The 51,144-nt window shown below is 32.8% G+C and overlaps 1 protein-coding gene across 1 annotated transcript; it reads right to left on the reverse strand.

The window, feature by feature from the left end:
* Positions 1-1,189: 1,189 nt before the first annotated feature.
* Positions 1,190-42,519, reverse strand: LOC128174406 (uncharacterized). The gene is made up of 27 exons (XM_052839969.1): positions 42,495-42,519; positions 41,736-41,797; positions 41,229-41,288; positions 41,025-41,099; positions 39,700-39,795; positions 39,225-39,306; positions 38,821-38,947; positions 38,388-38,472; positions 37,469-37,660; positions 36,671-36,803; positions 31,089-31,205; positions 29,819-29,946; positions 29,348-29,472; positions 28,222-28,364; positions 12,458-12,574; positions 11,991-12,085; positions 11,624-11,753; positions 10,567-10,742; positions 10,079-10,160; positions 9,670-9,798; positions 9,342-9,452; positions 7,582-7,815; positions 7,067-7,168; positions 6,806-6,928; positions 6,548-6,664; positions 6,114-6,353; positions 1,190-1,521 (listed from the first exon to the last, which is right to left on the reverse strand). Exons 1-27 carry the CDS (start codon positions 42,517-42,519, stop codon positions 1,274-1,276), a joined length of 3,354 nt encoding a protein of 1,117 aa, XP_052695929.1. The 3' UTR covers positions 1,190-1,273.
* Between the last annotated feature and the right edge of the window lie 8,625 nt (positions 42,520-51,144).

Consider the following 51,144-nt stretch of genomic DNA (forward strand, 5'->3'; position numbering starts at 1 on the left):
TTGTTTTTTCGATATCGATATTAATAAAATTGAAAACAATGCATTATATAGAAAATTGTTGGATGATTCTAAAATTAAAAACAACCCTCATAAAATTAGAGAGAAAATAAGCGCAGTCATTTAAGTACAACTTAATCTATATTGAAAAGCTGAAAATGTATTTCAATGCGCTAGTATGTAACCTTTTAAAATGATGTAAAAGTCTACATGGTCTTTCCCTATTATAATTATAATATAAATTGTTGTTGTTTACCGAGTGTGAATTAGATGCACCTCTCACATTGTATCTCGTCGTTAGCGCGTACAACGTGACATGCATTTTGGTATGCTTGTTCTACCTGATGATATCTGCCAATTACTCTACATTAAAAGCTTAGTTGGATCTAATCATCAATGTTGCTCTACGCAATTTTTCCAAGTATCGGGGTTTTTTTATCCGCTGTGCGCTACATAAATCCTTGACCGAACAGGCAAAACACATTCAGGTCAGCAGTTGCGCCATCTAATGATTGTACTTTAATTTTTTTTTTTTTTTATTCAAACCAATCAGAAACTGCGTATTGAGCAGAAACAAAACTACTTCTTTAACCCCGCCAATCTCTGTCTATTCAATCAAGAGTTAATTAGAGCGGAGCAGATCAAATACTCCGTGGACTTTGGAAGAATGCATCAAACGAGGCAATAAAAAATAAAACATTTCACACGAATCAATGTGATTCTTTTTTAGTCAAAGTTCTTAAAGTTTTTAGACAATATATAGATGTTTATATCTGACAACACTGCTACATGTAATTCTCAGATGAAAAAAAAACTGTAATTACAAAAAAAAAAATCACCATCTTATCTTCATTGAAACAAAAGGGCTACTTAAATATAATAAGAATATCATCATTTCATTATGATCAACAACCAACTTTTTAAGTCTAAGCATTTCGATTGGCAAACACCACACCGAAGTCACTGACTCTGCATTATTTCATCTGTGCAAAATCGCAAAAAAAAATAAGACATACAATTTCTTTAGATCACAATTAATAGTCGAGATATGATACTTTTTCTTAATAATAAATATTGTCATGTTTTCTTGTTTCTTTTTTGTTGAATAAAATCCTATATCTTTACACATAATAGTTTACATATAACATTAAAAACAAAAGCAAAAGAGAATATTTGCTGCAAATATTTATTTAGGATTACCAGAGTAAACATAGATTATGCATTGTTTTTTTACATCTAGATTAGACAAATACCGTTTCCAAAAGTGGACGATTCCCTAGCAGTCTTTGATGATACAGAACAACCATGCCCGATTGGGATTCGTTGTGTAGCACCAGGGCATTGCTTTGTTGTCAGGGTTTCTGCAGTAATTTTCCTGGTCACTCAGTGCACTCTGTGAGTGTTCGTGTGGGGTCTGACTGTCCCAGCGCTGACACGGGTACCCAAACTGCGTCACATTGTAAGTTCCAAAGTAGAGCTTTCCTTGTGGGTCAGAGTCAGGGATACATTCCAATGGTGGTGTAGCTAAATGGGTATGATTCGTTTTTATGAGTAATATTAACACCACACATGTAATCTTATACATATGTGACTTTGCAGATCTGTAGTCAACTATTTACATATTTTTTTTTTCTTCTGTTTATAATTGTAAAGACCTAAATACTGAAAATTTTAACATTCATAAAAGAATTTGCAGCAAAAATATCTTGAGTTTAGCTGATTTATACGAAAGCCGAGAAGGATCATTCGAGATTCGAGATTCGAAATACGAGATTCGAAATACGAGATTCGAGATTCGAAATTCGAGATTCAATATCTAAATTAACCAATCAAATCAAGGATCTGAAAATATGTATCCTAGGACATCAAACTGTTCTAAATAAAAATCATACGTACATGCTCTTATATACAAATAAATGCTATGTTCACTTCTTCCTACCTTACTAAATAATTATTTGTATTTACTTTTACACAGAATATCTAAGTAGACTAGTAATAATGCAGTGTGCTTCGCGGATCTAAGTGATTTTGTTTGCCTTGGTGCATTTCCACCTGATACGTTTGAACCCTAAGGTATTTCACCACCAGTAATAGTTTAAAACCCGGGTTTATTCACCCCTTTTGTGTAAAAATGCGGTTATGGTAGAGAACTTCATAAGCGTAGCTAATTTTTTCTGTAGGGGGTCCTAGGCCAATTTTAAAAAAAATTTACTATGTAAATTTAATAAGCTCCAATTTTCCAAAGGAGGGGGTCCAGATCCCCTGACCCCCTCCTTTCTAGATCCCCGCATGAAGATTAGTACATGTATCTAAATAATCTAAATATAAATAATCTGTCCTGTTTCACTAATAAATATAAGCATTACTTATCGTTTTTATGTATGCATACAGTGATACACTAGTACTATGATTATAAACAAATCATTGAGATATTATCACATCATACGGAATTATTGATAAATACAATTTTTTTTCCTTTTCCTCAGTAAACAACTTATTATGAGTCTTACTTTTGGAATTGTTTTCAATATAGAAGGATACCTATATACTCTCTACAATTAAAGGTAGGGATGATAGGGTGCCAATTTGTTCACATTGCCGATTTCTTGTGCAGAGAACAGTTAAACCTTTTATTTGATTGTGCATGAATATTTCAAAATTAATTGTTGTACATATATTTTGTTATAAGTCATTCATTGATATATCAACAAGAAAGAATAAAAGCATATGTTTCACAGCCAAGTTAAGTTTCTCTGTAGTTTCCTACCCCACTACCCCCCATCGCACCAAAATTGACAATAATTACATATAAATCATACACATGTTTACTTTTTTTGTAAGTAAATCTCTAAAGATGTAAATAAGCACTGCAAACAAAAATGTGTGTATTTAATATACTACTACATTACACTTAGCCAAATAAAATGTAATCAGGATGAAGCTACAAGGGGTGAGTGGTGCAAATTTACCAATTTGTCGCCATACACACAGAACACCAAATAAAGAAACTGTGAGTGGTGTGTGGAATGCATAAAAGATGGCGGCAAATTATCTCAAATAATCAGTGCAAAAACCCACAAATAGGCTGTTATCTGTTACATATCCTGCAAAAACATTGATAAAAAATGTTATCGTCCCATAACATAACCGATTAAGTTAATGTGTACATATGGTCAACGTACATGTAATTCTAATTTACAAGAAGGCGGACGTATCAGGCGGGGATCCAGAAAATTAAATTTCAAAAATGATCGGTTGAATTACATTAAATGCTTTGAAAATTGTTTTTAAACTATCGCACGGGTCAAAATGCGTGATAGAAGCTACATGTATGTACAGTGTAATTGGAAACTTTCATTTTATATCAATATGTAGTATTACCTATTATAACAAATGAGAGTATAGCACAACTGCCATAAGCAATGCATGTCCTTTACCGGCACCACCTCCCTCCCCTTAAAAAAATGAAACAATTGCCGTTTTATTTGCTAAAATAAAGATTTTTCTAAAGGACATACCCGATTAGAATTGAAAAAGAGTCGTACGTTTAAAACTAATTTTGTCAAAATATTTAGATTCATTTAGTTATATTTTTGTCCATTTGGGTAAATATATGCACCAGCGCAGCTCTAATTTAAATATAATCAGGCCATAAATTCAAAATATTTTCAAAAATTAATAGCTTTAAATCCAGTGGATGAAAGAAAAGGAAAGCAAGTCGAACTCGATGAGTGCTAATACCTGTGTTGAATGAATGGTACAGTAGGATATGCGCAAAAAAGTCCCGTCTTCTCTTTCCTACCCTATAATTATTGGAATATTAAATCCAATTATAAGAGTCAAATTAAAAATCAAGTACGGATATGTACCTGTTTATCAAAAGTAAAACTACTCATAATTTATTTACAGTGTATCGTTATGGAGCTACACAGAAAGTTTTATATTAATTTGCCGAGCCAAATTAAAAAAAACCCTGAAAAACGAAGAGAAAACAAAGTGGGGACAGAATAACTGACAATTTAATTAGGACTATATAGCCCCCCCCCCCCCCTTCTTGAAATGTATATACTGAAAACAGATTATTCGCGTACAACATCCGCACACAATTTAAAGAACCATTCATGTTTTTTTTTTTTATCATTTTCGCTAGATAATGTAAGACATCACAAATACCCCAAACCCCCTCACGGAAAAGGAAATGCTAGGTGATGAGAGAGAGAGAGAGAGAGAGAGAGAGAGAGAGAGAGAGAGAGAGAGAGAGAGAGAGAGAGAGAGAGAGAGAGAGAGAGAGAGAGAGAGAGAGAGAGAGAGAGAAAGAGAGAGAAAGAGAGAGAGAGAGAGTCGATGTAAATCACAGGTGTGCTAACACCGTTAAAATTAAAGCTTGCTAGTTGGTCTGCCCTACCCTAGCTACCTCCTCTCTTTTCTCGTTTTAGAGGCTTAATTATTGTCTATATATGCTTGTAACAAATCAAATCAATTTCAAATTCTTAATCAAACTGAATTTGACACTACAAAACTCTCTGTCTGTCTGTCTGTCTGTCTGTCTGTCTGTCTGTCTCTCTCTCTCTCTCTCTCTCTCTCTCTCTCTCTCTCTCTCTCTCTCTCTCTCTCTCTCTCATATCGACAATGGCATTGCCATACCCTACAATACACTATTCTTATCTGGGATTTTGTCTTTGAGGTTGTAAATCATTATATCTTCTATGGTTTAAAACTTTATCATAACCTATATTTTGACATGTCGATTATTTCATTGAGTTTCGTTTCATAGCTAAAACATTTAGATTAAACAGATCTTTCTTCGCGAGCCGATTTTTACACAGTTGGGGCGAATACACTTCGGGTTAAAATTGTTCGGGGGGGGGGGATACATGTACAGGGCAAACAAAACCACTTAGATTCGCAAAAGCCAACAGTGTTATTTCTAATTTAATTGTTTATACTGTGTGGGGTTAATTCATCAATGTTAATTTAACCATTTTATAACCACTATATAAGAGCTATTAAGACATTTGTTTGTAGGAAAGAGCATGTACAAATGATCTTTATTTAGAACAGTTTGATGTTGCTAGGATACAGGTTTCAGATCCATGATTTGATTGGTTAATTTAGATATTGAATCTCGAATTTCGAATCTCGAATCTCGTATTTCGAATCTCGTATTTCGAATCTCGAATCTCGAATGATCCTTCTCGGCTTTCGTAGATTTAACATTTGGATCAATTAAAAACAACCATTCTTTAATCATTTAAAATATTTAGAAGAAAAAAAATCTTACTTTAAATAAATACAAAGAAGTATATTGTTTATTTACTAAAGTAGATTACACACACCCACACACCCACACACACACCCACACCCACACCCACACCCACACATATATATATATATATATATATATATATATATATATATATATATATATATATATATATATATATATATATATATAGTAAAACTCGTTAAGTTCGAACACAGATATAGCGAATTCTCGGATTAACGTAGATATTTTTTAAGTCCCCGGTAAAATTCTTATCAAATCTTTGCAAATGTTTACGGTCATAGCAAATTCGGATATAACGAATTAACGGATATATCGAACTGATTTTGAGTCCGGTATAGGTGAATAATAACGAAATTTAACACTTTTATAACGATTTTTTTTTAAATGAAAAACGTATACACTTACATTTAACATAATATTGTGAATTTATTTTTATATAAGTTTTTCTATTCAGAATCCAATTATTAAGTATCAAAGTAATGTATTTTTATTTAAAGCCTCAATTAGCAAAAATTATAGTCTGGTGAAAGAAAACATGTGTATAGTGAATTCTTTATAGTTATTATTACGAATTCGTTATACAAATATAACGACTTACGGATATAACGAAGTAAATCCATTGGTCCTGGGGGACTTCGCTTTAGCAGAGTTTTACTCTCTCTCTCTCTCTCTCTCTCTCTCTCTCTCTCTTTCTTTCTCTCTCTCTCTCTCTCTCTCCTCTCTCTCTCTCTCTCTCTCTTTCTCTCTCTCTCTCTCTCTTTCTCTCTCTCTCTCTATATATATATACTAATCACAACAGACAATTGATTTCCCAATATTTTAAACATACCACAATTTGGAATATTGCATTCCTCCCACTCCTTGTATGGATCCGTTGTATAGCACCAGAGATACCCGGATTCACTTGGATCCCTGCAGTAGTTCCCCGGTAGGTTTGTCCCGTACGTGTGTCCGTGCGGGGTCTGTGAGCCCCAGGCCTGACAGGTTCTTCCGGACTTCGTGATTCCAATCTGTCCACTGTATTCCCAACCCGTGGTAGTTCTTTTGCAGTCTGCTTCTTCAATTGATTCTATACAATAGCGGCAATTTAGTTTTATAATATTTACTAGTATATAGTTGATAAATCAGAAAACCGAGTGTGGTACACCATTAATTTGATTTAGGTTATCAAAATCTTTCAGAATGTTTTGTTTTTAATCATTTTTGACAGTCTTTCAAACAATATATAAAGTATGCTTAATACATTACCGATTTATAACGTACCAAGTATTTCACAATTATCGCCCTTAAATCCATTTAGACAGGTGCAGGTAAAAGAAGTGTCGTTTACTGTACATTTGCCATGGTTCTTGCAAGGGTTTTGAAAACAAGGAGATTCGGCTGAACAAAAAAATCAAAAAATTAAAATTATTTTGTTCCTAAACATACATTTCTTCAAATTTTCGTTCCTAATTTTCCAATGGAATTCCAGTGACACTTTTAATTTGTCCGTGAAAATCTTTATGACAAAAAATAATTTACCACAAGACGGAATGTTGCATTTTTCTTTTACATGTTTCGTGTTTCCTTTTACATAGCACCACGGACTTTCGGATGAATCGGGATTTCTGCAGTAGTTCCCTTCATGCGCCATCTTTTCTGAAACTAAAAAAACCCAAATCTTTAAATACATGTAAAAGTTAGGATAATTTCAAACCTTATTTTTCATATAAACAATATTTATTCAATAATTACCGTGTAGGCTAAAGAACATTTAATTGATTTTTATTTTCGGTAACTAACTATTTTTCCAAGGCAAACAATTTTTTCCCGAAGCTGTGACGTTGGTTTTTCCAGCATAATCTATCCCTGTTGCTGTCAGGATACACTCTTGTTCGACTCTCTCTGTAAAATGAAACATAAGTCTTCCATAATCTCTGCATAACATTCCTTTTCTTCGTTTTTTTTTTCTTCTAAATAATAATGACTTAATTACAACCATCGTCGCCTCAAGTACGTGAGCAAATCATCGTTTTTTCTTCGGCTTAAAGCACAATCTTACAATACCGGTAAACGATGACGCGCAACTTCAGCACATTCCTTTATGAAAGTCATTAAATCACTTTTGCAGCTTTAAAACAAGTTACATATAATGGCAATTTTGAAAAAAAAAGAAAACCAAAATACAAAAAAATAAAGTTATAACTTTGCACCTATAGATGCTAGGGAATAAAAAGATATACAAAGTCATATTCGAACTATACTCGGCCGCGTTAGATAATATTTGCACTTCTTTTCAAAAAATATATTTTTGGTACCACATCTGGGTACGTCGCAGTATCCCAAGCGTACGGCGGGGTCCATGGTCATACACCAGGGGGCCACGCTGGAGTCGGGATTCCGGCAGTAGTTCTGGTCATGGGTCAGCATGTTGTATTTGTGTTTATGCGGGCTGTTCGAATCCCACATCTGACAGGGCAGGCCGTTCACTGTGTGACTCACTGTCCCGACATAATCACTGCCGTCAGAGGCGTAGGAACATTCCGAGGCGTCTGCACAACACAATGACATACTGTGGTTTCATCAATATTCGTTGAATACCAATTTTCGTGGATTTCGTTATTAAGTTGATCCACGAAATTAAATGTTCATTGAAGTGCAATTTCTATTAACATTTTCTATTGATAGGGTCATTGGCCACGAATTAACGTACTCTTGAAATTGTGATTTCACTTTATCCACGAAAATTGATACCCTTGAATATTAATGAAACCACGGTAGTTTTTTTGTTTTTGTTATTATTTTATAAACACGAAACTTATATATGCAAAATACGCATTTAAGGAAACAATTTTACAGTTATGTAAATACACATGCATTTATGACCATAATGTAAAAAAAAAAATATAAAGAAAAATAAATAACATCTTATCTGTTAACCAATTCTCACAACTATAATAACTCCGCTCTGATGTGAATATTCAAAATAAGCAAAGTCGACATTTAACAGGAAGTTGGTATGTGATTACTACAGAAATATATCCCATGATATGGAGGGCCTAAACAAATAGTATGTTTAAATTTCAAGCATCTGCAATATACATGCATATAGTTGCTGAGAAATCTTTGACGAAAATTTGTTTAAAAATTTAAGCTAAAAATAAACAAAATTGTTATTTAACAGAAAGTTGACATCTAATTGGTATTGAAATATACCCGACGATATGGCATGCCTGAACAAATAGTGAATTAATATTTAAAGCATCTGCAATGAATAACTGCTGAGAAAAATTCGACAGGCAGACAGAAACACAAGGGTAGAACGGTATAACCCTTTCTCTTTCTGAGCAGGGGTAGAGAGAGAGAGAGAGAGAGAGAGAGAGAGAGAGAGAGAGAGAGAGAGAGAGAGAGAGAGAGAGAGATATGGTTACATGTATTATGGAGAGAGAGAAACAAAGACGAAATAATGATGCATAGAAATGTTTATGTCTTATGAAAATTCAAAATGTTTTAGACTTTGTCCAATTTACAGTGGCATAAATCATGTTGATCTCCAATATGATTGTTTACAAATATCAACACACAACCCCCCCCCCCCCCCCCCACAAAAAAAAAATAAAAATCTAATAAGTATCGACCTTGAAGAATGAAAGATTTTATGAGAACAATTAATACATAGCTGTAAATTAGACCGAACACATCACCATGCATTTTTAAAGCGCTAAGCATAGCTCAGCGCTTTATTGTCGTTAGACTATTACTTCCGGTGCATAGAATAACCGCCCCCTATGAGCAGAAGTATACATCATTTAACTGGTTAGGGAACCAGTTTCAGGGGTTTATGCACATAACTGCACGGACCAGTGTGAATCTAATGTATGGGGTATTGTGAATTTAATGTAGGGGGCTTACATACATCATTGTACGGGTTGCCACGCAGTAATGAGGAAATATACAGAAGCTGAATTGTTATACATGTATACATATATCTGTTATATACATACAGAAGCTTGGTTAGCGCTTTTCAGTACTACCAGTACTTTGATTTGATAAAGCGATAGTCAAGAATTGTACTTACAGCAGTAAGGAACGCCGCACCAGTCCCATGTTTTGTTGGCATCAGTGGTGTAACACCAGGGATCCGCTGCATCCCCCATTCTACAGTAGTTGGACTCAAAGTGGGCGTACTCTGTAAAATAATGCTTTCTTTTTTTGGCTATTCTATAGAAGTTAGACTAAAAAGATAAGCATAAGGTATAACATTGTATTCAAATAACGTGGTATGGCACAACTGCACCAAGCATTTGAATAATCATGATGGTCTATTGATGAAAAAAATTAAATTCATCCGGGAAAAACTGAAAGCATCCCATGTAAAATAAGAAAAAAAAAAAGATCACGCTTACTTGAGGTCACTAGATGAGGTTCACTAGCGTTCCACGCCTGGCATTTGATCCCTTTCTTGGTGTAGCTTCGTGTTCCGTTATATTCTTTTTCTTTTCCAAACACAAAACAGTCCGCGGGGGTTAAAGCATCTTTTTAGTAAAAACCATGAGGAATTAAAACCAAATTCAGGCATAAACATTTCGCACTCTTATATCTATCTTCATTTGATCTTGCCCTCAGTCAACACAATTCCATTTCTTGTAAATCTCTTCTGAACATTTACAAATGCAATAATGATATATAAATTTTGCAAGAAACCTTTAGTGAACACCTATGAAAAAATCTTGCAAACTTGGCTTGGTGTTCAAGTTGTAAAAATGAAATCAATTGTTTCTTTTCCGTAGATTGGTAGATTAAATTGAAATATACCGCAATTTCCAACTTTCCAACATATGTCATCCAAAGCTATGTCGCTATCCCACGAGTCGCCCCTGATTGCTTCAAATGACAGCTTCAAATAGAAGTGAAATTAAAAACCACTTTTTATACAATACCAATGATTTAAAAAATGAGTTTGCTTCCTTTTATCTTTTCCTTATCGTTTACATTTGTTTACAATTTGTTCGTCTTTCAAATACATATCTTACATTAGAGTGCAAAAGAAAAAAAAAACCGGAAACATATTTATACTTTGATGGAAACGGAAACAAAAAAACATTGTATTATTAAAATGAACCGTTTATAGAGAGAACTATCAAGGAAAAAGGTCAAATAAAATAACCTGTTCAACTGTGTTTCTTACAGAAATGGCAAAAAATTACAAATGAAATTTTATTCTACTATTGGTCAATGTTATCTAGGTTCAAGTAAGAAAAAAAAATCAATGGATAAAGAGTAGCAACGGGCATCATACTTACATTTAGCCCATTTGTAGCAGGGACACTGATATCTGCTCTCAACCAATCAGAACCTTGGTTTCCTGTTTTTGACCACAGTTCAGTTTTATTTGAGGCGGAATCCTCCAAAAACAGAGATAACTTGTTGACGTTACGACCAAACATATTGTATGCAAAAGACAGGCAGCCGGCCTTCTCTGGAATAAATAGTTACATGGGTTATTTTTGTAAAACAGGGAAAGACGTTTCCAATAATGATTAAATACCAACCACATATTCAATAACAGATATATCTAACCTTTGAAAAGTACACATTCATATTATATATACTGGTACTGTTCCAGTTTTCGGCTGAGACCAGTTATCTGCTATACTGAGAGTTCAGGTTTATAGAAAATGATTTTTTTTTAATTTAGTCGCATGTTTCGGTTAAAAAAAGTTTGGGTTTATAGCAATCGACTTTTTTTAATACGGTTATCTGTCTCTAAATAAGAAAAGTAAGTTTGCTTGAAAACTTTCTTGAAAATGTCTGAAACATGAGCTTAAACGATCATTGTTTACCTCTGATTTCAGTTAAGTAGGAATTATATATATCCGACTCTGCTACACAAAAGTATGGAAAATCTTTAAATTTTAAAACTACAGTATTTCTTTTTTTTACTAAAGAACAAACAAATATATTCTAAATGTAATGTTTTTTAGCACCAAGCCTCGAGCTTACAAACCGTACTTTAAAATTTGGGTACTAATATTTGGAAAACATAGATATTCATTATTACAGTGTAAGTATTGAAGTAAATTTCATTTTCACATACTGAACATTTATATAACATATTTTCATCAAACTAAACAGCACTTCAGATAAAAACAAAATGAAACAATGCATGCCGTGTAAAAAGCGATTTAATACATTACAAAATTCATTGACCAGGTCTACTTCTATTAATTTTTTTTTTTCAAATCAGATTTAGAATACATATTTTCCCTTATTTTCCAAAATGAAAAAAAGTAATTTACATATTCCGGTATCAAAATAATCAAGAGATGTAAAAACAGTTTGGCAAAACTAAACACCAACCTGGTAAAGGGACAATTGTTCGCAAAATGGCCTTGTCTCCTGGAAATCTGGGGAAGGACATTTCAGTGAACAGGAACTGTGAACCCCTGTGTGCCCCTTCCGGTCCCGTTCCCAACGACACGGAATGTTTCTGATCATAAACGATAAAGTGTAAAAAAAAAAAAAAAAAAAAAAAAAAAAAAAAAAAAAAAAAATTTAAAAATTGCACTTATATACGAACCTAAGCAAACGGTTTTTGGTTGTTGAAAAGGCCATAAATTATTAGCAAAATGCATTGACAAAATCAGAAATAAAAGAAAAACCATGATATTTTTTTTATCCTTTTAATAACTTCATTATGAATTAATCATAAGCTACATGTACTTACAAATCCTGGTCCCCATTCAAAATCATCTCCTTCCTGAATGTTATCGAAGAAGCATTTCTCAAACCGTTCAAAATTGCAGTTTAGTTTTGCATCATCTATAAAACGAAATTTCACTTAATAATATGCTAACGTTAAGCCATTCAATGTCATAAAAATTTTGTTTGAAACTTGAATATTGTTGCAATGAAACGAATTTATTCATTACTATATTTTGATTAGGATATCATTCCATGCGTGACGCTGCATGGCAATTTTGAGGTGACTTAATAGAATCACTTTGAAAATAGAATTAACAAGTTAGTTACAATGCATTGTATATTCGCGCGCCTTTACACTTTTGCAAATAACTTTATTTACTGCAAAGAAAAAATCAGCTAAATGCACTTCAATGAGAGAGAGAGAGAAAGAGAGAGAGAGAGAGAGAGAGAGAGAGAGAGAGAGAGAGATGATTTGTTTTATATTCTGACCTACGACTTTATCACACATTTCTCCCTGGTATCCGGGTTGACAAACACATTTGTAATTACACTCCTTCAGCTCGTCAGCTACACACACTCCAAACATGCACTGATTGTCTCTGCACACTGAGAACAGGAAAGCATGTTACACAAGATACACATTGGAAATGTTGCTGAACAAACACCAAAACAATGTTTTCTTTGTTTCATTTAGATTTGCCAAATATGTTGACAAAAAACATACACAAAATGAGTGTCAAATATTATATATGAGGTTTTTCCCCTTATTCTACCTTCTGTTGAATGTTGTAATAAAGGTGTTTCGTTTCCAACGTTTCTTTTTCTCCTTTTTTTCAATATTACTAATAAGGTCTTCCGATGGAAACGGAAGACCTTATTGTGTTTGTACTGTTTCTTATTAAGGTCTTCCGTTGGAAACGGAAGTCCTTATTGTTTTCGTACTGTTTCTTATTAAGGTCTTCCGTTGGAAACGGAATACCTTATTGTTTTCGTACTGTTTCTTCTTCTTATTATTATTAAGGTCTTTTGTTTCCGACAAAAGACCTTATTGTTATTGCTTTGTTTCTTCTCCCCTATTATTATTATTTTTCTTTCTTTGACGTTTTCTCTAAAACACTTTAGTCGATTTTGCTGAAACTTTCAGATCTTACTGAGCACAAAATTAGTAAGAAATGTATCGATCAATTTTTTGGTCGCCACTTCGGGTCCCGAGATATATAAGATTTTATGTTTTTGCTTGTTCACGGTTTTTCTCAAAAAACCTTAGATAAAACTTTCAAATTTTCAATGGTGGTAGAGAGTCCTTAGCCGCAGTATCTCTCGCATATCAGAACGTGTCCCGTTACTTCCGGTTGCAACTGGAAGGATATGGAAAACCTTAATTTTTCATTTATTTTTTTTGAAATTATTTTATGTTACTATTCGATATAGACGCTCAAATAACTTCAGAATATGAAATTTGTCTTCAAATCGATCCACGCATTCTTGAGATTTTGGGCTCCAAAGTCCTGATGCGAGAGTCTGAGTAGTGCAGTAGTTAGAGTGTTGGACTTGTGCCCAGGCGACCCAGGTTTAGTCCCCGAGTGCCCAATATTTTTTTCTTCCTTAATTGTGTTTAGTTTAACCATCTTATCTTTAAAATGATGTATTTTGATGTTTTCGGTTTTATTCTTATTATAAATGAAGATAGTAGCCGCTTTCTTTAAGTACAAATAGATAGCTTGTTTCTGTCCGCAGTTCCCTAAATTCAAACGCTTATTGCATCGCCGGCATCAAAGATGTGCCGCTGAAGTTCACCTACAGTACGAACGCAGTAGAGTTGGCTGGGTTTCTTTGCTGGCATCAAGGAAATGCCGCAATCTCAATGACTGTATGCACACACATTTACCAATGCAAATGCACCCACTTTTTAAGTATTCTACATGGCTTTAAAAGGAGGACTGATTTGTATTTATTCACATATATAGATACGTGCTTGAATGTATAAATGCGTTTATTGACATATGCTGCTTATATACAGATTTCTTGTACACTATGAAACACTATGAAATATCTCTCTCTCTCTCTCTCTCTCTCTCTCTCTCTCTCTCTCTCTCTCTCAGAAAGGTAAAAGCACGATAAATACCCGTACAGAATCACAACCGCCAGTTCCAACACAGTTTTGTTTGTAAACTTTCCTACGATATTTACGTGCCTCAGAAATCTTCAACATGTTGATATAAGTGATATTTTTTTGGTAAGTGTATAGCTTAAGTGTATAGCTAGATAAACAATGAACGCGCTTATCCGTATAAAAAGACATAACAAAAATTTTCATCGGGGTATAATATTAATTTATTAAATTGGAATTTCAATTAATCATTCTCCCCATTGAATAAAGCCCTTTTCAACATTGCCCCCCACTTGATTTCAGACTCGGATAGGGATCTTTCTAAATTATTGATTAAATAAAATGTTTTTCTATTAAGTTACATTGCAAGTTAGAAATGCTGAGGTGGATTGAATATATGTTTCTTATAGAACGAAAAAAAAATATAGTGACGCAAGCGTCAAGTTGGCTGCAAAAATATAATTTATGTATGAATCATCATTAGTTGTTTACATAAAAACGCACCACAAAGAAGAAAATAATGAGTTGATTGTACTATTAATCTTTATTGTAAATTTTGATATATTTTTCAGCAACAGGTTTTAAAGTGTAATATTTCACTATTTTTTTTAGGAATCGAGTTCGTTACTGTAAGTATTTCTAACGGTTATTGGATGACCATTGCCATAGTATGAAGTAATGGAGAACACATTGATTTGTACATTATTCTATGACAAAGTTCAACTCATCATTATTCTCTTGGGGATTATGTATTTAAAACCATTTTTATTTTTTGTTGCATTGCATTGAATCGTGTGAGATTATATGCTCATCCGGTAGAGATTATATGCTCATCCGGTAGAAACTGCAAAATTTTAAAGGTAGAAAAATAAGCCGGATCCTTTTTTTCCGAAATTGAATATTAATTCTTATTTTCACTTCAGTTAATGAAGATAATCATGCTTATTTATTTTCATGAGGTTCTCAAAAGGATTAAAAATTAATCATGTCAATTTAATTTTTTAGGTCTTTCATCTTGCGTAAATTATTGATATGGACGTCATTTTATGATATTTTTCTACCACATTTCATATAGAAATATTAGAAACACACATATAGTCATTTCATTTGAAGAAGAACAAAGAAATTTAAATATATCATTTATATAAAATTTCATGTAATTCAGGTCTTCAGTATTTCAGGACTTTAGAATTTATTGTAAACCGATCCCGAAACAATGAAAAACTTTTCCGAAAAGATTATAGTCTCGTAAAAATGCACCTAACACGACAGTCTATGACCCACTTTACATTTACGAGTAAAACAAAAAATATGTAATATTTCTTAAAGGCATACAACATATTTCTACATGGAAATTTACTTTTATTTTATACAAATAAGCATAATATTAATTCTATATATAAAAAAAAAAACTATCCCGCAGAAACGCAGTTACCCTATCTAAATGTAAATCAAATATCGGACCACTTTTTGGTGGCCAATGTTTTCTCAGACCTCCGCGTCAATTTGTTCCCGCTCATTTCAAATGTTTTTACAGTAACAGGTGAACTTGACGTAAGCCATTTATTTCCGATCTTGTCAGTTAAGGTAGGTCCCTACTCTGGGTTGCCCCCTTTTCTTGCAGAAATCACATTTCAAAAATTAATTGAAGTTACAGGTTTACTACGTACTACGTAATCTCCCGCACAGATTAGGATTATTTTTTGCTCGTCATGATCTTTAAATGATGTTGCCCCCCCCCCCCCCCACACACTTTTTAAAAAATGGTGCTACATGCATGTTAAAGAATATATCATTATCTTGTGATCGTAACATTCAATAAGAATAAAAACTAGAGCAAAGCTCGTTGCAAAGCAACGAGTGGGTCTTCCGTTAATGTCGAAAGTAAAGGTGGAAGTTCCTGTAAGAAGCAGAGCTCTTAAACCAACAACAAGAGTAACTAAAATAAAAAGATGAAAAAAATCGAATTATTCCTGGTACGACTTAACAAAATCCGAATTATTTCAAGTACGACTTAACAAAAATCTTTCCAATTTCAAGAACGACTTAAAAAAAATCCGAATGTGTTACACTACGACTTAACAATTGTTTTTCGTACGAATTAATTTTACTTTGATTATTACGCTATTTTTTAAACCAAGGACGCGGAATCAAAATTTCCGGAAAAATCAATTTTTAAACCCCGATATCTCTGTAATGCATCGTCTGATTTTAAAACGGCTTTCAGTGTTAGACTCAGCTTAATAAGCTCTACAAAACACATATTCATTTTTGATTTGATCAGAAAATTCATTTTTTCGAAAAATTTGTTTTACTTCCGGTTTCGACCGGAAGTGACAGATTTTTATATCGAGCCTTATTACAGAGGATAATCGACCAAATCATAGCCATTTAAAATTTCAAGCCTCTATCTTAAAGCATTTTTGAGAAACGCCGCGGACAAAATGACTTTTTGAAAATTTTAAAAATGACGTTACGTCAAAACGGAAGTGACGTTGTAAAGAAAACTTTAACATCTTTGAGGGATAATAATTACACATTATCTCTGAAAATTTCATTAAAATCGGTTGGAAACTTTTTGAGTTATAAAGCCGAGAAGGAGTCAGAAAAAAAAAAAAAAAGTATAATAACTAGAGCAAAGCTCGTTGCAAAGCAACGAGTGGGTCTTCCGTCAATGTCGGAAGTAAAGCTGGAAGTTCCTGTAAGAAGCAGAGCTCTTCAACCAATAACAAGAGTACCTTAAATAAAAAGATGAAAAAATCGAATTATTCCTGGTACGACTTAACAAAAACCGAATAATTTTACGTACGACTTAACAAAAACCTTTCCGATTTTAAGAACGACTTAACAAAAAAATCCGAATGTGTTACAGTACGACTTAACAATTAATTTTTAGGTACAAGTTAATTTAACCAAGAACTTGATACTAATTTCTTAACCAAAAACGCGGAATCAAAATTTCCGGAAAAATCATTTTTTGAACTCGTATATCTCTGTAATGCATCGTCCGATTTTAAAACGGCTTTCAGTGTTAGATTCAGTTTAATAAGCTCTATAAAACACATATTCATTTTTGATTTGATCAGAAAATTCATTTTTTCGAAAAATTTGATTCCCTTCCGGTTTCGACCGGAAGTGACAGATTTTCATTTCCAGCCTTATTACAGAGGTAAATCGATTAAATCATAACCATTGAAAATTTCAAGCCTCTATCTTAAAGCGTTTTTGAGAAACGCCGCGGACAAAATGACTTTTTGAAAATTTTAAAAATGACGTAACGTAAAAACGGAAGTGACGTTTTCAAAGAAACTTCACAAACTAAGAGGTTTTATAGTTGCACACAACCTCTGAAAATTTCATCAAAATTGGTTGTAAACCTTTTGAGTTATAAAGCCAAAAAGGAGTCAGAAAAAAAAATAAAAAGAATAATAATAACTAGAGCAAAGCTCGTTGCAAAGCAACGAGTGGGTCTTCCGTTAATGTCGGAAGTAAAGCTGGAAGTTCCTGTAAGAAGCAGAGCTCTTAAACCATTAACAAGAGTAACTAAAATAAAAAGATGAAAAAATCGAATATTCCTGGTACGACTTAACAAAATACGAATGATTTTAGGTACGACTTAACAAAAACCTTTTCGATTTTAAGAACGACATAACAAAAAAATCCGAATGTGTTCAAGTACGACTTACCAATTATTTTTGGTACGAGTTAACTTTACTTTGAACATTACGCTATTTCTTAAACCAAGGACGCGGAATCAAAGTTTCCGGAAAAATCAATTTTTAAACTCCGATATCTCTGTAATGCATCGTCCGATTTTCAAACGGATTTCAGTTTCGTATTCAGCATGACCAACTCTACAAACTTCGTAAACATTTGAAATTGAAACGAAAAATTCGAAAAATCGAAAATTTTAAAACACTTCCGGTTTGGACCGGAAGTGACGGAAACTAAAATCCACCCTTATGTCCAAATAAAAACGATCAATGCTTCAACACAGAAAATTCCAAGTCTGTATCTTAAAGCGTTTTTGAAAAACGCCCTGGACAAAATCACTTTTTTAAAATTTACAAATTGACGTAACGTAAAAAGGAACGTGACGTTGTAGTTGTTAATTTAACATCTTTGGGGCACAATAATGCTACATCATCCCTGAAAGTTTCATGTAAATACGTTGAAAACTTTTTGAGATATTAAGCTTTGAAAAAGTCAGAAAAATAAAGAAAAAGAAAAAAAATAATAATAAAAAGAAACAATAGAATAACAAGAGGGTCTTCCGTTGGAAACGGAAGACCCTAATAATAGAAAGAAACAATAGAATAACAAGAGGGTCTTCCGTTGGAAACGGAAGACCCTAATAATAAACCGAAGAATAACAAGAGGGTCTTCCGTTGAAAACGGAAGACCCTAATAAGTATATGATATAACATATTGAATGAATTCATTCTCCTCTTTGTACAAAATGTTAAAGCTATATTTATCATGATAAAAATGAATATCGATGAAAAAATCATACGGAAGATTTTGAGAAAGATTTCATTTTTCAAAATAATGGTAGAGGGGCGTACAATAGGGTACAGTGCTGTTCAGTTCCCTGTACATTGCCGTACAGTGAGGTACAGTGCTTCAATAGGATTGTACAGTGCGATACAATGGTAGTCAGTAAAAGGTACAATCAAGTATAGTTAATGTACAATAAATGTCAGACAATGTCAGTCAATTTTTGGGAATATTATTGGATTTTTAATTCAGTAATCTTACTTCGCTAAGCCTAGCTTCTCTCTCTCTGTTTCTTAAAATTTTAGTGATGATTGTTATTTTTTCAGCTGCAGTGCACTTCGCACATCCAATCGTCCACCGTCACTTCCGGTCGTCACCAGAAGAAGCAAACCCATTTATTTTTCAACTTTCCTTGGTTTTAAATAGTGTTTTGCCACGTTACGATACAAACGCTTTAATGAATGCAGAATATGTATTTTTGTTCTAAAATTGATCCACGTTGGAGTGGAAGACTTTTGTCCAAGCGACCCGAATGCCGACTCTTTTTTCTTTCTTCATTGTGTTTCGATTCAAAATGTTGTCTCTAAAATGATGAATTTTAATAAGTATTGTTTGAATTTTATCAAAAATCATAGTAACAATGCCCTTTCCTAATCAAAAGATATGTCTGTTGAAATCCTTAGAGAGGCTTACTTGAATTGGAGAAGGTGTTGATAAATGAAAGAAACTGTCGCGATACCCTATTGAATGTGTATTCAAACGGAAGACCTCTTGTTGCTTGCAACAAGCGTCTAGTTATTATTATTTTCCAAATTTTGTGCACGCGATGTCTCGAAAACTATTCAACCGATTTCAACAATTTTTGTACAGATGATTGAACGTGACTTGAATTTAATATGTTTTTGAAATTTTTGACGTCGTCACTTCCTGTTATGGCCGATTTTGCATTTTGTACGACCTATTTTGTGCAGAGGTGATCTCAAAAACGCTTTGAGATATGGCTTTCAGTTTTTCAGTCAGACTTTAAATTTTTAGGATATATAAAGTATAGATTAAAATTATGCCCTATTAAGTTTTTTGCCAGTTGCTCCATTTCTTTGAGCTCAACGAGGCAAGTAATTTTGGTACACATTTTTTTTTCTCCGCCCCCCCTCCCTTTTTGTTGGCATAATATCTCCGAGATGACAGCATAGAATTACCTGAAATTTTCAGGGAAATAAGATTCTGGTTATATCTCCCAGCCTTTTTTTGTCATTTTAAAACAAAAATCGTTTCCGGTCGTCCGTTTTCTGTCCCGCAACAAAAAAAATTTGTTTCCTCGTGAACTCAGAAACGATTAAGACTTGAACAACCAAACTTTGTAGGATGATAGATCAATGTCTGTAAATGTAACTAAACAATTTTGTTTCGTTTGTCGTAGCTTCCGGTCGTCACTGGAAGTAATTAAAAATATGGTGTTTTTTTTCGTTTTTAATTTATTTACATATTAGAATGAATGTATTAGTATTAATCTTTACGTATGTCATTTTTGCGATGCTGAATTAACCAAAAAAAAGTTCTGCTTCCAGTGAGATCTCAATTATATCAGGTAGATTTTTTTGAAACAAATGATCGAGATCTCCGAATGTGCACGTGATCAAGTAACAAAACTAACATGGATGAGAAACATTTGATAAGATATTCCTTTGACTGGTCTCCTTTTCTCAACCTTCACTTCCGGTCCTCACCGGAAGGGTTCAAACAAAAAAAGTTGATTGAAAGTTTAACTGTTGTACAACTGTCTAATATTCAAGAAATACTAACGTTAATTTTCATTAAGCATTTCGGTTTGTCTGTTTCTTATCGATTGTCAAAAAAATTGACTCTATGACGACTTGAACAACCAGACTTTCCTCAGCTATGTTAAGGGCGTCCCAATACAAAAATAGCGATATTTATCACATAAAATGTTAGCCTTTGAACAATCTTGGTATTCTACTCCATACATTTGTTAAACAGTGATATTTTATCGATTATACAAATTCAATAATTTGTTATCGGATGAGCAATTTTTGAGTCTCTTTGGAATACCCTGTCACGTGATACTGCTAAAAATAGATGAACCAGGAATAATACGAAAAAATGCAAAGTGCAAGGGCATAACATAAACAAATATAGTTATTTCTGTTTCTAACTTGTGAAATGAACCTTCAAAATTTCAAAAAGTGCTGGGAGCTTAAAATATTCAAGTAAGAACAATTATTAAATTCAATGTAAACAGTGTATGAACAGCAATTTACTGGGATTTCCCGCAATTAACGCTTATTTATATGAAATGCGTAGCGACTTCATACAGCTCCCAGCACTTTTTGATATAATAGGGATACAATGGTAAGACATGGAAATTTTCAATATATTTGATCAAGTGTATGCCCTTGCACTACTGCATTTTATCTGACCCACTTCACTTTTAGCGTCATTTGCATGAAATTCAAAAGCAACACTGACTAAGATCATGATTTAAATTTTCATTCTTAAAATCATTTAACGCTGTGAATTTCACTAAAATAATGTTAAAATGTTGTTTCTGTTTACACCAATCATCATTATAAAATTGTTGAAATTGGAAAAACATAACTTCATCAGTTGCCTTTATTGGGGGGGGGGGGGTGTAAGTGTTGAGTGTAAGTGTTGAGTTTTTAATTTACACATTTATGTTTCATAATAATTTATGCTACTATGCTGGTGAATAAGTTCTTTTAATGTATAATCAGGTTTACTTGTAATCATAATTGATATTTTAGTACTATAGCTAATTAAAGAAAGCAAGAGGAAACAATATATTACAATATTATCAATTTATTTTGATAATCAACTTTACAAATACTATAGAGATTGCTTTTCTGTGACAAACTGTTCAACAAGACTAGTGTTTTCTGATTTTTAGTATTTTTCAGTCATAATGTGTAATTTAGGGTAATTGACAATTCTTCTTGCACACTACATGTTCTTCTCTTCTGTCTTTTTGATATAAGGAGGTAGTACAGTTGATAAGAAAACCAATACCTGAAATGATGTATATATATAACTTTCAAATTTCATTTCAATAGATATCAATGCAAATTATTATAATAGGTTACATTAGTGTCATTATCAATATGATATTAAAAAACAACAAACTATGCATGAAGTTGAAGTTAGTGAGTAAAAGAAATATTTATATACATTTGTAGTACCTACTTTTTATCAACATCCCAAGAAGTGTTTTCATTTCAGTGGACCATCTACTGCCTAAGTAACTCTGAAAATGAATAATGTGTCATAATTAGCATTAAGCTATTGTGTTAAAAATAACATGAAAATGAAACATCACTCTATTATTGGGCATATTAATGGCGGTTTCAATTTCAGTGATATTACAACAGGCATAATCAAATGTTTATTTTTCAAATGTGTGGAAATTCAGTTTGAACACACTTTAATTTTGTCTTAAATAAAATTAATTAGATCTTCATAAAAGAAGGCTGAATAAAATAACACATTTCGATTTACTTAAACAAATTACAATCTTGTCTATAATCATTCCAGATCCTCACGGTAATCTTTGTAGTGCTATGTAGTGCTAGCACATACAGTGTTTGGCCATGGACTTTTTTTTGTGTACTTTGAACATGGAGGAAATGCGATCTAATATTATCGCGATATGATAATGAGACCAGAACAAAGCTACAATGAGCCTCAACGCTCTCTATGATCAAAACTAGCGAAACGCAGAACAATTACTTTGCCTGACTGAGTCACCAAACTGATGTTTGAACACAATATTACATGAAAAACAAATGTAAACAAGTATACAAAATCGAAGCCGAGGAATTTCACTTCGTTTCCGTTCCATCCAACAATATTATAGTCTGTCCCAAGATATTTATGCTGCATATTTGAACGATTTTTAATAAAAATACACATACCTGGGACTGAAGTGCAGTTAAAATCGATGAAAGGGAAAATTCCCAAGATAACTTCATTCACACATTATCATTTTTCCCTCGTAAAAATTCACAGGAACGAAAACAGTTTTCCTACGAAGATTTATAATGGGGAATGTTGACATCTATTCTCCATTCGGAAATACTCGGGACCCCTCGCGCAATTTTTCAACGCTATCATCCGGGCGTCTTCATCTCCTTGGCAATGGAAAAACCTCGCAGAGTTTTTATTTTTAGCCGGGTACTGATACCCGACAAGCTAGAGGGGGCGTTTCAAAGGGGAACTCTTGGGATTTTTTCATACTATTGAATGAACATCGTCTGAACCAAGAGGTATTTATAAAAATTGAATAATTTAAGAAAATATGAGGCAAAAATATCTTGGGACAGACTATAGGTAATATACATGTAAAACAATATCTAGGGGAAGTACAGATAAATCCTACCTTGTTCAGCTGAATCCTATGCCGATTTATGTCCACGCTGGTTGTAAACGAGTTAAATTCTGAGATATATCACTGAAGTCCACATGTTTATTCTGATCACAGCTGCAAGCGCCGGTGTGACGTAGTCAACCTCGACACGTCATCAGACGACTTAGGAATGTCATGATTTCGCGAGATATAAAGAATAGTTTATGATTTTATTTCAGTACACCTTTCTTGAACCATTCAAACCCAATAATTAATCATATTCCTTTTGGTAGATGTTTGATAATTACCGAAATACCCATATCTCGTAAAATCTCATGAATAAGGGGCGGGGCTTATGCAAATTTTTCTAAATCACACGTGGTAGAATTCTTAGACCTTCCTTAACATAGCTGAGTCTGAAATCCTAGCCCTATGAATGTATCCGTGTTTACATTATTTTGTTTGATTTGTCGCCACTTCCAGTCGTCACAGGAAGCATTTAAAAAACTATAATTTTTTTTTTTTTTTTTTTTAAATGAAATGAATATATCAGTATAAAATCTTGTATATGTTAAAGCTATACACGCTATAATTTGCATCAATTTTGAATAAAGGGGAAAATGTATGTGTTTGATTACTAATAAAAGTTACTTTTATTCTGTTAATTATAATGCTCAATTTGATCACGTAACAAATATATCAAATATTAAACAATAAAAAATATTTATTTTCCTGCCAGGAAAGTAATGCCTCCTCGTGAATATCAATCTATCACGTGATATCGACAGCTAAATTTAGCCTATCATACCAAAACTGGTGAAGGGTCAACATCTTCAAAATTGTGATAGTTTCACAAAGGAAAGGATATTTTCAGTAAAGCATAAATTTGTCCGATATACGAGTACAAAGAAAAAAATACAAGCCTGTGAGTAGATATGAATACTTCCTTTAAAAAAATGACGTAGACCTGTGTTTTTCCCATATGTGTTATTTATAGATCCTATAAGTGTTAATGCAGAAGTAAGGGTATCGTGAATGGCAAGCGTATTTTACTCATTATACATGTATGTATTTCAAATTAACAACTGTTAGGCATATTAAAAATCAAGTTGGATATTTAATTAGGCAAACAATAACGACCACCTAGTTCTCCGCGGGCATGCGCAATGAGGTCGGTTTGCTCTTCCTTCATCAATATTCATGAAAAGGTATATTTTCCTGGCAGGAAAATAAACAATTAAAAATCGATATCTTTGTAACGAGATGGAATTCACCCTTGTAATTTACAGATTAAGGATAACTTTTATAAATAGACAAACGCATGCGTTTTCACTGTCATTCAAAATTGACGCAAATTATAGCGTGTATAGCTTTACCTACACAATGTTAAATAAGCAAACTTATTCTACTTCCGGTAAGATATCTCAAATATCTTATGTGGCTTTCCTTTTAAGAAATTTGATACCCGCGAGATTTTAGTCACTGTAAGTGGTTGAGACACAGAACTTTTCTGAATGATAGACAATTGATTGAAGATATGTTTAATGGGTTAACTGTCACTTCCGGTATTTACCGGAAGGGTTACAAAAAAATCATGTTTTTAAGAAATTAAACACACTTTATTGGGTGTTTCATCTATCCTGATAAACAGTGATGTACACTAAGCAAACGTCCAACAAATATCAGCTTTTATTTTCAAAAATTCACTTACGTCCGTCCGTTTCCGGTACCGAGACAAAAAAAAATAGTAAAAATAACTAGATCTCGTTACGAGTAACGATTAGGTCTTCCGCCCGATTTTATTTTCATATGATACGATGAAATATCGATATTCTCTGCCAAATCTGCGATCTTGGTGAATCTAGGTTTTTTGTCTCGAGACCGAAAACGGACGAACAAAAGAGGTTTATGAAAATAAAAGCTAGGTTTTTTTTATACATTTGTTTAGTGTACACCACTGTTAATCATGGAAGATGAAACACCAAAGATAATCAGTTAAACTTGTGAAAAAAATAAATTGTTTGAACTCTTCTGGTGAGTACCGGAAGTGACGGTTGACAAAAGAAAACCCGTTAAATATGTCTTCAATCGATTGTCTATCATTTATAAAAGTGTGTGTCTCAATCACTTACAGTGACTAAAATCTCGCTGGTATCAATTTTGTAAAAAGGCTAGGTACCAAAGATATTTGAAATCTTGATTGTTTTCAAGTTATCTGTAATACAGTTTAAGGGGCCAGTCCCTTTTTCTTGAGTTCAATCGAAAGGTCTCACGAATACTAACATTTTTTGTTCTTACACCCATCTAAAATTGTTGTTCATTTTTGAGATACAAATGATTGAATATTTTAGGGGCCAGCCCTCTAGATCCTTAATGGGGGCAGACTTTAGAGTTTTGATTAGTGGAATCGATTAGAATCATCTATGCAAACATTTTCTTTTCTACATTGCCTAACAAAATATGTCTCCTTCTCAAGATATATTGCATCAAAGTTTAAATTCTTTGGCCCCTTAAAATCCCTAATTACGTCATAAATGGGTGTGAAAATGATTTTACCTGATAAATATTGCTACAATCAACAACTTTGCTTCTATCTTGCATTACAAAATTTTGATCGTTTTTAAGTTATTTGTAATAGAGTTTACGAGTGTCTTGGCCCCTAATTTAAGGGTCCATCCCCTTTTTAATGATTTTGTTGGAAAGAACGTTTAATTATCTACTACTTTTGTTATATATGTCTTAACAAAATACCAACTGATAAAAAGATACAGATGAAAACGTATGAAAATTTTGAATGAAAATTCGTACTCAATTTTCGAGCCCAGGCGAGCTCCAAGAAATGGCGCCACTGGCGTAAAACAACATAATAGTGCACAACTTCAAACTATAGACTACCTATCCTGAAAATTTCATAGTCATATCTCTGATAGTTTCTGAGATCAGCTCTGCACAAAATAGGTCGTGAAAATGTGCAAAGTGGCCGATAAATCGGTACCGGAAGTGACGACAGAAAAAATCTCAAAAATGTATGAAGTTTACATCAAGTCCCATCTTCTGTGAAAAAATGATTGAAATCGGTTGAATAGTTTTCGAGAAATCGCGTGCACAAAATTTGTGGAAAAAAATAATAATAAGAAGAAATCGTACGAAAACTATAAGGTCTTCCGTTGGAAACGGAAGACCTTAACAAGATCTCAGATCTCGCCGAAAGTATCAATATTTCATCGTATCATCCATGTATAAAACAAATGAGACGGAAGACCTAATCGTTACTCGTAACGAGAATCTAGTTATTATTATTAATTTGTTCTACGAATTGTGTTTACGCAATTTCTCGAAACCCATTCGGCCGATTTAGACAATTTTTTTTTTCACAGATGATTGCCAGTGGCCATTATTCTAGAAGCTTTTTGAAATTTTGAAATCGTCACTTCCGGTTCCGATTTACGGCCGATTTTGTAAGTATTAACGACCAATTTTGTGCTGACATAAACTAAAAAACTATCAGAGATATAATTATGAAATTATCAGGATAGGTAGACCATAGTTTGAAGTTGTGCATAATGCAGTTTTTACGCCATTGGCGAAATGTTTTGGAGCTTGCCTAGGCTTGAAAATTGGATACAAATTTTGAATCAAAATATCCATACTTTTTATCAGTTCATATTGTGTTAAAACATATATAACAAAACTGGTAAACCATTAAAAGTTTTTTTTCAACAAAATCAAGAAAAAGGGGCAAGGCCCCTTTTTAGGGACCAATACACTCGTAAACTCTATCACAAATAACTTAAAAACGATCAAGATTTTCAAATGCTTTATAGAAGCAGAGTTTTTGGTCATAACAATATCTATCAGGAAAAAAATCATTGCCTGGCCCATTTATTACGTAATTAGGGGTTTTAGGGACCAAAGTACTTAAACTTTGACGCAATATATCTAGAGAAGTAGACATATTTTGTTAAGCATTGTAGAAAAGAAATGTTTGCATCGATGATTCTAATCGATTCTATTAATCAAAACACCAGTATCTGTTCCATTAAGAATCTAGCGGGCTGACCCCTAAAATATTCAATCATTTGTTTTTAAAATTTTTTAGATAGGTGTAAAAACAAAAATGTTAGTATTTGTAAGACCTTTTCAATGAACTCAAGAAAAAAGGGGGTGGCCCCTTAAATTAGGGACCAAGAAACTCGTGGAGTCTCTTACACATACCTTAAAACGATAAAGATTTTGTAATGCATCATAGATGCAAAGTTGTTGATCGTAACAATATCAGTTTGTAAAATTCCATTGATTTTTTAATCTATCGTTTAAAAAATGAATGAGAGACCTACGCGTTACTCGTAACGAGATCGTATCTAGTAATTATTCTTTTTTTTTTGAACACTTTTCTTAAAACTCAAATAACTCAAATATGCTTAAACGGATTTTAATGAAATTTTTAGAAATGATACAAAATATTAAGGTCTTTTATCACATACATTTTTGTTGATGACATCACTTCTGTCGACCGTTATAGTCGTTTTTCTTTTTGTAAAAAGTGATTTTGTCCTCTTTTTTTTCTAAATAACGATTAAAGATAAAAAATTGAAAATTTCAGGAATTAATTTTTAAATTCCTAGGGCCAATCTGGTAAATCGACGATGGTCCGTAACTTTCGCTTTGCTCAAACAGCATATTTGGAAAATTTTGTTTTAAAAATTTTTACAAATAAAACATTTTTTTCCCATCAGAATATGTTTTAAACTTATCACCATTTAATATGAGCAGGTCGTCCGTCACCTTCAGTCGTCACTGGAAATTATTCCAAAATTTCGATAATTTTAAAGCATATAAGGTTTGTATACATGTTTATAATGAATACAAAACTAAATACCGTTTTAAAATCGGACAATGCATTGCAGAGATATTAAAGTTTAAAAATGAACTTTTCCAGAAATCTTAATTTTGCAGTGTATGTCAAAAAATTAGTTTAAAATAAGTTAATATAGTAAATGTCAGCATTTTAATTCAACTCTATCATTAATTCATAATCGAACGGAAGATCCACTCGTTGCTCGCAACGAGATCATGTCTAGTTTAATTTCTCATTCAAGATATGAATAAACTTTTAGATTATAAAATGTTTATTGACCAAATATGTATTTCTTGAAATATAATATAAACACTACAAATTTACTTAACTTACATTTTTTAAAAATATCCACATCATGCATTAGCTTTATGAATTGACGTTAAGTATAACAGTATTTTGCAGTGTATTACCTTCGCGTTCTAACTTAAAATGAAGCCTTAGTCCTTTGTTCGCGGCCATTTTCCCTGCTCTCTTAGTATCCATGGTAACAATCATAAATGTCGGGGAATCAACTGAGGTTAAGAAACTTTTACCAACAATATCACCACACCGACTGTTAAAAAAGGAAAGCATATATCAAATCTAAAACGTATTTTGCATTTAATTTTCCTCTTTTCCAAACATTCGGTACTTAATTAAAATCACACTGTCATCATGGATAAACATACGATCACCATTTGTTGTCAACAAATCAAAAGAAATATAGAGTCAGTAATCTCTTAACAAGAGGCCCATGGGCAACAACGCTCACCTGATGAGCAATAGGTGTGATAAAAACAGCTTAATGGAGTCAAAATGCAAATTATCTGGACGATGTACAATAATACATGTTGATCATGTATAAATGAAATCCATCTTACCCCCTGGATATTCTTATGAGGATGTTTGCAGACAAGTTTCAGCTTTTCTGGCTCATGAGTTTCTGAGAAGAAGATTTTTAAAGAATTACTCTATGTAAAACATTGACCCCCCCCCCCCCCATTGTGGCCCCACCCTAACCAGGGGGTCATGATTTTCACAACTTTGAATCCACACTACCAAAGAATGCTTCCACACAAGTTTCAGTTTTCCTGGCCTAATGGTTCTTGAGAAAAGGATCTTTGGAAATTTCTCAAATTTTTTCATTAGTTTCTAATTATAGTCCCTTGAAAATAGGCGTAGCCCCTTATGTTCACAACTTTGAATACCATTTGCCTAAGGATTATTTGTGCCAAGTTTGGTTGAAATTGGTCTAGTTGTTCTTGAGAAAATGTTGAAAATGTGAAAAGTTTACTTACAGACGGGCAGACGGAAGGACGACAGACAAAATGTGATCGGAAAAGCTCACTTGAGCTTTCAGTTCAGGTGAGCTAAAAATTGCACAATAACGTGTAGGATTTTTTACGTTTTCGTGTTTGTGAATTTTAATAAATCACGCTTATCATTATAACATACAACCGGTCATAGAGTTCGTTTTATTTCAGTTAGGGTCATACCGCTTATCATTATAACATACAACCGGTCATAGAGTTCGTTTTATTTCAGTTAGGGTCATACCGAATGCCAGGTTGTCCGGGCAGATTGTATTGGATCTCCAGCCAATGGTAGCAGAGCACTCTGTCATAATTGTAGGCCATGTGAAGGTCATCTATCGTCATCTTTATGATGTAACCAGACGGTGCCTTCGAATTAGAATATATATTAGATCTAACTGGTTTGAACTTTCTCAATTCAATAACTCTCCATTTATCTTTATTTTCTTCAAGAATACCCTTTGACAGATATGATTTAATTATTTCGCAAAAAGAAAGAAATCTCAGCCCCCTAAAAAATTGCTTTGACTAAAGAAACCGATAGACCAAAAGAAAAATACAAACCATGAGAAAAAAATATCATAAATCATATAAAATATCAAAATAGGGCTTTCAATTCAAAAAAGAAATTTTGAAAGAAAAAAAAACCGTTATACAAACTGTTTCCGTCTTATACCGTTTGACACGTTACATGTACGCTTTAGAATTAGAATACCTTGACGGCCCATCTACAAATTTTCCCCAGACCGACTGGGTCCGGGTAGTTTGGAGATGAGACGGATATATCCCTGCTTACGCCAAAATTGTACGTATCATCCTCCAGTGTTACATAGCCACCGCAATCTGTGATATTAAAAAGAAATTCATTGAATATTAATTAGTACATTTTTTATTTATGTTTATTGTGGGCGTAGGAAATCTTTATTAATTTAATTTTTAGAAGATATTTATTTAGCCAAATTAACAACAAATCGTGGAAGAGACGACTCAAAGTACATTTCTAACGTCATTTTGCATCATATAACTAAAAAAAAAATCAAATATTGTCGACAATCTTGTGTAAATTAAAGGACAGAGTGTACTTTAAACCCAACAAATCCTGAAATAAACGAATCGAAATTACACGTAGGAAAAACAAATGAAATTTCTGAACTGCACGTATTTTTACTTTGTGTATTTCTTTAGAAGACTGTATTCATTTGTTTTAGAAGAAAAGTCATGTAAACAGTTAATCGACATCGTGATAATACCTATCAAATATAGAGATTCAATATCGTTCAACTAAATGATAGTACATGTATACAGTACCGATCAGACCCAGCCTAACACTAGAGTAAACCCAAACTAAACACTGGGTTTACTATTGGGGTTTATTTTGGGTTTACTCTGGGTTTACTTTTTGAAAATTTGGGTCCACTCAGGGTTTACTTTGGATTAACTCGGGGTTTACTTTGGGTTTTCTTTAAAATGGTTTTTTGGTCAACTGTATGCACTGAAGTGTGAAACAGACTAGTATTTTTATCTTACCATCCTACTGCCTGTAATTCCTACCCCTTGTATATTCCGAATACACAGTTAGCGTCTGCTTTCAGGCGTATACTTCTGATCGGGGTTTACTCTCTGTGTCCACTCTGAGTTTACTTTTGGTTTACCCTTGGTTTACTTTTGGTCCACTCTAGTAAACCCAAAGTAAACCCAGAAAGTAAACCCAGGGTTTTGATGGGGTTTACTTTCTGTTAGGTTGGGTCTGATCGGTACGGTACTTTAATCATACCTAAACAATTACGACGGATATGCTGGGTATGATTGCTAACCACTTATTCCCCTTGCTACAATTTAATATTTTTTTCTGTTAAGATGTTAAAGAGAACGCATGCAGATTTAAATTTCTCACTCTACATGTTTCAAGAAGCATTGGTTTACACTAAACACTACGAGTATGTAACATATAATTTGCAAATCTGAATTCAAGTATGCAATTTTACCTGGATCAGTGACAACCGTCTCACACAGCGCCCCCGTGAAGCCTTTAGGACACTCGCACTCACAATGTGTGTTGGTGTAGCCGGCGTTCTGACATTTTGGAGTGTTTGTACAATGGTCTTTAAAAAAGGTTTTTTTCTAATTTGAAAACTCCATATTATAATTAAAATGAGATGACAGGTCAAAATCAGTCATTTCATATTAATATATTATATTTTTTATTTAATACAAAATAGCATCTAACGACAGTCGGGTCAAAAACAAGAGGCCCATGGGCAACATCGCTCACCTGAACAGCAGATCCTTGTTACATTACATTTCGTTGCATATGCTTTTTCTATTTTCTATTTTAAACATTGAACCCCTTTCTGGGGCCCCAGTATTGGTCCGAGGTTTATAGTTAGCTTGAACAACATAAATAGTAACATAGGAATGAAAATGTGTAGCACTGCGGTGGGATAACACGTACACAGAAACTGAACGTAGAAGAGTTCCACTTCAAGAGGAATAACCCTCAGACTGTACAGAACATCAAGAAAGATAACTCTTGGTTCCACTACATTTAGCGTTTACACAATTTGAGGATCCTTGCTTAGTAATCTCACAAACTGTAGCAAACTGTAGTTCTCGAGAAAAACTTTTAAAAACATTTTCAATATATCCTTCTATGTTACATTTTGAACCCCTCTTGGGGCCACAGTATTAGTCCAGTGCTAAAGCTTTAATTATTTGGAATATACATGTTTTAAGGTCAAACGACACGTTCCTCAATTTTATATAACTTTTTCCAGGAATTTGTTGATGATTTACTACTATTTTGACAAGCTTTCTTGCAAAAAATTAGGGTACCTTACCAGGCATTTCTCCGAAATACTAGAGTATGCAATTTCCTATATATACACTTGAATTGCTGATATAAAAATAAATACATATACAGCACAGCAAAATTCACTATATAGGAACTCTATCTCGGCCGGAGCGGGGATTTGGACTCCGACCTCTAGAACATATAGTTTTACGCTTCTGGCAGTGAGCGGCCACGGTTCTAACTACAGGGCCATCTAGACACATAACCACATCTAATTAAATTTTAATCATTCTTAAAATTATTATAAAATTAATATTTTTTTATAGGAACTATCTATAACGAGGAGATACAAACAAGATTCTCGAGGAACGTGTTATCTGACCTTAAGGATGCTTGCATAGTAATCTCACAAGCTGAAGCATTATAGTTCCCTAGAAAAAGATGTTTCAACATTTTCCCTCATTATTTCTATGCTAAACTTTGAACACCTCATGATGCATTGTAGTTCTCGAGAAGAAGATTTTAAAACATTTTCCATATATACTTCTACATTTAACTTTAAACCCATCTTGCGTCCCCAGTATTAGTCCAGCCTGAAGGGTCACTATTTTAAAACTGTCGAACCTTCATTATCTAAGGTTGTATGCATGATAGTAATCTCACAATCTTAAGCATTGTAGTTCTCGAGAAGAATATTTTTTTAACATGTTACCTTTATATTTCTATAATAGACTTTTACCCCCCTCTTGGGACCCAAGTATTGGTCCGGGGTCACGATTTTACCAATTACGAATCTTCATAAGCCAAGTATGCATGCAAAAAAATCCACAAACTATAACATTGTAGTTCTTGATAAGAAAATGTTGAAACGTTTCCTTTATGTTGTTTAACATGTTTATATTTTGAACCCCTCTTGGTGCCCCATCAATTGTCCGGGAGTTACGATTTTTACAAATTAGAATCGACATTATTTAAGGATGTACATGTATGAATAGTAATATCCCAAACAGTCGCATTATAGTTCTTAAGAAGAAGATTTTAAAACATGTTCATATATATGTTAAAATCTAAACCCCTCCTGGGGTCTAACGTTTTGTTCGGGGGTCACGATTTTTACAATTTAGAATCTTCACGATATATACAACCTTTTGTGTAAATATTTGCATTTTTGATGCAGCGGTTCTTGAGAAAAAAAATTTAAAACATTTTTCATATGTAGTTCTATGTTAAACTTTGAACCCCGCCTGGGGCTGCAGTTTTGGTCTGGAGGTCACGACTTCTACAATTTAGAATCTTCTTTATACATTTCAAAGGCAGGAACGCCCACAGAGGCCTCAAGCTGACATTCTCTTTAAAATGGGAATCATTAATTTAAATTTCTGTACCAATAGTCGTATATCAAATAATATCAGACTTAAAATATTTTGTGTAACTATATTCGTACATATTAAAGTATTTATTGCCAAGCAGACAACATACAAATTAATACACATAAAACATGGGTTCATCCGTCCTTGACCAGAGATCCCGCGAGATAGCGATCCGTGCTCGCGCTGTCTGAGTTAGGTCGTACGTACAATAAGTCCATTAATACCACAATATGCAACTATATTTTTATATGCAATTTTAACATCACCATGTGATAGTATACTCAGTATATTTCCTTATAGAATACGTAGTGATGCATTTGTAATACAATGAATCATAACTCATCATTTTTACAAAAATCGAAAAAATGTCAAAGTTCAAAAATAAATTATCTTCTTTCTGCTTTAAACACTCTTTGAGCAAGTTTTACGAGTTCATCATTTGTATACGGGGAAACACATTAACAGTGTTTCCCTAAGGTTGTTTAAAATTAATTCTACGTTTAACATCACATGAAAAATTAAAACCTACAAGTGAGGGAGGAAAAAATAAACAAACAAATGTGTATTTATTGAAAGCCGTCCATTCAGTTACCAATACATCAACACATTATATAATACATATGGTCGGATTCGGTCCATGTAAGTTCTTGCATTTTCCAAGCAAATACTTTGTGTAATTTGGGTTTATGTCCTTTCTGTGAGTACATCATGTAGTACTGGGCGAAAAGTGGAGTGACTTGCAAGCACATCAAGTGGTACATTCAATGGATTTTCATCACCACAAACGTAGCAAACCAAAGGAAAACTTTCCTTTTTATTGAAAAAGTTGCATATGAAACACATATGACTCACACATTATTTGCAATCAAAATAATGACATTATTTCATACATTTTCATAATGACACATTTTAAAACTTAACATACCAGAGCTATGTTGTAAGATTCACTGTACATACTTCTAAGAACTCAAAACAAGGTCCTTAACATAAGTGTATTCCAGTTCTTCTTTCCCATTATTATTCTTTATTAATATAAAAAAATGTTTTTAAAAATGTAGATACATTTCAAATGTAAATGATTTGGAGTCATTATCATGTGAGAACTAAAATAGGTAAAATATGCTGACTTAATGCATTACATTGGCATTACACTTCAAGATATTACATCCATAACTATCATATTTATCATCAAATAGTGTTTGTTTGAACACTAAAATCTCAGTATAATTTTAAAGGGTTCATTCACCCTTGAAATTGAACAAAAAATAAATAGTAAGAAATTCATCAGATCGTGACGTTAAAATTGAAGTAAATGGGGAAAGGTATAATTTTTAAGTCTTTTGAATATACATATATTCAGTACAGTGTTGGTAAGAAGCTGCTTAAGTTTTTTCAAGCTGTAAAAATGCAAAAATTGTAACTTCATCGTTAACATTTTTATTTTTTTATTAAGATGGGTAGTAATTTCAGTTGTTAATGGACTACTTTAAAAAATGTATACAACAAACTTAGTTTTTGGACAAAAGTTGGCTCAGCATGGTTCAGGCTCTGTAACTTGACAACCGACATCATTCAATCTTGAAATAAGATTTTTACTGCCAACTTTGATCATGTGTTGATCCATTTTTGTTCATTTTTAATTTTTTTTCTTTGACAGTGGCGTAGACTCTCATTTTCTTCGTATTATGAATAATGAATACCTCGATGCTGTTTCTGAGCATGTTTTTCTCTCATACAGGTTGTAAAAATCAGTCGCTAAATGAAAACCCAAACCGGAACGACTTTTACAAATCCGGATTTGCTTGTTTTTTCAAAACGACATTTTCGCCGAAACCTACGCGTTCGGGTTATGTTAAACGTAGAATTAATTTAAAACATACTTTTTTTTAAAAATTTAATTCCCGTGTGAAACAAGATTATCTATGGTATGGTTGTTTATAAATAAATCCACACCACATGCGTTGATCTGCCGTATCTATAATCCTCACCCAAACTAGCTGCAATATTGCAACAAAATCACAAGATAAATTTATCGCTTACATTTATTTTGGAGACCGTGCCCGATAACAAATCAATTTACATATTAATTTTTATTCTTATCGGACACAGTATCCAGATTAAATGTAAGCGATAAACCAAAATAATATTTCCTTATTGTATTCATCCGTCATTTCTTGATTAAACAACCTTATATACTTATGCAGTGAGTTGTCAATAATAAGGGAGACACAGTTGGGTTTTTTGGTGCACAATTTAGTTGAATAAAGGGAACACAAGTCATGAAAACATTTTGACTATGTATTTCTATGTAAAAATTTTGAACCCCGCTTGGGGCCCAAGTTTTGGTCCGGCGGTCACGATTTTTACAATTTAGAATCTTCACTTTATATGCAAACTTTTGTGTAAAAATTGGCATTTCTGGTGATGCGGTTCTTGAGTAGAAGATTTTTTAAAACATTTGCATATGTATTTCTATGTTAAATTTTGAACCCCGCCTGGGTCCCCAATTTTGGTCCGGGGGTCACGATTTTTACAATTTAGAATTTTCACTATATTTACAAGCTTTTGTGTAAAAATTGGCATTTCTGGTGCAGTGGTTCTTGAGAAGAAGATTTTTAAATCATTTTCCTATGTGTTTCTATGTTAAACTTTGAACCCCGCCTGGGTCCCTAGTTTTAATCCGAGGGTCACGATTTTTACAATTTAAAATTTCACTATAAATACAAGCTTTTGTGTAAAAATTGGCATTTCTGATGCAGTGGTTCTTGAGAAGAAGATTTTTAAAGACAGGCACCCTATACTCACTGTTTCGCAATTATCTCCCTTGTGAAAAGGGCTGTGCCCTTTATTTTAACAATTTATAATTTTTGTACCAAATTTAGTTAAATTTGGCCCAGTGGATATGAGAAGAGGTCGAAAATGTGAAAAGTTTACAGACGGACGGACGGACGGACGGACAACGGGTGATCAGAAAAGCTCACTTGAACCTTCGGTTCAGGTGAGCTAAAACGAAGTCACGCAAGATTTTATTAACCTGAAAACAAAAATGTTGCCAAAGGCCGAGGGCAACATATCTGTCTGAAGGTTCAACCCATCTTTCAAAACACATGCATGTTGACATGTTTGTTTCCTTAATCCCATTTAAAATCGCTCTGTCATATCCTTCACCTCAAATGCAATTTAAACCATGTCATGTCGAAAACCTCGCTGGCTATTTTCGTTCTACCAAGACCGGATGGGTATAAATGAATTGGTGCAAATCAGTCATATATCGGTATATCATTCACAATCAATTTCGACTGGCTTGTTCGATATTTTTTTTACTATCTGTTGGTATGAACTAAAAATAAATTTCTATGATGGTAAAACGAAATTGGTATTATTTCGAAGTCTTATATACATATACCTGTGCAACGGTATTGGTCTAGGACATCCTTTAAATCATAGAAAGTCAATAACTGTCTTTCATCTGGGTATGCCAGGAACTCTAGGTTCTCGTCCCTCAATTCCATTGTTCCTCTATCATCAACTCCGAAAAACTGAAAATAGATGAATATATCATCACTAATATATAATAATTTCAATCATAAAAATACATAAAATTAGATTGATAACGGTCGCTTTCCCCCTAAAAGTATCAGTGACACTTACTTTGCCTGACTAATTTAATATACTTTGATGCAACATTTTTGTTTCTGAGAAAAATGTATGTAACCTTTCAAATTAATTCGGATTTATAGAAGCTCATCAACTATGGACTATTTTATGATTGCATTTTTTCTGATCAACTATTACGAGTATTTCACTGAAAAAACGACAAGCAATACAACATTCAAGCTCTTGTCATTCATATTGAAAAAAAGGTTCATTTATTTTTTAGCTTTTGATGCAATAAGAATATACCATCCAAGAATAATACATTTAATTTCCTTTTGGTCAAAATGTTTAGCCCCAGCTTCTTATATGTTGTCTGTCATGTGAATTTTGCAGATGTACATCCTTAAAGAATATTAAAAAAAAGTCTAATTTTGTGTGAACAATTTTATGATTTCACGATAATAACGGCAGGCACATATTGTTTGACGGTTGCAATGTTGATCATGTGACTAACCAGGTTCATGTCCTGGTGAATTTTTAAACTTGATGTTTATTTGTAAAATCTATTAATTACACTGTTTAAAAGTACCATCTTATTTTTTTTTACCAATGGTTCATACTGCATAATACTCCCAAGATCATACGGGTTGCGATCGTAGGTTAACACCCTGTAAAAGTTTTCCTCATGACCGGATATGACGTTCTTCCAGATGATTTTGACATACCGATTCCGATCGTTACGAGATTGTTCGTGAGTCTGACCGAGGATGTGCAGCATTTCATGCACTGCGATGTCAACCTGAATAAGACGAACAAGAGAAATATGTTTTTTTGCCAATTTTTTCATTAAAACAACACTACTAGGATGTCACAATTTCATTGTAATCAACAATTTAACCTTAAAGTTTTTATCAACAAGCTAAGCATCAGTTTAGTATTTATGTTTCACTGCGTCAGCCAATTTTATCAAAAATTCTATATTTATTTCAATGCCATGTTTTTTGTATCAGAAATCTTATAATACTGATCCCAGCATGTGAAGTACAATGCACTTGTCTGGAAATAAAAGTTCTTGGTCCTAAAACTCTATGTAATTTTTTCTCATACGGAACTGCATTTAGCTTTTGCTAACTAAACAACTTCTTATTTTCAATATAAAAACATATTTGAATTGATGAACATCACATATCTTTCAAAGAATTCATACAAGCAGGCGAAGTCTTGCAAGGTGATAAAAATATAAACATGGTGGCGATAAAATCAGAACCATTTTAATCATAGCTTGAGCTGTGCTTACAATGTAGTTGTGTCGAACATCAATGTGTCAACAATCATTGCTGCCCCCTAACCATGGCTCTTTAAAGTCAACACCATTTGTCTGGGATTTGAGTTATGACTACGTAATCAGTACATATTTCACCCAAAACCAACGTCATATTTAAATTGTTTTGATGATAGTTGCAAGGAATAGATAGGTTAGTCCTTCGTTCGTGGTAATATGGCTCTATACTTAGCTATGTTCTCACCGATCCACATCCGGGTTCTTGTAAAGTGATATTGTGTCGTCTGTCCCCTTTAAATCCAAGTCCAGAACTACTGCAACCGGAACCACTGTAATAACGTAATGAACATGTGAAAATGTAAAATTATATTTAATTCAACAATTTATCTAAGGTCATACGTTGTAGTGTATGCATGATTGTTTAAAAAAAGTTACCTCATGCAATATCATATCAAATGTATGAAATGAAACATTGCATCAAGTCGAATTTCATAAATCAAATAAAAAAATAAAAGACGTGAACTGTCCAACGTGCGATTTACGGGTTGTAGACACTGTATTGCATAAAACATTAACATAATCAGTCACCAAGTTTATCTTTATAACGCTGTTAAAATATTTTGTTTTATTTAACATGTTTGGATAATTATTGACTTCCGATACATCATAAGACCTACCTTTGAATCTTGACATATCCGTCATGCCCTGCTTCCGCCTTAACTTCCGGGGATCTAGGTTTCCATCTGATGCATGTAAGGTTGTTAAACAAGTCTACTGCTTCAAGAAAAGATCTTCTGTTTGCGACTTGAAAAAGAACAAAAACATAACATATGAATAAGACTACACTCAGGACAATTTAATATAATTATGATAATTCTCAGATCAGTTTAGATTTTTTTTTACATAACAATACTTTTATTGTATTTACAATTTTTTTTTGTTTGGTTGACATATTTTTGGTTGAGTTTAAGCACTAAAAACCCCAACCGCAAATATACAACATCTAGTCGAAAAACTAAACACACATACTCCAATGCACAAGGATAATATTATGTACAATTGGTCATTCAAAAATATGTACCTAAGTTGTCATCAAGTATATAAGGTACGATTCCTTTTGGCCATCTTACCCAGCCTGGCCCAAAGTTCCTTTTATTCCTTCTCTGAAAAGTTAAACAGTGAGTACTATTTGTAATTAGAAAAACTGATATACATTAAACAAATGAACAAATATGGCATGTCGCATATCTAATTTGCCTGATACATACATGCAGTCTGAAATTAAAAATTAAAAAAAGAAACAGTTACAGAACAGAACGAAAAAAAAAGTATTTTTTTGTAGCTTCAGAACTGTTACTTAAAGGTAATTTTAGATTGATGGACGGTTCAGATACAGTTCCGATCCTACAAAAAGCTATGAATGTATAACAAAAACATTCTTTAGATTTCAATCACACAAAGGACAAAAAAATGTTGCCAATATTTATCTCCAAAGCTTGAGCATACCTTTAATTATAAAATTGAAACTGGAAATACAGACAGAACAATATACAAACTTGTCCTTCCTTATCCGCCTCGCGGTCTGTTTGTAATGTCCTATCCAAACTCTGTTCTTTCAGTAGCTTGGAATTTTCGGGATGTAGTCCTTTCGGCTAAGAAGATAAGTATGGTTTAACATCTTAAATACATGAGAACTATCAACTAGTAAGTGTAGTGAACTTATTCGGAATTGTAAACGCCATTCATGAAATCTAAATTTAGTGTGATTGTCATATTTCCGGTTACAGAAAATTTTGCAACAACATCTGAAATGTAGACACGTCAATGTGCAAGTTAAAACTAGATAGCCTATTATTGCATATTATTGCAATGCATGTACTTATGATACTTATCAATTCCTGTGAACTTAATGTATGTTTACATTTGTAACAGGTTGAAATCAATAAATATGATTACTACATGGTGGTCTAAATCTACATATATTTGAGTTCAACAGTAAGGAAGGATTGTCGATAAGAAACAACAGATCTATCAGACAAACTTTTTTTTTCAATTGTAATGGAGGTGAGAGAGAGAGAGAGAGAGAGAGAGAGAGAGAGAGAGAGAGAGAGAGAGAGGATCAACATCTCCTGATGAAAGAGAAAAAAAGGTAAATTTGAAATTCGGGCATATGTGTGATAGCACATGAATATTGTATATGTCAATTAATATATCGTTCTATTGAAATGGCAATTGTCCTACAACTTGTACTGACATATATATTTTATCAAAACAATAAGTTTCGATAGGTCGGCACATTCTTCTGCTTTTTTCTTGTTTCATTTTATTAACATTAAGTCTTAATTAGATAGTCCTGATATATGTTAATCCTTTCAAAGCTAATTTGATATCAAGTTTAAACCTCCTCATTTGCATTAACTGTTAATTGTTTCCGTTAAATACTGAGAGCAAAATGTTTTTTTATAGGAAACTGTTACGAAACAAAAACAAATAAAAACAACCCAAAACAAAACAAACAAACAAAAAAAAACAAAGGAAAAAAAAGAAAAAAAAAGAAAACCAAAAAAAATGAGTAAAATGAAAAGAAAAAAAGAGAAAAAAACCCAAACCAAACAGACAAACAACATTAAAAAAAAATAAATGAAATCAATAAATCCACAAAAGTTCTGTGCAGCGCATCAAGTACAATGGTAAAACTAGTAAAACTATGAACAAAGAATCGGATCACGCTTTGTAAATCTTACTTTATCTATCGTAAGGCATATCTTCTTGGGCAAAAAAAAAACACAACATTTTTATATCCAAAAAGAAATATTCGCAAACCGTCAAACTTTTTTATCAAAAGAATAACTTTTTCTTTTGACAAAGTTATGAAACTGACCTTCTTTACAACGCCGTTTATTTCTACACCCATACTCAAGAATAACTGCATATTTTCGTCATCGGGATCGATATCCTGGAAAAAAAAAAATTCACTTTACTGACACACAGAAAAATAGAATAGGTCTCGAAAGACTTAAAATTACGACTGACAACGTGTTTATTATCTAAATGAATCACTTTCATTGTGTGGTCGATCGTTCACCTTGCTGTCAATTTCATCTTCATTTCGTCTACCTCCACTTCCACTTTCCTCAGGTTTGGACTACAAAATATGTCAAATCTTAAAATGAAATTATCGACATTCCTTAGAGAAGCTTTCTTGATATTAAAGGAAGTGATCGACACGTTACATCAATGGCGAAAATCTTAAAATGTATTCATAAAATCGGAGAGGACATCATGTTATAATTAACAATATTCGTTTCATATACCCTCCGAAAAAATCGCTCAAATTTAACACCTTGAACAGATCGTCTTCGTTAAAAACATTCGACACCTCCTCTCCTTAAAAAAATCGAGATGTATACGAAGTTTACTGCCAAATAAAGCAGTAAAAATATTACGCATACAAAAAAAAAAGAAAACAAAGTTGCCAGTTCAAATATTAACAGCATAGTAAAAAGCAAAATGTGTAGGCAAGCTGTGGAATTGCCATATTCCTCAACAGAATCAGGTGTAACCAGCTATAAAAGTCGATCATAAAACTTACCATTGCGTTATAGTATTCTCTTAATTCTTTTCTGATGTCTTCTAGTATGTGTTGTTTTATGGCTAAATTTAAAGAGATAAAAGAGTTATGGAACGCCTCGAGAAATTGCGATTGCAATACTGAAATCTTAGTTCTACAAAACATCAACAAACAACAAATGCATTGGAAATTGAAAATTATAAACAAAAATAGCATTCGGATGTTAAAAAATCTTGAAGTAGATACCGAATAAAGCTTACACGCTGTGTGTTTTTTTTAATGAAATAATGTACACAAATTATCTAAAACCAAAGAGGAAAGGACAGGGGACGTTTTAAAACAAGTTCTCCTGGAAAAGGGTGAAAGCAGATAAAACCTACAACAAACATTTTTCGAAAAAAAAATGAGTTTATTAATCATTTTTTTTTATCATTTCCGTTAATCATAGGAAATATTGTGCTCAACATGCGTAAAATAGTCAAGCCTTTACTATTTACTACATTGCAGTATATTCAATTCTTTCTTTCAAATTCATTGTTCTCAAATTAATACCAGGAAGCTGATTGAAAGACACATTATATTATTTTATGTTATACTAGTTTTTGACCCGTGCGTGCATGGGTTAACATTGCATATCGGACATACATGTATACGAAATAGATACATCGACACGCCGTTTTGTTGACATTTACATAACAAAGCAATGCTATTAATTTCACTACACTTTCTTAGTTAGAATAGATCTGATAAATCTAACTGTGTCTTAGGAAAGGTCCTCACCATGGACAGTTAGAACGCCTCCCATATTCCCGTAATGTAACAGAAAATTGCAGAATCGCCCCGAAACGATTTTGGAGAAAATTAATGAAGTTGCATTTGAAAATAACAGTCAAATTAATTATAATAAACCATTTTGAGACTGACTGTTAATACCTTTCATCTAAAAATGTAAAAATTCAACACTTTTTCAACAACGAACACGTATTTTCTTTGCTACGGAGACAATACACGGAATGCATTCAATCGTAAAACCAAGTCCGTAGGACATAAATATATTTTTATCATTTTAACGATAAAACATTCTATATATTATATCTTCACTCTCCTAAGAAATATATTGTGAATTTTATGTAAGAAATCAAATATATGTTGTCATCACGAAGACAAGAGTAAGTACTATGTAAATATGCATATTTGTTAATTTATAATTTATCTCATAAAAAATCATAAATATATATGAACAGAATATATAGCAATTAAATTTCCAATGGAAATTTATACGTTTAGGTATTATCGTTTCTGAGTTTATTAATGTAAATATGATATTGTGGAAACATAAACTAAAGATCCCGTTAGCGAGAATATATTGCGCACGCACTAGATTGTAAAATCCAAAAAATTCAGAGGATTTCCGGGATTTTTTGGGGGAAATTTCACTGATTATTATTTAGCGAAGCTTAATTGAGTAAAAATAAAAACAAATCGGTAATCTTCAATTACCAATGATGTTTAAAATATATAAAACAAAAGGCAGTACTCTTCCGATTTATCGGTATTAAAGCCAAAATTCGAGTCTATTATTTTAATATAGTAGTAAAGATATCATAGATCGGTGATTTATGATGTCATTTTAGAGAAAAGTGCGACGATGTGTTTGTCAGAAACTATATGTAGAATAAAAAATCGCCGTTAAAAAGTACTAGGTGTTTTCGGGTCGACAACTACTTTATCGACATAAATCTGTTTCATCGTACATCTGATTTTCATTGAATCCCGGACATTTGATTTTATTACGTACGTGTGACAGTTAGTCATTCCTTCCCGAGGTTATCCAAGCCGTGCTTCTTTCTTTTTGCTGCGTTTTTTTCACCCTTTAAGTTGCACTACAGTAATAAATTTTACTATATATTCTTACCAAATTTGCACAATTTTACATACAGATTAAAAATTCAAAACGAACTTCTGGAAAAAATCTTCTTGATATCTGTTTAAACAACGCTTCATTTACAATTTTCTAGCAAAATACACACCTTCATCCAGCAAGGCGTGATACTTTGTTAACCTCGACGTTACACATGTGCTTGAAAATCAAGCCCGGGCCTTTTCATCCCTCCGGAAACAACACGCTTCAAAAATTCAAATGACCTCGCATGATTACGAAAATGGGATAGTTAGACCTCTTACACATAGTTTTTCATCTCATAAAAAAAATCAGCTCCTGTTTCGAGCGGAAACGCCCCAAATTTAAAGGACAATTCGGGAATTATTTTGCTTCAGTCATGTTTTGACGTGAACCTTCAGTGAAATACTGTAGTGACACCTGAAAGGGGCATGTTCGCGATTTTGGCCAAAAATAATTTTTCCGATTTTAATGTTTGCAATGCTTCAGTAAGGCACTTCTACCAGGCAACCAAAATTTGAGCATTAGTAGTAGAGTTAAAAGGGAGTAACATAGCTTACAATTCTTTGCTATGTAAACAAAGCTTTTGATTACATTTTAAATGTTGTAGTGAAAATTCAAACTCAGTGTCCTTTCTGATATATTTCATTTTATCAAATCAAATATACAACAAGTAACTTTTTGATATATTTCATTTTATCAAATCAAATATACAACATGACTTCTTGTTGTATATTTGATTTGATAAAATGAAATATATCAGAAAGGACATCAGACCTAAAATGAATGTTTTAAACGTTAGGAACTGTTTATTTATGCATAAAACGATTTATAAGACATGCAAATTAGCTTGAAAAACATATTTTACTGTTATAGTGAACCTATGTAAACAAAATCATGACCATGCCCCTTTCAAAACCTGATTCAGATGTCAACAAGATGTGCCCTAGTTATTTCGTTAGTAAATGTTTTTATCTGTAGGCATGAGGTTTTGAAGAGGCGAGATAGAATTGTTTTTATTTAATTTACTCATAAATTCAAGCGAAATAAATATCTTTTCAATGGCAAAGCTGTGTCCAAATTTCAAAGAAAATTATAACATAAGAAATGAAACTTAGAAAAAAATCAGATTGTTGAAATTTAAACATTAACTTGAATCTTATTTTTTTATGAACGTATATCATTATTAGCCCACCGGGACGAAGTTAGGGGAGCGTATGCTATACGCCCGGGGTCACCTATTTTAATATACAGTTCATGCAACCCCTTAGGACCGTTTTTAGCTTCACATAATTGGTAAAGGACTTTTTGTCTTCCTTATAAAAAGGTTACGGTTTGGGGCTTTGACTGCTACAATGCTAAAAAAGTGTAACAAAACCATATATTTCCACCACTGAAAAGTGATCCTTCGATATCAAGTATTCCATAACGTATTCATAGAGTTCTTCTTCATTGAGTTCACTGTATTGTAAATAGTCAATGTTTCATGATATTTTCGTTTTTTTTTTCAAAAAAAGAAACAAAAGAAGATAAATCACTGTTCGTAAAGTGTTGATCAATGGTGTTAATTTGGATCACCAGCTATATTTTCAGATTCCATTAACAAAATGACTTTCCTCGTTTTCACTTTTTTTTTCTAATTTTGAATGGTAACGTCATGTTGTAATAAGTTCGCTTTTATTTAAAAAAAAAATCAAATCATTAAACGTAAAGTTTCAGCCATCAACACTTTTTAAAAATGTATAAGAAGTGGCGCTTGGCGAAACACAACAATAAAAGCAAGAAATTAAAAAATGGAGGCAATCTAAGTTAATGCAGAGTTCTGAGCCAAATTTGAATCTAAGGAATTAAACATGATTGAAAGCTCAGTGAAAAAAGAAAATGCACGTGCGATGGCTTGTTATAGTATTTACCGTGCTGCGAAAATTGTTTTAAACTGGCTATTATGATAGTAAGTTCGACCGGAGCAATAAGAAACCGGCGGAAAATAGTTTAAATGACGAAAAAATGAATGTAGTTGCTACTTTTGCAAATGACATGGTAAATTGATCAAAATTGTTGAACTAAAATGGTTTAAAATCTGCCTTTTGTGTAGCTCGCTTAATTAAAGTAATAGTTTATATGTCGACAAAAATGAATGAATTTGCTACTTTTGTAAATGTCATGGTAAATTGATCGAAATTATGGAACTAAAAGTTGTTAATCTGCTCGCCTTATATAGAAACGGTACTTAAGCTTTGACGACGCTCTTACGTGTATGATGAGTCAGAATTACAATGGCCAATAACTAAAATCTTTTCATTGTAAAGAATTTAAACAGTAGAGTTATCCTGACGATGTATACATAAAAATAAGAACTCTCATTGTGTGAATGTTGTATTATGCACAACGCATTAGCATGTGTTAAAGGCTTGTAGAACGATTCAGACAGTGATTGTATTCATTTAACAGTTCATTAGATTTAATGTGCCAGTCTTAAGACCTATTGTAAACGTTGGCAAATAAAAAAAACAAAACAAAAACAAAAACAAAATATGTGTCTTTCGTGTCCTTCCTTCGATCAAAACTTTACTGCAAAGTCATTGCTTAGGTCCGAGTCTTTTTTTTTCTCTATACCCATTTATTTAGTCCCTATTTCATAGAGAGTTATAAAAGTGAATAAGTTAGCTTGAAAACTCAGATATTATTTTTTTGCCACTTGCTTATTTGATGAACTGTGTATTGTGAACTAAAATTACACGTGATACAGTTAATGCAATGTTGCCGTGTGACTCTTTCAGACTTAAGGTAGTTCATCCATAACTATCATGTTTCATATCTAATAGATTGTAAGTTTGATCACAAGAATCATAGCGTGATTTTAAAAGGTTTTTTGGATAATAAAACAAGATTCGCATCTGAATTAAAAAGAAATTAATATAAACAAGTTTGCCACCCTTGAAGTCTTAGGGAAAAATGCATTTTTTAATTTATTTCCTTAGTACAAGTCATTTTCTCGCGAATCTTTTGGTAAACAGTTTTAAAAACTTTCACTTTCTTAGATAATGCCCTAGTTATTCATAGCCTACAGTACAAATGTGTATTTTGAAAACTTTTTTTTTCAAATTTGTCGTAAAGGGCAGAGCACTCTTTCAGAAAGTTTAAAAGACAAACAGACCATATACTTGACAACATACACACTCCGTAATGTGGTTTTTATTAGCCTAATAATAAATTTACACATTTTGTGTAGTTTTAATTATTCAACAGAATCCACCTCAGTTATGTACAGATGTCTGATGGCATGGCCTGATTTTTTTTAAAAATAAAATTGCAATGTGAAGGGCAATTTACAGTGTAGCAATAAGGACACATTCAATACTTATGTATAACTTGATCGATTTTTTTTTCTTGTTTGCAATCATGTTACAAATACAAAGAAGTCACACGTGACAGACTTCAAATGTAGCCTAATTATTGTGTATAAGTAAAAAACGTCAAAACAAAGAAATTGTTTTAACGGACTTCAAATGTAGCTTAAGTATTCTGCATAAGTAAAAATGCAATAAAAAGAAATTGTTTTAAAGTTGACTAAATTAGGTGGTATATACGAATTTTTCATGTTTAATACAGTTATAAAATGACGTCAGAAATAGATGACGCGTTTAACCGCTGGTATGATGCAGCCCAAAAAAAAACAACACTTGCACATATTTACTGTTATTCGTAATAAGAAAAAATATGTTACATGTTGACAGATTCCCTCTCCCGTTTTTCATAACTTACATTTTTGTTGATTCTCAGATTCAGAAACGGGATAACCAGCAGTCACCACTATAGCCAAGCAGACAGTTACACATCGAAACATACTGGCGGCCTAGGCACATTTAGTTCACCCACAATGTTATGGCAAGGTTCTATTTATGTATGTACATGTAAATGACGTAAGTGACAGGTGGATAAAAATCCTTATTTTCTAGGTGTTAGGTACCACCCCTACCATTACATGCAATTTTTTAAGATAGCATGAATCAATGAAACTCCTGCATTTGGTTAATGGGTGGTTTTGGTTTTTTGGGTGTTTTTTTCGCGAATATGCGATACGTACGTTATTTATTTCTTTATTCTATTGTTAAATTTGAATGCGGCATGGTAAGGCCAACAAACCTACTTAGAAGAAAACCCCGAATTGCTACAGAAGCATCAACGACAAAGCAAAGTCAATATATACTAGAACAGACTGGAAAAAATTATGCTGTGCAAGACGAAAGAAAGCTGCAGTGCTGATCCATTTCTGACACTCAGGAAAACCGAACGTTGTTGATGATATACCAAATACCCGGGGTTTTTTTTGGCGTGTCACAAAATTTGCGAAAATAGGAAATTTGTGTAACATTTTTATTAAGCGACAGTCATTTTTTGCGATTTAAGAATGTTCTTATAGAAAATAAAATCAACTATAATTTCTGCGTATTCAATAATTTGTAATTTAAAAAAAAAAATCGCAAAAAATGCGAAAATTAGATCATCGCGAAAATTACCGGATATACGGTATGTTCCTCACCGAACGACAGCCCTAAGTAAGAAATAAATTGCGACGTTTGCCCGGCGTATCATCATAAAGTGTAGATGATTCTTTAAGGTCAAAATCTAGTAAATGAATTAAAAAGCTGTGTTAACAACCGTTCTACGTAAAACGGGATTTCACCGAGGTTAGATATTTAAATGTCTTGTTTCTTTATCGATTTTTATTGTCATTCGCATTGATACATGTATTTATCTGATGCAATTTGTCTGACACGTCATGGACTTGTTAAGTGATGGTAGAAAATTTCGATAAAGCAATGTTCCTAAACTTGCTTACTAACCCCCTTATCCTTCCATAAATATCTTACTCTTAATGCTGCATCAGATCTTAGTGTATACATCACTGGTTCATGTGTGCTTATATGACCATACGTAATTTATAATCCAGAGTTGTTGTTGTACTTAAAGGTAATTTTTGATCGGAGATAATTATCAAAAGGGACACACCCTGGTAGCGCAAAACGTTTTCATAACATTGTATTCTGGTTATAAGATTGATTTCGAAAAACCGTTTTATAAAAACAGTTTTAGAACATTTTAAAAACATTTAAATTTGTTGCAAGGATGTTATCAGAAAACATTATCAATAAAACATTTTTAAAATATGTCCTAATAGTTTTGACAACGTTGTAAAAACATTACGAAAAATGTTATGATTATGTAGCATAAAAACATTTCTTTAATATGTTATAAAAATGTTTTATTTGTGATTTTTATTACACTGTCAGTTCGAAATTGCTTACATTGCTTTTGTATTTGAAATGTATAGTTTTTTTTTTACATTTTTTTATCGTCGGAAAACTGCTTATCATACACAATGAAAATGTTATCAGGAAGTATAATAAAAGCATTACCCGACAATGTTTGCAGAACATTTTGAAAACATCTAAATAATCGAAGGTTTTTTTTTTCTCTTTAAGACGTTGAAGATTGGCCTGCCTCAGTTATTCATGTAAGAGTTAAGCAATAATCACAATAAAATATGTTTAAACATTATTATTTTAAAAATCAGATTAATGAATTTTCATATTTATACTCTTTGTTGTATTTTGTAATCGAGATATTAAAAAGACAGAACTTAATAAACATCCAATTTCATTACATCTAACTGTGGAAAATAAATGAAAATACTTTGGATGCAGGGCATTGGGTTTTTGCTTGGAATGTGTTTATTGCAAGTTAATTGAATGTCACAGCGGGATGCCATTACATAATGGTCAGGGTGAAAGCAGCCGAACCCTGTTAAGCAGTTTTCGCGCAATTTGTTATTTAAGTGGGACAGATTTTTGAAATGGCAAACACCAATGCCATTTTGCAAAGAGCAAGGATTTGGAATGAGGTATAATGTAAGTATTTTTTTATCTTTAATGCAGAATAATAGCTTGGGAAAATATGCACATGTACATATACCTGCTTTGCGCTAAGCTATGTTATATCTGTGTATTGCTTGTGCCATTTAATTGGCAATACCTGTATATAACTAGCAATATGCAAATTATTTGTGATAACACCAGTACCACATTGTTTTCAACTTTTAAAAACAATTATTATATCTTACAATAAACTAAGCGCTGCGCCAAAATATTGACTGATTATTAGGTGTACCATTCCAAAGTGAGAAGTTTAGTTATAGTTTCATTGTGTTGATGTTAGCCGAAGATATGGCATTCAAGAAGTATCAAGCAAAGGTATTTGAATTTTCTCCCAGTGTATTACATGTATTATATAAATTGCATACAATGCGATCACAGGAAAAACAATTTTAGTTATCCAATATCCACTGTTTTATTTTTATGCTTCAGGGCTAAGAAATTCAATAAAACACATCTGTTACGACTATATCCATATGAGGAAAAAGGAAAATAAGTATTACACTGTACATTTATGGAACTATTAAAAGCATTAAAAAAATCCTGTGGGTTTTCCCAATTATAAACTTATGCTGTTTACCTGATGTGAACTCGCTTTACCTTTTATAATGTTACTTCTCAGTGCCCCGCGTGTCACGTGACATAAATACCGGTATACATTTTGGACGTGATTTTATATGTCATTTACCCTCATTTATGAGGCTACATTATTTTTAAGTTGTATCTTCAACGGATTCCATATCTGATCACTAATTCTTCCCTTACTAGTGAGAATAAGGCAATAAAGAGAGTCCCGTGATATGTCCATTATAAACGAGTCTTGTCTGATCTGCTTCATTTCTTCATATACACGTACATATCACGTATTAATATACCTCAATATGATTATTCTAGATAAAGCAACATCTGATTGGTTCTAGACAATCAGGTGCAAGGGCAATAAAACTTCATATTTCCCTGTCATCGTAATATTTTTCATCATATCCCAGCCCCTGGAATTTTCATTCCATACTTATGAAAAATCCCAATGATGAACAGTCGATGTAATTAAATGATTAAATCTATTTTTAAAAAATGTTTTAAATCCTTTTTATATCATAAAACAGGCATAGAAAGAAATTGGTAAACATACACTACATGAATCAAACTGAGGTATTCTAAATAATCACCTGTTGTTCGGTATAACAAACAATTATTGCATGAACGTTCGGGAACTACATGTATGAAGATTTATTCTCCTCAAAAAAATCATATTTTCATTGGGCGTTGTCCTCGGGAAATATGATTTTCCGTGTGGGAAAATTTTTTCATATATCCCTAACAATCATGTAATAAATGCGTATTGTACCATGGTCTTCTCTTCCATTCATTTTTATTTTGTAGATGGACAGTGTCACAAACCAGAACTTAATTTATTGTTACCGAATGTACACAGTCATCTATGATGTGACAATTAATGCGATAAAAAAAAGATCCATGCAAACTACACTAAAATGTGTCATATGTAAACACACTTAGTTTTAAATTATCCAATGCGCGGTAGTCTTTTATAATTTATTTTATGAAATGTGGACGTTTTCATATAATTAGGGAT

The sequence above is a fragment of the Crassostrea angulata genome, chromosome 2 (genome assembly GCF_025612915.1).
Source record: "Crassostrea angulata isolate pt1a10 chromosome 2, ASM2561291v2, whole genome shotgun sequence".
Classification (NCBI taxonomy): Eukaryota; Metazoa; Mollusca; class Bivalvia; order Ostreida; family Ostreidae; genus Magallana; species Magallana angulata.

Coding starts and splice junctions, on each gene's coding strand:
- LOC128174406 (XM_052839969.1), bottom strand. CDS start 42,519: ATGGGAGGCGTTCTAACTGTCCATG. Junction 11,754..11,990: donor TTGAATGGGGACCAGGATTT/GTAAGTACATGT, acceptor GTTTATGATCAG/AAACATTCCGTGTCGTTGGG. Junction 7,169..7,581: donor CTGCGACGTACCCAGATGTG/GTACCAAAAATA, acceptor TTCATTTTACAG/AGAGAGTCGAACAAGAGTGT.